The 56,074-nt window shown below is 41.8% G+C and overlaps 1 protein-coding gene across 1 annotated transcript; it reads right to left on the reverse strand.

Annotated features, from left to right (window-relative positions):
- Positions 1-3,329: 3,329 nt before the first annotated feature.
- Positions 3,330-40,442, reverse strand: il16 (interleukin 16; the record flags this gene model as incomplete). Its single annotated transcript, XM_079160329.1, has 27 exons — positions 3,330-3,879; positions 4,553-4,681; positions 4,788-5,019; positions 6,010-6,111; positions 6,652-6,817; positions 7,102-7,253; positions 7,771-8,945; positions 10,062-10,152; positions 11,631-11,687; positions 12,658-12,807; positions 13,963-14,100; positions 14,260-14,483; positions 15,690-15,777; positions 16,536-16,668; positions 17,484-17,601; positions 17,758-18,007; positions 19,493-19,566; positions 20,275-20,389; positions 22,013-22,123; positions 23,043-23,191; positions 24,285-24,390; positions 24,543-24,686; positions 27,381-27,498; positions 28,866-29,002; positions 32,184-32,457; positions 33,429-33,669; positions 40,430-40,442. 27 exons carry the CDS (start codon positions 40,440-40,442, stop codon positions 3,713-3,715), a joined length of 4,854 nt encoding a protein of 1,617 aa, XP_079016455.1. The 3' UTR covers positions 3,330-3,712.
- Between the last annotated feature and the right edge of the window lie 15,632 nt (positions 40,443-56,074).

Here is a 56,074-nt window from a genome sequence, read left to right on the forward strand (position 1 = left end):
CTTTTTTCGACATCCTATACTATGCTGTTTATAACTCCGCAGCAACTCCCTTCATCAACATCGATTGTCTTCCTTCAGGATGGAGTCCAATCGCCAAAGACATTGCACTATTCACATTTGTACAATGTGTAATAAATTATTGTGAAATTCTAATGAAGTCTCTCCTGATTGAATGACTTTTTTGACTGTTTTTCGACTTTAACCCCAGTAGAACAAACTGAAAAAACACAATTGGGTTTCATCATTAAATTCTTTTCTTTACTGCATTTGCACATAATTCACTGAACACACGGAAGTCCAGAAGCATCCAATACATAAACTGACCGATGAAAACAAGGTAAAAACAATACGTCTGTAATAAAATACACTTTCATGTTCTTATATGCATAATATAAAAACAATAAAGGAAAATATTTAAATTGCAGTAATTACTATTTACAAAAGGCATTTTCTTTTAAATGGAACTTTTACAACTTCAGTACCTAAAATAAATCAAACTATATGCAGGTCAGGTGCAGTAGTACAAAAAGGCTTTGATATCAGGAGAGTAAGGTGACAGTTTTACAGCAGGACAGAAAGGCGAGATAAGGCCTGATGAACATTAGGTAGCCTGGAGGAGTTCACCAATGAGGAGCGAGTGCTTTTCCTCCGTTTCGTCTCTGGCCGGTCCAGGTTGCCTTCCAACCCAGCTGATATCACGCAGAAGTTCCAAATCATCAAGGTTGATAGGGTGAGGTCATCGCTAACGGAAATAACGAGCCTGTTGACGAGGGCATCTCCCATGCCATGCACATTATGCACTGAACACAGACTTCTATTCGCCAAACCTGTAAGGCAGTGTACTGTACTGTTTATATGTTGGTTGAAATTAAAGATATGTGTAGTTTTGGTTTTCCAAATGTGCAAGGTGTTGTAATTAATGCAGTGCTTACTCTGAATAAACACTACAGGGATACGGAATAAAAGTTTTTCAAATAAAAATAAAGTAACTAAAAAAGTAACTTTAAAAGTAAAGTAACTAAAAAAGTAAAGTAACTTTAAAAGTAACTAAAAAAGTAAAGTAACTAAAAAAGTAACTTTAAAAGTAAAGTAACTAAAAAAGTAACTTTAAAAGTAAAGTAACTAAAAAAGTAACTTTAAAAGTAAAGTAACTAATAAAGTAACTTTAAAAGTAAAGTAACTTTAAAAGTAACTAATAAAGTAAAGTAACTAAAAAAGTAACTTTAAAAGTAAAGTAACTAAAAAAGTAACTTTAAAAGTAAAGTAACTAAAAAAGTAACTAAAAAAGTAAAGTAACTTTAAAAGTAACTTTAAAAGTAAAGTAACTAAAAAAGTAACTTTAAAAGTAAAGTAACTAAAAAAGTAACTTTAAAAGTAAAGTAACTAAAAAAGTAAAGTAACTAAAAAAGCAACTTTAAAAATAAAGTAACTTAAGTAAAGTTATGACTTTTCGACATGGTACACTGACTTTTTCATGACTTTTTTCGACATCCTATACTATGCTGTTTATAACTCCGCAGCAACTCCCTTCATCAACATCGATTGTCTTCCTTCAGGATGGAGTCCAATCGCCAAAGACATTGCACTATTCACATTTGTACAATGTGTAATAAATTATTGTGAAATTCTAATGAAGTCTCTCCTGATTGAATGACTTTTTTGACTGTTTTTCGACTTTAACCCCAGTAGAACAAACTGAAAAAACACAATTGGGTTTCATCATTAAATTCTTTTCTTTACTGCATTTGCACATAATTCACTGAACACACGGAAGTCCAGAAGCATCCAATACATAAACTGACCGATGAAAACAAGGTAAAAACAATACGTCTGTAATAAAATACACTTTCATGTTCTTATATGCATAATATAAAAACAATAAAGGAAAATATTTAAATTGCAGTAATTACTATTTACAAAAGGCATTTTCTTTTAAAAGGAACTTTTACAACTTCAGTACCTAAAATAAATCAAACTATATGCAGGTCAGGTGCAGTAGTACAAAAAGGCTTTGATATCAGGAGAGTAAGGTGACAGTTTTACAGCAGGACAGAAAGGCGGGATAAGGCCTGATGAACATTAGGTAGCCTGGAGGAGTTCACCAATGAGGAGCGAGTGCTTTTCCTCCGTTTCGTCTCTGGCCGGTCCAGGTTGCCTTCCAACCCAGCTGATATCACGCAGAAGTTCCAAATCATCAAGGTTGATAGGGTGAGGTCATCGCTAACGGAAATAACGAGCCTGTTGACGAGGGCATCTCCCATGCCATGCACATTATGCACTGAACACAGACTTCTATTCGCCAAACCTGTAAGGCAGTGTACTGTACTGTTTATATGTTGGTTGAAATTAAAGATATGTGTAGTTTTGGTTTTCCAAATGTGCAAGGTGTTGTAATTAATGCAGTGCTTACTCTGAATCAACACTACAGGGATACGGAATAAAAGTTTTTCAAATAAAAATAAAGTAACTAAAAAAGTAACTTTAAAAGTAAAGTAACTAAAAAAGTAACTTTAAAAGTAAAGTAACTAAAGAAGTATCTCTAAAAGTAAAGTAACTAAAAAAGTAACTTTAAAAGTAAAGTAACTAAAAAAGTAACTTTAAAAGTAAAGTAACTAAAAAAGTAAAGTAACTTTAAAAGTAACTAAAAAAGTAAAGTAACTAAAAAAGTAACTTTAAAAGTAAAGTAACTAAAAAAGTAACTTTAAAAGTAAAGTAACTAAAAAAGTAACTAAAAAAGTAAAATAACTAAAAAAGTAACTTTAAAAGTAAAGTAACTTTAAAAGTAACTAAAAAAGTAAAGTAACTAAAAAAGTAACTTTAAAAGTAAAGTAACTAAAAAAGTAACTTTAAAAATAAACAACGTCGGTGCTCGGGCCCTAATAAGAGAAAACCATTGAGTTTGCACAATCAGGCATTTGAACCAACAATTACAAAGACACACCACACAAATGAGTATGTCATCCTCTAAAATGACATCATTTGTGTGTAGCCGTAAACATAAAGAGCAACATGTTTTTTTCAGTTCAAAAACGGTTAACCACCAGAAGGTTAGGATCAGATTATTTAGTTCGATAAAGAATATGTTGTGAATTTTGTAAATGATTCAATCTATATTTTTTCAGTAAATCTTGACTGTTGGACTCAACGCTCTGGAGTTATTGGAAAAGTTTGGATCACATGAGTTCTAGCGGTCACCACTGGAATCTAATTGAGCCTTGGCTAAGCCCCGCCCCCCCACTGCTACTCCTTCAAGCTACCACATCAGTGAGCCACCACATCACCTGGCGAATGAGACAGAAGACCATAAAAAAGGATCAACAGTGTTCCTGTAAAGCCGGGTAGATCTTTATTCACTGTTACAATCATTCCAATACATTCAGTGTACCTTCGGTAGCTAGCGTAGCATAGCATTCAACTGATATGCTGACCGTTGACTGAATAAAACTTGGACGTAGTCTCCAAAGCTCCTCCCCCTTCTGATTGTTGGTTGGTTTTGGGAGGATTTGGGTGAATTGACTATTTTAACAAACGTCCGTATCTGATCAGAAATGTGCTATAAATATAATAGAAATGTGTTTGGAAGATTTCCACCGTGTCAAAGGTGGATCACACTGACTGCCTTAAATAAAAAACGCCAACACATGTGTGCTTCAAGTGCTGTTGTGGCTTTTCATTTCTTTTGGCCTCTTCATTTGCAAGCAGCTCCCAGCTGTCATTCAGCTGCCCCCTGCCTCCCCCTGATGACTACGACGACGGGTCCTTCAGGTAAGGCCTTGACCATGTTCCAGGCCTCAAAGCGAGTCATGTCCTGTAGACTGACTCCCTGGACCTGCAGCAGTTCATCTCCGTGCTGCAGACCGCTCTGCTCTGCTGCTCCACCTGAAACACACACACACAGAGACAGGCACACACTGTTGGCCTGGGTGTCTTTACAGTAGTATATGAAAATGTTTAGCCAGGTGAATTTTTATTTTTCATTTGCAATGTTTGTTGTTGTTATACTCATTTCGGCCACCGGAGGATGAAGTGCACTACTACCCCATGTTTTACCTAAAAGCACTCATATTCTCCTCCAGGTGAGTTTGAATCACTTTAGATTCAGACTTAGAAAATGGATTACCAGAATGTTGTTTCTTCATTTGCCTCTCAGGGCTTCTGTAAAATAATGTATTTCTACAGACCTGTTTTCTTTTTTCAGAGGATAAGACTTAATGTCAGAAGTTTACAGTTGTAGTTGCTGCTGCAGACGTGAACTAGTACTCATGTCTGAAGCAGCTTCCATTCCTCAGGCTCCATTCCCAGTTTTGAAAATGATTTCCCCTCCCATATTGAATCCCGTCCTCTCTTCCTTTATGAGGATCAATGTATTGGAATTGTCTCTCCTGTCTGTGACTTCACAGAGCTCTTAGAATTCAACTTTCTGTCCCCTTCAGTAAACAAACAGAAGCACTTTTTAAAACCCCCGATGGCTGAGTAAAGCTGGTCACGTTTGAATGTATGGGGAATGTGTTTATTGTAAATAGAATGAAATCAGATGGCATCATGAGTGTACCTGTAAAGATCCTGTTGATGACTAAAGGTCTGTCTCCATGGATTGAGCCTTTCCCTCCCTCGAGAGTAAAGCCAACTCCTCCGGCTCCTTTCTCCAGCTCCACACTCAGCGGAGCTCCCTGCTCCTCTACTGCGACACAAAACACAACGTACAACCTCAACGTGGAACCTTTTGAGGCCGACGTGAGCCACGGGACTTATTTTCAAACTTTAGGAAGCAAAGTGTTGGGACTCACCTGCGGGGTTGGTCTCTTGGCTCCTGCAGCTTCCTCGCTCTCTTCCTTCCTCCTCTGCTCTCTTGCAGACGACCACCACAGCCTGCTTCAGACAGCGGGCCTGACGCAGAGCCGCGGTGGCGTCAGCGTGCGTGACGCCGCGCAGTGTTTGTCCGTTTATAGACAACACCTCGTCTCCTTTCTCAATGGTGCCCTCCTGAGCTGCCAGGCCGCTGGGAAACACTTTGTGGACCTGGACGAAGACAACGAGAGTCTCACACAGAGATTCAGAGAGCAAGGCTGAAAGTCTTTTTGTGATATGTATTCAACATCAATTTGACAGTTTTCTCAATACCAAAATGCAGTGTAAATACCCTCTTTGAGTTGAGTTTGAGTAAGAAAACTGTTTTTTGAAAGATGTGGTCATTTTGTATAAAAGCAGGGAAAAGTGATCCACCGTTTAGTCCACATAGACTGCTGTTGAGCTGACTGTGCAGAGTTCTCAGTATTAAGAAATGAACTTCCAGCATTCTCATATTTACCAGAAAAGCAATGGTTGAAGGGTAGACCACTTGTGCGGACGGGCCTTTATACACCGGTTCCGGGTTTTGTTGTTTGCATGCGATTATATTTAACAATTACTTAATGTGAACGTTCAATCAATGTCTTTAAATAGTCGATGAAAAAACGTTCACTTTTGAACGTCTTTTCATTGTTGACCATAATCCCTTTTATATGCTCACTGAGTTTATTCCTTCCTTCAGCTTATTGGTTTATTGGTTTATTATGTGTTCTGTGGTTGAGAGCTGGATCTCAGGCTTCTTCCCGATCAGCTGAAAATCTGGAGAATCAGTAAAACCACAATATATTCAATAACTAAAATGATAAAATCACTACTGGTTTTAATTTGCCAAGTTGTTCCTGTGTGGAATTCTCGTTCTAAAACCATTTCAGATCCTAACTCATGCATGAATTGCACGTGTGTGTCCTCGCTATTGGTGCAATCTTGAATGAATGATCACTAATACGAGTATGAGTCGACTGTGGAGAGCAGGGCCGTCCGCCAATCAGAGGTCCGAGGTTCGATCCCCGGCTCCGGCTCTGCTAGTCGCATGCCGATGTGTCCTTGAGCAAAACAAATTGCTCCAGTAGCCGTGCCTACGGTGTGTGAATGTGATAGAATCTGAATTGTAAGTCTGCTGGATGACTGTAATGTGATGAGTCTGTAGAGAGTGCTGCTTACTGTGGCAGCTTTGCTCTCCAGGTCAGACCCTCCAGCGACGCTGAAGCCCAGACCAGCTCCCTCCTCTTTATGCAGAATCACAACATGGATGTCCACCAGTTGCTGAGGAAAAAGAGGCACAGTTACTACTGCAGTGCATTCATTCTTTATTCTTTTTACCACCAAAGCATTGTTCACGTCTACATGGCCAAGGCCACACTGGGTTTAAATATTTCACCACATCTAAACTTTAAATTAAACGTTCTGCCAGTTTGTATAGCTCCTCATAAGGTTCTGTTCCTTAATGACATTCACCTGATGTTACTGTGATTGTATCTTAAATGTAGGCTGCGTCCAATCCAACTGCTATAATCTTGACACGATGTTTACAAGAGCACATTATTAAATCATTAAGCACATTCTCTTGCATGTCATGAGTGGGTTTGTGTGTATATCATTCAATCATATATACTATATGTCACTATTTATTTGTATTTTGTGAGTGTGTGTGTGTGTGTGTATATAAAATATATGATATAAAATATGTTTGACCTGAGTACTTCTATAGTCCTAAATACCATAACACATAATATATGTGATATGTGTGCGATGATGATGTATGTTTAAAAGTGGGGGATTTGTAAGTTCTGTAAGGTTTCTTACCTTCAGCATCTCTTCGTCCAGACCTTGGACTTCCTGTATCATCCTCTGTATTTCTTGTGAGGGGATGGCTGAGATGACAGAGTGAGCACAAGCAGAAGTGGCTGCTGTGACGTCATGACACCCCCCCTCCCCTCGCTCAATGGTACACTCCCTCAGTGTGGCCAAGCTGTGTTCAACATGATCCAAAACACATCAGAGATGAGGATATCAGGTACACACCTCTGATCATTGTGCATGCCAGTAGTGTAGTAATTCAACATCTCTTCTCACGGCTCAACACTTTGTAACTGCTTCTCTGGTAAAACAGGAAGTGATTTTCTTTTTTTTCAACCTGAACCACTTCCGTATGAATACAAAGCAGGTCCTGGATGCCTTCTGGTTGTGAGTCCCTGTTTAAATAATGAAGCACTACATGTCATGTTAACCCAGACCTCTTAGTGTAAGTCTTACCTGACAGAGAACCCTCTGTTGGGGCTGTCCGGGGCGTGCTCAGACGACTGAGGGTTAGTCATATCCACGGCAGACGAGTCCTGCAGGTTTGGGGAGTGAGGATTTCCATGGCAGGGGTACGTGGGTAGAGAGCGCATCAGCGCTTGTGAGACCTAGAACAAAAACAACATAGGATGGAGAAAGATACAATTCAAATCTTATTTTTGTTGTTTTTGCGATCACTTCTATATCAGCAATATTAGCATTAAGCTCATCAAGTATTGAAATGAAGGTAACTGTTCAACTATAAGCCAAACTGTCCACTGTAAACATCCAGAACAGTTTACAGACGGACTAGTTTGTACACGGACGTCTTGGCATCAGTCACATTGTGAGAATTTGACAAATTCTCTAAAACAGCTATCAGTGAATTTGTCTCACATTGAGATCTCGGAAAAAACCAAAGACTTCAAGTGATTGCTCTCACAATTTCCATGTGGGACAGCTCAGTGTACAGGCACACTGGGACTATGAAAATATAGAATCATATTGCAGCATGGCCTGTATGAAAGAAGGGGACGTAGTCTCCGTGACATCACCCATTGTCAAATAAGTCAAATAAATACATACATACATTTAAATTGTCCTTTAAATAAGGACATGACTATAGTTCCTCACGTGACAGATTACCTGGTTACTGAAGGCGAGGATTTTCCCCATACTCTCTCCCTCCAGACCTCCCGGAGGGTTACTGTCTGTGGGGATAACGGCACTCAGTGTTGTGCTCTGCAGTGTTCCTTGGCTCTCTGCTCCATCTTCCTCTGTCCCCTCTGGAGGACTTTCCCCCTCGACCTCATTGGATCTCATAGATGTCGCAGGGGGCAGGACTTTGCACTCTGTGGACCTGGTAAGATCCACTCTTTCCAGCTCAGATTCAGACGGCTTTGTTGGAAAGACATTCCTGTCATCATGGACTTGAGCTGATTGAGAATCATGTGTCCCTGAGTCCAGATCAATGCTGATGGTGTCAGAAAATGGAAGATCTGCGGGGGATTGGATAGAGGCAGGTTCATCATCAGAGGACTTGGCTGGTATTTGACTACAAGCTTCAGAAGAGGAGAAGGTGATAGCAGAGGGTGTAGCAGACACATTTGTGTTGTTTGTCTCCCAAACAGATGCTGACTGGTTTGCCTGGATCTCTTCTGGGATTTCATGTTTGACCTTCCCATGATCTCCATGTGAGGCAAGGTGACTCTTGGACTCCGTCTCCAGAGTAAGAGAGTTGGAAGGGGCCATAGGTCTCCTGTTACCCCCCTTTTCTGGACCCTCTGGGCTGGAAAAATTCTCAAACGAGTGGATCTTTTGTTTAATTGACAGGTTAGCTGCAGAAGAGGCAGATCTGACTCCGAAGCTTCTGTTGAAGCCCACAGCAGACCTCTGCTCTGCGGGTTTCACTTGCTTCTTCTGGTTCTGGTCATCCTGAATTTTCCTCAGACTCTTGCGAAACCAGACAGGCTTGGGTGCCACCGGGGGCCCCAACTTTGCTCCCGAAGGAGTTTCTGATGTGTTTTCGGGGGTCATGTTGGACGGAGGATCTGAAGTTCCATTTGTGGCTGAGCTATTGAGCTTGGACATGTTCTCTTCGTCACTCATGGTGGCAGGCTTGCTGTGGACGTCGATAGGCTGTGTTTTTTCTGCAGCACAGTGGCGGTGACGATGGTGGATCTTGGTCAGCTCTTCGGGGGAGCTGTCTGAAAGGCGAACCCAAGGATCCTGAAGCTGTTCTTGGGCGTGTTGGTCGATACGAGCCTGCTTCCTCAGAGCTGCTCTCTTCGGCTGTGAGCAGAGCACAGTTGATGAATCACCTGTCCACGCAACACAGAGGAAAGTAGAAAAGTCTGAGAGGTAGTTGTGTGTTTCAAACATGTTCATGTCTCAAACTTAGGAATAGATATTACTGTGTATTCACACTGGGAACTACATGATAGTTGTAATAGTCATCATCCAGGCCTCTTCATGCATTCAAATAGATTTATATCAAACTATTAAAAACCAAATTACAACAGATCAGGTTATCATGGAAGTAAAACAATACAATACTAGTATCACTAGTCACCAGCCATGTTTAAGCCCAGACAACTTTGGTCTAACCAAAGCAAGTTATCGTCAACATTGCTGCCAACCGAGTCGGTAGAAATGTTGGCGTTGTACCCTCATGACGTTTCAGAACCAAAAACATGTTTCATAAATATGTTTATTTCAGCCTTGTGTCACGCATGTCGAAACATATAAGATCAAGTGGTTAATGTTGTGAAACGATTGGTTAGGTTTAGAAACACAACTACTTGAATAAGGTTTGAAATAAATTCATAGTCTGTGTTCAAATTCTGATGTAATAACATAATAATATAATTACCATTAATAAATAACAGCCGCTGTTGGCGTAAGCGTAAGAATGTTGCGTAATAGTTCACATTTACTTTTTGGGTTTTACATGTGACGCAGTGTTTGTCTGAACAATCCACCACCACTCCCATCTGCCTGTAGTGGACTTTCTTGCTTTTACTCTGTGTTGTACCACTTATCTTTCAATATCGGTCAATCAATATACTGCATCACCTACTCGCTCGTTGTACTACGCCTTAGTACACCTCATCCTGATACTGCAGCCTGCACCAACTACTACATAGTACAACAACCTACCTCACTTGCTATTACCAAATGCAGAAATGTCCACATTCAATGCATCCATGGTTTGCTGAAACGTACAATGCCTGACGACTGTGCTCTTGCTTCTGCCCATGTTGGGCTCTGTCGTCTGCTTGAATTCTATTTACTGACACATAAGAACTCTGCCTCAAACAGGAAGTGGAACCTCAGTCGTTCTCCACTGAAATACTGATAAACGCAGCACCAAGATCAGCTCGTTCTGAAGTTGCATTCAGGTGCTGAAATGTGAGATAATAGTACTTGTCTCCTACCTGTGTGTAATCTGTCGTTGGTGCGGGCTACAGGTTGAGTGAAATCTTCCTTGATCCCTTCTGACTCTTCTCTTATTCGTTCTCCTTCCTGCTACACAAACAGGAAGTATTGTTTCACAGCAGCTTCTCTTGTATCAACCACAGAGAGGTGCAATAACGTACCCTGCTTCCGCTCAGACATTCATCCACAGAACTGCTACTGCTTTCACACCGTTTGATTGAGTGAGCAACAGTCCCATGAAGTAAAGCAACAAGCGTGATGCATACAGCCAGAGGAGGGGGAGGCCTTGTCCAATGAGACTGGGGGGTTTAGTAAAGGTGGGGTAGTTAGCACAGACCACACTTAACAGTTTTAATGGGGAGTTGTTCCAATGAAAACTGAAGCCTTTGTGCTCTGTGGATTGTCTAGTGTATCAATGGCACCGTTGTTAGAAAGAGATTTCTTTTAACGCCGTACCACAAAATAAATTCCATTCAGCACCATTGTATTGGTGGAATTCAGGAGAGAGATATCTCAGAATCAAATGCATCTAAATGATCAGTTGCCACTAAGGTGAAGAGAGAATATTCAAATTTGATTTGTTTTATTTATTGGTCATGTAGATGATGAAGCAACCATTTTTATAAATGTGATGGACAGCTGCAGATCCCCCTGGAGTAATCCACTTGACACGGCAGAAACACAAAAATAAATGTGAGAGTCGGCAAAGCTGCAACACTGAATGTCAGGAGGCAGAGCTCCGGTGGGCACTTGACATGCACTGCTTTCATGCTGACATGCACACACACACACACACACACACAGACATGTAAAAGGATGCATGAAGAGCACGACTGAAACATGAAATGGGTATTTTTGGGAAGCATATTATATTCTTTGTCTACAAAGCCAGTTGTAGACAGAGATGCACACACACTTGTACTTCACGGCCAAACGTATGTGTACATGTTTACAACATCAACGTGTCATACAACACCAATTAGTTTGAAAATGTTGATAATTTGTTTAGTTGTAGGTTGAAAGAGAGACGACATTGATTACTGTGAACGTATTCCTCCAACGTCATATTATACTGGTCAGCCAAACGTGGTCTACACGAAGAAGCATTAATTGTTTTTTTATAAAATTGCATAAACATGAAACTATATAGACCGTGTGCTGCCAACAAGAAGCTTTCAGGACATCGTACAGGAGCAGTTCTTTACATTAATGTTAAATAAGAGTGTGCTTCAGACCTTATACAACCCAGTTTTAAACTATCACCGTTGAAATTCTGGTTGGTACTCACTGGGAGGCCCAATGTTCTTTTCTGATAGGGTTGTGCAACCATGTGTAATTATGAGCTTTCCACAAAATAGTAAATAATAATATGTTTTTCAAATGGTTTATGACATTTACCCTTTTTAAAGTCCTTGGATCCAATTCATAAACCAATAAAAGGGGAGTATAGCCAGTTTAACACTCACACACTAGGCTGACAGCTTCACGTTTCATTAAATCCTAAAAAGCCAAAGGTGTTCAGCATGCATTCACCACCAAAACACTGGAAGCCACATCACTTAACATACATTCCTTGAGAGTAACCTCCAGATCTTTCTCAAGGCCTTGTACATACTGCTGAAGAACTGCCGGCAGTGGAAGGAGAGCAGTGTGTTACATGTCACTCTTTTCAGAAAAAGCACGACACATTGATGGAAACATGAGTAATATCAGGGGGATCAGTACATTGAGAAAGTAGCAGAATCTCTCAGTGTGGAAGTGAAAAATAAATACTGATGCAGATAGTCTCAGACATCATTTTAAAATCTTGTTGTGGTCACTGAACTGAGATACTGATTGATAAAACAAATGAGCTTTCTGAGCAGCATCTCTCAGACAGAGCAAGCTTGTTACAGCCACAGCCAATGCCCTCATTGTCTCACCCTCTTAGTTTCCTTTACATGTAGAACATTCTAGATTGGTTACCATATGCCCATCCCACTTCCTGATTAGCATCTGAAGGATCCTGATTGGAGCAGCATCTTGTCCAGCTCTCCAATCCAGTAGATGCCAGTTTTATATATTTATGTCTACATATTGGAAAATGATGGAAGGGTGATTGGGATTTGTATTTTCTTCAGATGTGTTTTGTACATCTTGACACTGAAATGGCAAACATTAGAATAACACAAACATCTTGCCATCCGACCTACAACCGACAGATCCAGACGAAGGATCTGGATCTGGATTGGTTTGGGATATTTTCAAATCTAAATATTTAATTTCTCTTTTTCGGTCCCTACCTTTGACAGATGGCTGCACGTGTTGCAATGCCCTCTGATTAACAGCAAAGAAATGGAGCAATGCAACAGCAAGTTGCTAGTTAGCAAAATGGATGAAAACAAGGCAGATGACTGTGTTTTGTCAAATTTCCACAGGGTACCCTCAAAGCAATGCCTGACTAGTCAAGGGACAATTGAAAATGTGTGACATAGTAGATAAGTGTACAATCACAGAAAAATGAAAGCTTTTAAACAATACAATCTTGAAGAGTAAATACTAGCAAATGTGCAAAAAGAACTAAAGTGTAGAGCAGCTGTATTTAGACTGGTGTACCTGGCAGCTGGTGTGTGATGACGACTCCAGTCCTTCTCTAACCGGGGATCCTCTACTGGAGCCACTGGAGTCTCCATTATAACCCTCCTCACTGTTCACATCCTGAGGCAAGCAGTACCGACGTGGAGCAGCACGCACCCTGCAGGTGGACTACAGACACACAGCTCTGTTACAGGCATTAAATATGCAACATGCAGTATCTGGCCATCATTTTCTATTTAAACATTCAGAAATGTAACCATGGTTATTAAAAGAATTTCAAGAAGTAACCGTTTTGACATAATGCTGTGTCATATGTGACGGATTTTTTTTGTGCTGCAGAGATATCACTCAGCAAGGTGCGGCCTATCCTGTCCTGAAATAGGCCACAGTGTGTCACTGTAGCGTCCAGTCTGCTCTCAGTCAAGAGAATGAGGAGGAGAGCTGCCAATAAAACATCCGTGGTCTGAGTGAGTTTTGATAGTTTGTTTAATGGATTAATAGAAAGTGGCTATTGTATGGGGACACTTTGAATTTCCAGGACCAATATTAATGGGTATATATCGACTGACAAGACAATTCATTTGGAATTTGATTGACATGCTACATTTGGTTAATTGAGAAGATAAGTTACCCAAAAAGGTGGGGCTTCCTCATTTATGGCGACACGATTAGCGCCTCTGACTCCTCATAGGTAAAATTAAACGCCCATCTTTTTTGTCCATGAAAGCTAGCTAGCTATCCAGTAACAACTCGGGTAGCCGACCGGTACACTCTAATCAAAGATACAGGGAGGACAGGACGAGTGCTGACTGAAGAATTATGTTAAGTTAAGATATCGGATCGGACATAGACATGAGTTAAGGAATTGCTTCTGCAATAGGAAGATATGATTTCCCTATCTCTGAAACTTACACTAAGCATGGATGGATGGATGCATGAGTGGATGCAAGGATGGATGGATGGATGGATGGATGAATAAGAAGATATGATTTTCCTACTTTTGGAACTTACACTTAGATAAGCAGTTTGGATATTTTTCTGTAATGAGGCCCCAGCCCCCCATGACTGTGATGCATTAATGGATGTGTGCATGCATGCATGCAAGGAAGGATGGATGGATGACTCCATGAGTGGATGGATGACTCCATGAGTGGATGGATGACTCCATGTGTGGATGTGTGGATGGATGCATGGATGCATGGATGGATGGATGGATGGATGCATGGATGCATGGATGGATGGATGGATGCATGGATGCATGGATGGATGGATGGATGGATGGATGCATGGATGCATGGATGGATGCATGGATGGATGGGCTACCTTAAAGCCCCTTGAGGCCAGATCCAGGACCTGCTGACTGGACAGGTTGGCAGCAGCAGAGTTGTACGGGAGGTTATAGTCTTCATCGGGATACACAGGCACTGACAGTCTGTTCTCAGACCATGTCTCTCTCATAGACTACACAACAAGAATGGGACAGGGATAACATGAGAAACACATCATTTCAAAATAGGAGATTACTTGGATTCTGATAGATTTCCCAGAAACAAACGTTCATCTGATCCCAGAAACTTTAATAGGAACCTTCTCAATACATCCTGCCGCACATTTGGTTACCTTGGGTGTGTCTAGGCTGTGGACGCGGGCTGATGGGTTATGTTGTGTGTTGTGAAGGCTGTGTATGGTGAGGCAGTGGTTGTGGTTGGGACCGTTGGTGTTGTCGCTGCAGGAGCGGGTCATTGTCTTCTGTGCTCGTCGAACCGTCAGCTGACTGAAACTCCTCTCCAGATAACGTTCACATCTGTGCCGGCTGTGAGAGCAAGACTCGGGTCTACGCAGCCCTGGGACAAAATAAAAAAAGAAATAAAGTTATTCTGATGAAAACTAGACACCCATTCCTTGAGAAAAATGTGTGTGATGCTGATTAATGTGGCAGTAGACACGTTTTTTGGCTTAAACTTCTCATTCAGAAGTAAATTTCACCATCGGCGTTTCGATTGGTTCCCTTTAAGCCTCGTTTTCACGGTGCAGTTCTGTCTGCCTGCTACGATCTTAGGGAAAATGAAGGATCCAATCACTGCACAAAGGAAGTGCGTCTATTAACCAAAACCGAAAGAAGATAGTGCTTTTGTTTTCCCCTGAAGCTAGCGATAACTATCCCAAGTTACCAAATTATTAATGTGAGTTTTATAGTTACTCTACTCAGTGGAACAACTACAGTAACTGTGGAAAACAAAATGCAGTGTCCTGAGAAGTGCTGCCAACTCTTTTCCAAAGAAGTAGCTAGCAGTAGCTCCAAAAGTTGCTAAAAGTAGCCAGGTGACATCATGTGTTAATTTGCATATTGGTGAAATCATTGCACGCTCATTTGCATAAAGCTTAGTCATTGTCTCCGTACTGTTGGCCGAGGAGACTGAGATTACTGTGAGCACCACTGGGAGTTAAGAACAATAAAATAAAGACTATTTGGATATATATCTTACCTTTTCCCTGATGGTTTGAATAAATTGCAAAATGTCTCGCATTATGATTGAGTTGCATTTTGGGAAGTGTAGGATCCAAAGTTTTCTAAGGATCTAAAATTCACCACATCTCGGTTTCTGCTGGAGACATTTTGACCATTTTGACCATTTTTCAATTTGTCTATGGTCTGTCCCCCTACTTTATGGAAGTTCAACAAAATCAAGTTCAACTTCAGTAAAATGAAAGTTATAGTATAGTATAGTAAGTACAAGCACCCATCTACAAAGTAGTATGCACAATTTGACGTGAATATATCTGTAGCACGTACGTTGTTTTATCAAAAATGTAATCAAATAGCTGCATGAAATTCAGCAAATGTTGATACATGAGCAGTACGTGTAGCATAAACATTTAATTAATCACAGTTGAGCTAAAAAAGGACATGGAAGGAAGCTAACAAGTGTGCAAGGCAACAGGAGTAAGACAACTTGAGTTCAGATAAACATGGGGGGAGCTGACGACCCAGCCATGCCATGGTCCTATGTGACTCTGGAAAATGAATAATAACCAAATACATATTTCACCATCAATGCTCCACTGGCTCTTATCCTTTCTCAGTTTGCTGATTTCCACAGCCTGAGCGATAGCATCATTCAGCTGCTGCTCTGATACCTGCGATACACAGAAGATTGGAATGAATAAGTCAGGTTGATGAAAGGTTTTGGTGCTCGAGGCAACTCACAAACATTTTAAAGGAGACTTATCTTTCAGGTTCATCCTCGAACATGTTTGCATGCTTTCATTTTCTCACACTGTCTGAATGTACCTGTAATTGCCCTCTGTCAGACACCTCTGTTATCTCGCCTGTCTCTTTAAGAGACAACTTCTTTTCCCCCAAACTCATCTTCTCAGGCAGAGAGAGAGAACTGCACATAGGTAGAATGTAGAACACAGATGTCATGTTGACAGTAGTGTCTGGGGATTCTTGGTGTTTTAATGACCTGAGGAGGAGTTTACATTCTACACCACACTTCAGCCTTTGTTTAGACACGCACACTAAATCAATCCGTTCAAATACAAGCTAGTGTTTGTGATAATTAGCAGATGTTACTATGCTAACAGGCTTAAATAAAAATTGAACACTGTACACATGATACCTGCTAAACAACAGCATAGTCATTGTAAGAATATTAGTATGCAGATGTTAGTCTTTAGCTTAAAGCCCTGCTGCTCCCCAGTACAGCTTCACAGAGCTAGCATGGATTTAGATTCAGTGTTGTTTGACACACGCACACACACACACACACACACAGTCAAATTACAATCCATGCTGACAGCACAAGAGGCCTGCAGTGGAAGCCATGAAGCCACATTAACACTGAGGCAGCACAGGCTGGTTAGAGTGACTGAGGTGGATATGCGTTGCATACTTTGGGGTCGGGGTGTCGGCTGATGATGACGTGGACTGGACCTGGTGTGCACTGGCTCAGTACTGTGTAGACGTCATTCAGCACCATGTTGTAGACCACAGTGTCGTCGATCTCCATGATCTCATCCCCACATCTGAAGGAAGGGAGGGAGAGTTCAGGAAAATATATCGAAAGAAACAAAAAAAAGAACACAGAGGAGAGAAAATGAAATGCTGAATGTACTGCAACCAAACTCCCACTGCTAAGAAGAGGAAACATGTTAGCCTATCAATAAAACCTTTTAAATATATGTTGGAAATATAAAATGTAATTCCATTGTAATGGCACAGAACTATTGTGGACACATCATTGAAACCCAAGTGAGGAAAACAGCTTAAAGTGAATGCATGTGCACTTATTAAATGTTTGGTCAATAGAAGGTCTAGTTTTGGATGCGGTGTCTTTGGATTGTCGTTACTAGATAGGTACAGATAGCTCATCTGTCTTTACTATTTCTTGCCATTTGTCTGCAAAGCGCTCTGGAGGATCAGCTCATCATACCACCACACTGGCTCTCCAGTTTTTTTATATCAAAATACAATCAATCTACCTTCATCATCTTTTCTCCCTGTAAAGCTATGTTAATATGAAGTGTGCCTATGTAAGCTAGTACCAAACAATTCCAACCAATACGATCATGACATCCATACATCAATCAATCTGCAACTTTTAGCATCAAGGGTGATGTATGGAGCCACAGTCCTCTGCAGCCCGTATCGCCCTGCATTCTAAACCCGCCCACTTTTTAGCGGCCCAATCAAACGCAAAGGATTTGATTCTTTGCACACCGCACACATTTTCCTTGTCACTGGGAACAGGAGAACTCTTACGGTGTGCGTTACTGACCAGCTTACTGTACACACTTCATTACAGTAGAGACATGTTTGTACTGTAGTAATGAATGCTTACCGCAGTCTACCATCCATGTGAGCCACCGATCCTGGAGAGAGGGTGAGGATGTAGATCCCTGGGCACTCGTCACCAGATGGAACACAGCAGAGTCCAATACCCAGACCAACACCAGCCTCTAGGAAATAATAATGATGAAGTTAGCGCTGTGTAAAGAAAGAAGAAAAAAAAGGTACATTTCTTCTGCACACGCGCTAGACTGTTCCAACATGGGTTCTCTCTGAATGCTAGGAAAGAGTCTAGCCCCTGTAGCCCCCCTCACCCCGTGTCTGACCTTTCTGCAGGATGATCTCCATCATGATGCGGTCTCCGGGCTTGGCAGGCTGACCCGGGACACTCAATGTGTTGCTGCATGCGTTGTTCAGGTAGTTGTAGTCTCCAATGTCAGCACCGGCCCTGGCCATGCCTGTGGTGGAGCTGAGGGAGCGTGACCTGCACAGCTGAGCTACCTGCGACTGACCACACAGGGCCCCCACACGCAGGCTTGTCCTCACCACCACAGTCAGCAGGCCCTTTTTGATTTGCTGCACAAAGACAGTGGATATTTAAAATCAATGCTAAATGCTTGTAGAAATCTTTGCTGGCTGATCTCTGGGCTGATGTCTGGGCCCCTATTAACCCCCTACCAAAAACTGAAAACTCAGTAATTGTATTATTTAAACAGAAAGACATTTTAAACCAAAGTCATAGTTATTAGATAATAACTGTTGATAAATCCTCCAGTGGGACACGTTTGAATAACTGGGCTGTCACTTCCTAATCAGCCAAATCATCAGGGTGGGTAAGAGAACGGGCAAAAGCACAGCGTGTACACTAAATACAAGATGGCTCAATCTTTACCCAATGAGCACTATAAGCACTACACACAGCCGAAAGGACCCAGCTCACCAAGAGCAACGTCATACAACATGTCGTAGAAACATTTGATGCTCGTGGAATAGCAAAACTCACAACTCTCTTTATATTTTATGACCTACATCATTTTCTTTTCATGCATTCATTCATTCATTCATTTCCCTTCACTTGTTTGTTTGTTTTGTCTTTCCACTTGTCTGCCCTCCACATGCATTCACTCATGTACCGTTTGTGTTAAAGAATAAGTATTTACATGCCTTATTTAAGTCAAAGTAGTAATACCTCAGTGTAGAAATAGTCTGTTACAAGTAAAAGTTCTGCATTTAAAATACTACTGGAGTAAAAGTACATACATATTATCAGAAAAATGTACTCGTAATGAAATGATCGAAAGTAAAAGTCAATGAGCATTTTAATGTTGGAGCTGGTGGAGTTGGAGTGAATGTCAACTGCGTGTTATCGTGTTCATTCAATCAATGCATCATATTTCATATTTCATAAAGATATTTGATCATTTGTGTTTTTGTGTAATGTCCCTTCACAGCCATAGTTCACCCACGCATGTGTTTTCACTGATGAGTGAACTGACTTACACCTCTGGGTTTTGGTTGTACAACTTCCCCCGTTATCATTCAAAGTCTGGAGTTTGGGAAATCAACTTTTCCTTCATTAAACAGAACGTGATATTTACCTCAACTAAGTGCCGTGAGAGTCTGAAGATAATCGTAATACGTTTGATAATGCTAGAATTGATTTGCCGATATTGTATAGCAAGATCTGATATGGCAGAAAACAATTGAAATACATTGTCAGTGAACATTTTACTAATAAGTCCTCTATCAACATTCTTGCCAGATACATGAACTAACAACATTTCCTCATAATGTAACAGTAATAGAAAACCACAGCCAGCTTGTTTCCCTCAAAATGTATTTGCTGTTACGAATAAGTTGTATATAAACATCATTTTTAGGATACAAAGTTGGAAATATTGTTTTGAAACTGCGACTTAAGTTAGTACACATGCACACATATTGGTTTGGGGATGCAGTAAATTAAAATTGTATTAAAGAGCAAGAACTACAACTCCCTTTTAACAACAAAATACAGATAAAACCAGTACTGTTATTAGGATCATAATGTAGTAGTCTTACTTTGAACTTGTGCAGGGCTTCATCATGAGTCAGACCATGTAGCGACTCTCCATTCAGCTCCAGGATCTCATCACCTGCAGACGACAGAAAGATCTCAGAGCATTAAAGGCGGTGCATCTACACACTGACACAGTTTAGAACTCTGAAATGGATAAGACTTATGGAAAAGAGTTCCCATCATTTCTCATACATTTACACTCTGTAAGACTTCATTACTACATCATTGTTACTAATTTACTTATTAAGAGATGACAAAATCTGAATCTTAACTGCTTTTATCTCCTGCTCCTCAACTTCCAAAACTTCCACTTCAACAGAGATTTCAACAGCTTTTATTACACTGTCATTAACATGTCATTAACCTTTCAACTAGCATTTCTCAACAGACAGTTAAACTGCTTTTATTTACTGCTACAGAGAGAGAAGTGAGAGAAAAAAAAGTTCTGGGATCCATATTCTATGTCTGATCGAAATGTGTTTCTCTCCTGTAATAATAACTTCAGATAAAAATGTTTTGCCAAGATAATCTTTCTAAGTTTTAAGAATGAAGTGTTGTGTGTTGTAATACTAATTTTTGCCACAAGAGGCTGAAGAGCACCACTATCCCATGTTCTTCATCTTTTCTACCATGTGACCTTTAATATCTCCGTGCACTGTCAGGGTGTTTTACCATAATTAGTAATAGAGAGCGCCCAGGTGAAAATTATAGAAAAATACTGTGACAAATTACACAAACACTTGAACTAAAGTATGAGCTTCATGGACAGAATGTTGTCCCTTACCCTCCTGCAGCCTTCCATCAGCAGCTGCTGCCCCTCCAGGGAAAATGGTCTTGACATAGATCCCCATTGGTCCATACATACTGTCCCTCCCACCCACTATACTGAAGCCCAGACCCTGGGAACAGCAGCAGACATATTATCAATAGCATTAGCAATGATTCACATCAACAACAATATAATCACAATCATAATCATAAAAGTAGGAGCAGTTTCACATTGTGTCCAATACGGGTACATAATTGATAGCAGAAGACTAGAACACTGGTTGAGTGTGAAAGGGAAACAGTAGTTTGTGTAAAGCAGTGATTCTCAACTGGTGGGTCGCGGACCCGTTTTCAGTGGGCATTTGCCTGAAAAAAAAAAAAAAAGAAGAAATCCTGTGCTTTTATTTTGAAGGGGATTTTTATGGAAGCCCATTCCCGAAAAAGAAAAGGTAACAAAAGAAAGAAAAAAAAAGAAATCCACAAAAAAAAAAAAAAGATTTCAATTTTATTTTGCTGGCTGAACAAAATAAAAAAATAACTGATTCTTCTTTTTTTGTTTTTCTTTTTTTTTTTTTTCGGGAGAAAAAAAATTAATAAAACAAACGCACCCTTGAATAGAACTTTAAACAAGAAGCAGCTCTGGAGTATAAAGAATAAAACCAATGTGGCTGAGATGGCGACCTGGTTTTTTTAATTAATTTTTTTTTGCTGGCAGAAAAAAAGTAAAAAGAAAAAAATAATAAACTTTTTTTTCCGGGAGGATTTCTTTTTTCTTTTTTTTTAGTTAACTTTTTTTTTCTTTTTTTGCTGGCGGAATGGGCTTCCATAGCTTTGTATGCAGCGGAGTGCCGTCTATTCACACTCCTTAACATTATTTGACGTTAATGCCTTGTATTGCTAATATCAGCAGCGGATAAACTGGAAACTATACGTCTGTCAAATACACTATAAGTAGACAAATTGAAGACATGTCGGATGACATCAAACAACAGACCACGGCTCAAATTTAGGCAAGTGGTCATTTTGCATTACAAATGGACGAATCTACAGACATCACAAACAAAGCGGTTTTACTCATTTACGTGAAACATGTGAGGGACGGGGACTGACAGGAACAATTTCTCTGCACAAGAGAGCTCCTACACTACGACTGCAGAGGACATCTTCAGATCAGGTTCAAACTGCACCATCTTTTCATTAAATACATTTGAGAAGTTGAACATTTTCCTTGATTTTGGTCGCGGCTTGTCATTAAGGGGTGATGGTGGGTCCCGCAGCCAGACCAGTTGAGAACCACTGGTGTAAAGAATAGAAGATGATGGTGAGTTTGCTCACGATCACACTAAGAGGTGTGAAGACATTTAAGTTGTTGTGTGTATGAGCAACAGCGCTATCAACAACCTGCAATGTAGACACATTGAACTATACAAAACTAGAATAGAAACCAGAGGCACTATTTGCGTCCCATAAAAATTATTACAGTCAAAGTGTATTGCTGAATTACAAATTAAGTTGATGAATCAAGAGCAATGAATACAATGTAATAAATAATAATTACATGTAAAATTGCACATGAGGAATGGGACTCGGGTGGTGGGTAAAGTGTCTGCAGTTAATGGTTAAAGAGCATGAAAGAAGTATATTATATGTGTTGAAGAGCAGAAGGGAGAGAAGACCCGTGGGAACACTTGCTCACAATATGATAGAACATTCAGAGATGAATTCAGGTTGTGGTGCTGGTGGATGGCTCCTACCTTGCCATGGCCCTTCATCAGCACAACATTACAGATTATGAAGGCTTGCATGTTGCTGCAGGAGTGTACTAGCTGGGCCGAGCTGAGAGAGCGGGAGGGACGCTGAACAGGCTGGAGAGGAGCAGCATGAAACACACACACACACACACACACACACACACACACAAACACACACACACACACACACACACACACACACACACACACACACACACAGCAGGGGATTATGTCATGTTTTCTTTTTTCTTTACTCCCAGGAAGTAGTAGTACTTTGACCTTTGACACCCGACCTTTGACCGACACCCCACTGTAAGAATCCCAGATGTTCCTCAATGAGTGAGAGAACCTCCGTGCTGCTGTCTGTCCTGTTGACTGTTCTCTTTAACCAGCAAACTGATCCGACTGACTGCTGTGAGTTTCCTGCTCCCGTCATGGCTGGATTAATAGTGGCTCCATATTACAGAAACTTCAGACTCTTCAGAAACGTCTTTAAGAACATGCAACAAGTAAGCAAAAAGAAGGTCTGAGGACTCACCTCAAGGACCTGATCATGCATGTATTTTGCTCTAGCAGTGTACATTTCAAAATGGCTCAAACCACCTAACCACACTAAACTAGGGGCTTTGGGGTTTTTCAGCCCGAGAGCATGCACTCGCTCACCAAGTTGGTAGTGCTGTGAAGTGTCAACTTTACTGAAGTCAAGTCTGTCAAGATCAACTCTGTCTCACTTTTCAGAACACATCAAACATCACCAGGTGTGTCAGAAGAGTCTGGTGGAGAAGAGGGAGTAACACTGCAGAGTGTAGACCGCAGAGAATAAAGCAGCTTTCACTTGTCAAATTGACTTATTGACCAAACTAAAATGGACAAATACATAAATCTTTGTTTGTGTCAGTTCAGGCATTGATTTTCTGCATCTTGCAGGCTTTCTCTTCTTTACAGGACGAGCACAAGTGAACAATATGTATGTATGGTCGTCAGGTGTGATCCTTCATGCATTCTGTTTAGAACATTAGAAAAACTCTAATACCTGTGTAGTGGTATGAGGAAACTCCAGCTGCTGGGACAGAGACTTCCTGTTTCCATAGAAACCCCCGTTCCCATGAGGATGAGTAGTATACAGCTCTGGAGTCTTCATGATGATGCTGTCCAGATCCCCAATCCAGTAAGGATGAACACCTGGTTAAAACACAGTGTCATCAGGATGAACATGAGGTTTAAAGTCAAGTTAGAAGAGAAGCAAAAGCAGCATTTAGACCGGCATTGACGTTGAACCAGTTCTTCATTGTGACTCTCAAAAGAGTTCAGTTACCGGCCACGACGGTTATGCTGGTGCTGTTTTCACCTTGTGAGTCTGTGTGCGTGTCGTCATGTTAACATTCTTGTAGCAGGAACTCTAGCTACAGGAACTGTCGCTGCTGGTTAATGCAACAACAATAACACCCGACCCACATAGCTAAGGGTGAGCTAAGGGCTACCTTTCGAGGTCATATCAACATGGACCAGTTGAGCCGGGGGTCGAACCGCTCAACTGCTCGAACACTGAGCCGCAGTCGCCACTGCTCACGATCTGTATCTCTGGAAGGGACGACAGGTTTCAACGACAGTCTGTGTCCTGCTGCAATAAGAACTCTGAAATCTGCCTCCTAATTTCAAATTCTTGCATGTTGCATTGGAATACATGCAGCTCCCCACTGTTCACCTCGGAATACTGAGATGATTATAAATTGTTTGATACGTTACGCCTGCCTATTGCTGACGTTGAGTACCAAATGCTTTTGTCCATGCCGACTGTGGTGGTGTGGCCGTCAAAAGTGAAGCGATGTCTTGGAGTGGATTACAGTGTGGAGGGGTTTCCTGATTACTGAGAGTACATGTTGTACTTAGTATGATGATAAATACACACTGACATCTACAATCCGTTTATTCCAATCTCACGCCGTTGGAACTGTAAGTGCATGCATTTCTCACAATTAGGACCACATTTCCCATAAGCGGTGTGGCTTCCTGGTTCTAAAAGGATATTACTCCCTGGCCTCACACCTCCCTGAAGACAATAAACATATTAGAACCAATTTTCCCATCACCGTCCCTCTCCTTCCATCGTCTGTCTTTACTTTACACTCTAAAAGCTTCAGATGCAGAACAGCAGCCTCCTCCTGTTCCTGCAGCTTCCCACACAGATCCGACCGGCTCACGGTGGAGTTCATGGTTCTCACTCCTCTTGGTGATTGTTAATTGTACTTTTGAGTGAAAACTGTATGATACACACCGGTTGAGTTGGAGCGCGTCCTATTGCTGACCACCTGTCCCGGTGGGCTCTGCTCAGTCTCCTCTGCATCCCAGCACCTCTCTTCATTCACCTCTGGGATGGAGAACTAAACACACACACACACACACACATGGACACACACTTATGTCAAAGAGACACAAAGAAATTGCAATGTGAGATGAGATTATTTTGTAATGATGGCATACATATAAATATAACAGTGGGTCAGATTAAACTCCAGGTGAAAGATGAGTTTACCTTGAGGTGGTTGTTGTTGGCAAGAAGTTCTTCATCTGTGTATCCGGGCAATGACTGAGCATCAGATGGGGAAATGAGAGCCGGGTGTGGTAGGTTTGCAGCCAGACTTTGGGAATGTAGAGTGTCTTCACATGTGGAAGTGTCCTGTAGTACACAAAAACGCCGGTCATGAGGCATGTCAATGGCAGAATGTACCTTTAAAGTCCACTTCAGCCATTCACCAGTTCCCATGGTCCTCTCTACACATTCTGCTTTTACGGTACAAAGCAGGACCGTTCTAAACCCTGCTGCACTACAAAGATCACGCCATCGGTGTGGAACAATTTGAAATGGCTGGACAATGCGGGAAAGACCAGTTAATTAAGGGTCTTGTTTGGTTTGATGATGGTGGGTCGAGGAGAGGGATGAACGAGGTCTTTGCTGGGGTTCAGCTCGTAGTCCCGAGTGTGGAAAGCAATCTAACTGTCAGTCTGACCGAAAGAAACACCCGGCCGGGAGAGCTCAGTCAAACGGAGGTGAAAGGGGTTAGACTCACATAAACAGGTCTGCCCAGGTGATTGACTTAATGAGGCACAGGTGGTGGTATCAACACGACATAGGTCATCAAATTAGTGGAGGAGAAGCGTGGTCTTGATCCTGAACCTTAGTTACAATAACAACTTCATTTATCAGGACACTTTAAGATAGAAAGCAAGACAAGGCCGTCGATCATTTAAACCTTTGAGTATCATATGAAGTAGTATGATAGTGTAGTTACAGTAGTAGCAGTATTGTTTAATATAGAGCTATGTAATGTAGCTCATTAGCATGTCGATAGTATTATAGTAGTATAGTAAAGTAGAGTCAAGTGAAATGTAATATAATATTAGGAAGTATCGTAGAGTTGTACAGTATGGTATATGGTAGTTTAGTATGATATAATATAAATTGGGGTAGTATCATATAGTATGATAGAAGTAGTATACTAGTATAGTAAAGTAGAGCAAAGTAAAGGTAGAGTAGAGTCCAGTCTATGGTTAACCCTTCAATGGGATCAAGAACAACAATTGACTGACTTATATCACTGACCATACAAGTTCTATGTGTTTACATGATGAATAAATGACCGTTATCATGAAAACACATTTCAACTTGACATCTGTTTTTGTGACAATGGTGCGGTTGAAAGTGGACAGATGTGCAATCTGCGAACGCAAAGAGGTTAAAGCGAACTGCAGAATGACGAGCCGATGCCTCGGCATCAACTCAGGGCCGAAACAAAGCGAAGCCAGGGGACGTAGAGCACGAGGAAACCACAGGAGCAGAGAGGCAGGAGAAAAGTGTGGAGAAGCACCAGGTATAACAGGGAAGACCAGCCAATAAAATACAAAAGTAAAGCGTTGTACAGTAGTATAGTACAGTATAGAATGGAGTAGTATAATATAGTTTAGGTAGTAGAGTACAGTGTAGTGTAGTTTAATTCATAAGCAGCAAAACAGTGCAGTTCTATACAGTCAGAGCTTCTACTGCGACATGGATGGAGTTGTTTAACTGACATTTTTAAGTGAGTCCCCGAACTTTAAAGGTCCATCTCTCCGTGGCAACACAGTCTTATTTGTCACGTGGATTATCATGAACTCTTTGGAACCCCGTGAAAGGGGGGCGTTTCATGACTGAAGGGAGCCGTTATAAAAGAATCTAAATCAAACAGAGACAGCATTGAAAACAGAATCAGCTGAGCCCAGTCATCACATATTAGACATTCTTTCCTACTGCTCCTTTCCTCCATTTCTCCTTCAGCTTTTTCCAGCCTCCTCAAAGTGACTCAAGCAGATTTGGCAGCGTGATGATGCGTTCACTGCCCAGCAGGGAAAAGCTCCCACAGCGACAGCAGTATTAAAACCTCGCGGCGTACGTAGGCTACTGCCTCTGTGGCTCCTGAGGAGCGATGACTCACAGCATGCTCAGCTCAGTGCAACACCTCTGGTCCACAGTCACACATCCATCCACGAGCATTGGACTCCTCGCTCCAGGTGTAAAGCTGTCACTCTTTATATGTGATGAAAGATATAACATAAAGAACACATTTGTTTTCTCACAACAACATTTTAAAGATTGATATGAAATTACAAAACGTTTCATCCACCTTCCATGACTGGCTGAAGAGATGCCCAAAGGTTATTACAGAAATCCACGAGCCTACACATGACATATATATGTGTGTGACCGCATGTTCTTCTTCTCACATTATGCTTCTTGTTGACCAAATTCTTTACATTCCTTTTTGTGTTTGTGTGTTCTGCTCTGACTGAGCTCCAGCCTTGTGTCTGAGTGTGTGTGGGAAGACTCAGCCATGTCGGGCATGCATCTGCTCATTGAGACATTGATTTGAATTTAAATTCATTCACTGAGCTCATGAGTACTCAGGATAGTGAAACTTATTCATGTCTTTATTACTTCCTACTAGAATACTGTGATTATGTGTCAAAATAAGACTATTAACCTTCGCATCATCCTGGTTATTCACCTTTTTGCATCTTTGATTTGGAAAATTGCTCATAATACACAATATTGATAATAACGGAGCAAACCAAATGTATGAAAAATCATGTGCCCCAAAATGAAGTTGAGGATATGAGGGAGTAGAAGTTGCACTCTGACATATTCAAGATACATTAACCAACATGTAACACATAGTTTACACACAACATGCCTCTATTTGCATCACAACGCACTGTGTCTGCTGATGAGCTGTCATTGTTCAGCAGTATTCTGCTTTATTGGACAGAAGACAGCAGGGCCGTGTTCTCTTAAACAGTCAGGAAAAGAGGAACCATTTCATGCGTCAGCTGCCGTTACCTCGCTGTAGACTTTAATGTGAATGCTCCTCAGCCTCTCCCCTGCCATCCAAGCACTGCCGTCGAGAAACTGTCCGTTAAAGGGTGCCAGCTTGTCTGGGCTCATGAAGCTGCAGCCTCTGGAGAGAAAACATATACCGGAGGGTCAAACCTCACTGCATGACTCATTCAGATATACATGATATAACTAGTACAGTTAGACCGATATGGGATTTTAGAAGTCCCTATTCACGCCAAAACTATGTAAAAATCTAAAATATCTGCACATTTATTTTAGGTGGAACACTAAAGCCCACATTACTGAAGGTTATCGGATTAAAGGTGTCACCACTTGTACCGCTATGGAACCAGGTTTGTACCAGTGTTTGGGTTTACAACACATGCATGTACACGGGCAACACGACACATAATATGAAAAGAAACGCAGCAATGCGCCAACAGAGACAGAGTTTATATAACGCACAAAATTGAATATTTCTAAAAATCTGCCTTACGAGTACTATTTGAGGAAGCAAATGCACTCAACACATTTATTAGACCTCAAGGATACACTAAGTGCGCTTTGGTAACCTTGAAAGTGAATATAAACTTGCTTTGTTTACATGAAAGCTCCCAATGGCACCTTTAAGTTTGGCTGTGTGAAAGCAGGTTTCAGTATTTCAGTAGAATACCAGTGTTTCAGTAAATCTCTATAAATAGACCAAAGGCAACAGGACTAGCTGTTCTGTTTGTTCTCTGAGCAGTATTGACTAAACACACTGGAAGAGGCTTTGGCTGATTGCAGGTAAACAGCGTGGAGAGAAAAAGAGGCAGAAAAATGTTCAGAAATGTAATCTGTGATCGCCTGACGATGATGACGCTTTTAATTGGTTTAAAATGAGCTCGTTAACTGGCTACTTGTGAAACCATCCAGTCGTCTCTCAGCTCCAACTCCTGTCTTGTGTCTGAAGTTCTAAAGTGACTGTAAACAACGAGCAGAACACAGAAAAGGAAGTCTTGGCCCGGATATCTGCTGGCTACACCAGAACCCCAGAAATACAGCCCCTCGCCCCCGGAGGCGGCTCGTCGTCACACCGATAGCTGGTGCGTTCAGACAGCCCCTCCCCCCCAACACGGAGAGCGATCAGTTCCAGTGCAGATGCTGGTTCACCTGTAGCCTGTCCATCATGTAACTCGACTCTGTTTCCTTCTCAGAGGAGACAAATTGTAGAGATCTCATTTACACAGAGACCTCTAAACCTTTTAGATGAGGTCTGGCACAGTGTTCTCTATGTCAATGCATCTTTCCTGATCTACGTATGATATCCAGACGCAGGTTATTGTTAAGAGCAGGAGGAAATGTCAATCAATGCTTTCTCTCTTAGTGATGATTGGATTATTTTCTTTCCTGCTACACTTTATCATTTATTCCACATTTTTGTATATTTACACAAATTCAGATTTCACCATTATTTTCCAGCACTTAGAGTTGTGGTGCTGTTTTTACCTGTGTAGGTTCCCTTCATTTCCTGGCTCCACATTAGAGTCTTTTTCCTCTGTCTGGACGCCGTTATCAGCCATTTGTGGTCCACACACGTCCTCAGCGGGCCCTGTGGCTACACACATCCTCCAGATACTACTCTCCTACAGCCACACACACATATACACACACACAGATACACAGTGAACCTCTATACAGGCAGGCAGAAAGCCAGCTTCAGGAGCATATCAACCATCTGTCTGAGTGACAGCAAAGAAAGAGAAAACAGCAGAAAGGTTTTACCTGGGCCATGTAGGATTCAATGGCTCTTAGGGGACGGTACGATCTGTGACCAGATTATTAAATATAATACAGACAGCTGTGATTCTTAAGGTAAGCATGTATTTCCTTTATGTCAATTACTTAAAAAATGGAGCAATCACAAATGTGAACATGTAATCATGTGAAACAAAGTAATCCAATAAATGATGAGCGTGAATGAATCTCTGTATGACAACATGGCTCTATTTAGAGAGACGTCATTCATACACGTCTGTTTGAGTGTTAAGGAGGTGGTTTCACATGGACATGGCTCTGGTCTAGTTTCTGTCTGGTAGGTGATTAAGAATGATTGACGTTTAAGAATTAGCCCCAGAGGGGCACTGCTCCATGTCAGGGTTGTTTTGCAGCCCAGGATTGAGTCCCAACATGTGAACAATGTCATTGTTAGCATGTTAGCATGTTAGCATGCCAATGTTGGATGCAGAGTTGCTAACTTGTTAACTTGTTGTTGTTTTTTTAAGTAGCAGGCAGTCACATTTATTATTATAATTCATTGATCAAATTAATTATCATAAGTCCAAAAACCCACAGCTTCTTGAGAGGACACGCACACAAATCGTGAATTTCAATAAGAGATTGCTTGATATAAATACAAATGTCTTAAGAATTGAATCAAGTAAATGACTCTAGACTGAATGAGCAAATGTAGATAAACACAATGAATTTAACAATATGTGTCTGGAAATATAAAGTGTCTAACTTTTAGCTACCTCATTTAAAAATTGCAAGCAATATAGAAAATAAATGGAACAGATGAGTACGTAATGCAACTTAAAGGCTTCTTTACTTCTCCAACAAGTTGAGATGCTGTAGGTCAGTGGTTCCCAGCCTGGGGGAGGGCCCCCATCAAAGGGGCCCCAATGATCACAGGGGGTGGGTCAGGATCTGCCTGCTCTGAGGTTGTATAACTAAAATCTTATTAACACACTTACTGGATAATTTATACAAAAGTCTTTATATGAAAGTATTTCAAAATAGATAGTTTCTAGTCCTCACCCCAAAAATAGCGTCTCCTTAGTAGGTCATATTCTGTTAAAAGACATTTGTGCACAGTGTCTAATTTTATTTTACTTAAGCTTTATTTAACCAGGCGAGTCATTACGAATACATTCTTATTTACAATGGCGGCCTGTCTACTCTAATATTATTAACGTTATACTTTGTACTATGTGTAGAGTTAGAGTTTGTGTAGGATTGTTTCCAACTCATGTGATCCAAACATTTTCAATCCCGAGAGCGCTGTAAAGTAAAATCAGTCAAGACGCCGTCACTTTATTTATGACGAGTTCTATACATTAAAGACAGTTGATTTCATCAAAACAGACTTAACTCATTTCATATACTTATTACTTATATATACTTATACTTATCCATTCACTAAACGGCTCTAAAGCGATCTTAGGTGGGAAGCAGCAAAGAAACGCCCTGATGTATCAGGTTTACTGGTGTTGAAAGAAGATGTAATCTATATGTTCTTCAATGCGTGGAATAACAAAGATGATATCTCTGATTGTCCTGCATCGATTTTGATACTTTGAAAACAAATTCTCAAACTTTCCATTGAGAGTTCTACAATGTTATGAGGGTGCAACCCTGAATCAGTGGAGGACTCTTTAAAGTACACCGCCTCATGAAAATGAGTGAGCTAGATCTATGCTGCAGTAAAAAGATAGTTGTCTAGGGGTGGACTGCCTGAACGAGCTCGCAGGCAAATTGAATGTTTATTTATTTCAGAAATCCGCTTAAAAACTGTGTAACAATTTATTGGAAACATAATTACACTAAATGAAATAACTAAATGTTAGTATAAGCTCAGTACTGATATATGTTGTATAAACAGAACAGTAAAACAAACCCTGTCTTTGTCTGAATGTTTGACATTCAGGTCAGTCACAGCTCTCAACCTACCAAACCACCAACACATGAAACAGCAACACACCACTGTGTGGTCAGGCTTGGCACAGACAAACAACAAACACTCATTTGTACATATTATTCTGTCAAAAATGACAATTGGTGAATATATGAGTTGACTTATACATGTGTGTTAAATAGTAGATGTTTCAGGTCATTAGACAATATGAATTACCCTTTAGTGGGCAACTACAAAATGCTAAGCTACTGCTACTACTACTAGTGCAACTGCTACTTCTGCTACTGCTACTACTACTGCTACTATTTCAGGTACTACAACTACTACTATTACCACTAGTACAACTGCTACTACTAGTACAACTACTCTTACTACTAGTACAATTGCTATATGGCTTCTACTACTACTACTGCTACTACTACTACTACTACTAATAGTACAACTGCTACTACTACAACTGCTGCTACTATTACTGCTAGTACCCATCCTACTACTACTACTACTGCTGCCACTCTTACTACGAGTGCAACTGCTACTACTGCTTCTACTACTACAACTGCTATTACTTTTACTACTACTACTACTAGTAATACAACTGCTTCTTCTACTACTGCTAGTACAACTCCTACTACCACTAGTGCAACTGCTGCTACTGCTTTTACTACTACTTCTACTACTACAACTGCTTTACTACATTAAGTCTGCTACTACTGCTACTAATGAAGCTCTAGCGTAAGTTCAGTTAGGAAGACTATCCTCTTGTATGCTTAGGCTTATAATGTATTTCTCATACATCTGCCATTCTTTCCACTCGCATGCTCACTCATTATTTCCTTGCTGTCATTGTTTGAGGCTATCAGCTGTTTAGAATTCATCCTCTCGGGACCATGAATCGCTGTACAAAGTTTCAACCCAATCAGGAGTTATTTCTGTCGGGACCATGGCGGTGGACTGACCGACCGGTCTATTGTCATCCCAAGAGTAGTGCTGCTAGTATGGCCAAATAATTACGATGAAGACAGGCAACAACAAGGATCTTCCTCAGTTTAGAGAAGAGTATGGGTGAGAAAGTTCATCAGTCGCAGATTATCTTATCTTTATAAGCAAATGATCACTAGCTGCTGCCGTACCTTGATGCTGAAGGCCCTCCTTATGCTCCTTTTGTTCTCCCTGAGTGTGGCGGTATGATGCATCTCGTTATCTGACTCAGTGCCTCCTCTCTTCTCCAGGGCTGATTGCTGGGTTGTCCTCCAGTGTCCCTTTCCTGTATCTCTGCACCGTGTTTGATCCCGACCGGTCACGTCTGCCCTGCAGCCTGGGCCCCACGTCCTGCGCCCGTCTGACACAGCATGCCCCTCTTCTGGACAGTCATCATTAGTTTTAGAGTGACACAGGATCAGGGACCTGGACAGAGTCAGTGAAAGTCACAACGTCATATGTGTACAGATTGTAAAGCCCACTGAGGCAAATTTGTGATTTGTGAACAAAAATTGGATTGAATTAATAGCAAGACTAAACAACTGGAGTAATTCAGCCACGAGCCATCACTCGCATGCAGCACATGACCCTGACCTGCCCGTCAATCCATTTTTTCACTCTACTCTTGTCGCAGATACAGGACACTTAGATGGAAAAAGGCCAACCCATTCTCACAACTTGTCAAATACCAACAAGGCACCCTTTAGTGTCCGTATGAGATGCACCCCAATGTAAACCCATCCATGTAATTATTAGACACTCAGAACAACTAACGAAGTATAAAGAGCAGGAAAGTCCTTTGGGTGGATGGTTGAGTCAAACACAGGCTGTCACCCAGGAGGCAGCTGTTCATGTCCCATAAAACTAAGTCAACGTTGACTTATTCTACCTTTGGTTTTGTTACGTAACGTATGTATCTGTTATGTAACTAAGCAGCGTTAGTTAGTTAAGTACTAGCATACTTATTTTACGTATCTAACAGACTTATTTTTACCCAAACCACAATCCAAACCAAATAAACTTCAAGACTAGGTTTACCTACTTTGGAAGTTTATTTTGAAAAGAAACATGTATGCATGTAACAAGTGGAAACTAGCACTCCAAAACTGAAGCTAGCTCTACAGAGCATCATAGTTTGAAGCATAGGGCTGCTGTTTGACGAGATGGCAGTGTGAATGTGTTGAAAAGACATGTGTTAGCTGTGCTAAATTCCATAGCCCGCTAATCACAATAACACATGTTTTCTGTACGAATGCATTTATGCTGTTTGTCATATGTACATTTATTTTTGTTCTTTTGCTCACAAAGAAATAACAAAAACAAACAAACTATCTCTTTTCATCATAAAGATTGACCCTGTGCAGCACTAGTTGTAAGCCTTTGAGTAATGCTGGTACCTGGAGAGCATGGCCAGTTTCTTGGAGCGGTGGTTGTGGCTGCTGGTTGGGTTGTTGCGCCGTTCCTCCTGGTCCCTGCGTCTCCTTTCCATCCTCCTAGCAGCCGCTGTGCTGGCTCTCCTCCTCTGGTGGGAGTATCTCTGAGGCATGGCCGTCAGCGTGTGTGTATGTGTGTGCGGCGGGAGCTCGGGAACCATCACACTCCTCCCAGCCGGCCCGAAGCCTAATGGAGAGGGACGCTCTGGAGGGCAATTAGAAAACTGAGTTAGGACAGTCTGACTGCATCCGTGTGTGTAAGTGTTCTGAGAAACAGCTGAGGCATTTGAGGAGGCTCGTGGAGATTAAAAAAAAACGCTTTTCTTTCCCTGCTTTGAAAAAATGGCAAAGTTTTCCTCAGTCCTCATGACTTCACACACAGTTATGTTCTCTCACTTAGTGGACATTACTACATACAAACGCACATTCATTTCAAGAGTGACCTGACTCTAACCCAAGTCTTCACCCTAAAATATAATGATATACATTAAGGGGACATGCATTTTGCAGCTGGTGAGCTAGTAGAGGCTCACTGCTAGTATAATTCATTTTTTTAATTTACAAAATCTACTGGGTGAAAGCAGAAAATGGTGTTAGTCGTGTTGTTGCTGGTCCCATCAATGTGCTGCAGTGAATGATGGTCTGTACACATCAACACTTCACGTTCTAGAGTGCACTATAGGAAGACCCTCGTATGCATTATACATTCTAGTGGAGATGGCCTCTCCCATTTGCCATGACCACTTAGTAAACAATGTGCAGAGACTCTTTCACTGAAACCCATACGGACTTTCGTCTGACATCATTATCTTGCTCTTCCCCTCACAGTCGGGGCCTGACTGGCTCAGAAGGTTTGAGCAGCTCTTCAGCTGGATGTTAGTGCTTGGATTGCCCGAGACATACTTGCCTTGGGATCATTTCACATTACCTATATTTGTAAAAATGCATATAGGTGATTGGGAAGGAGGTAAAAAAAACGACTTTATGGTCTCGCTTGACACAACCAACAACATCATGTGGTGAATGTCAAGTTTTAGAGATTGCCGAAGTAGGCAACAGAAGGTTATGTTGTGAAGTGTCCTCGTCTTTTAGATCTACTCATGTGGTGATTTTAGATCACAAACATCCTGGAGAAGTCTCTTCAACATGTTAATGGTGGTGCACTTATCTTGGACTATGGACGATTTGCTACTAGGCTACTAGGAAAAGATTTCATTCGACAAAAAAAGCTGAATGACAATTCGATTTTTTGAATAGGCTAAATATACCCCAGAACAAGGCCACACAAACAAAAGATGAAAAGGAAGCGTGTATTTTAATGTGGCATGTGAGCCTGCTGATGCACACGCTCTCTACTGCAGGGAGACAGGTTACAATGATATATATTGGTTTTTCCACTAGCAGCCAACACCTGTCCGCTAAGCCGTTTGCCGGGTAGTTTGGAGTCAGATTTTAATTTTGTTGGTGGACTCAGATCCAGGTGTCTCAGACTGTGTGAGTGCTGAGCAGGTTCAGCATTTCTTTGAGCTCTGTTTACCGTCTCAAATCTTTCCACAGCTTGCTTAGACCATCACTAGTTTTCTGAGCGCTGAGCTCCAGAGCCTGAAAGCATGTTAGTTCCAACAGACGCTGGTAGTCACTTGCTGCGACGTAATGCTATATTGAACTTTGATATGTCTTGCTTTGGTGTTTGGAAATGTAACATAAAACGTAGTTAATGTCTGCAACACTACTATTTAATGTGATGGAATCTTGTTGTGAAAGGCACATTAAATGTACAATGATACGATACATCTTGGCCTGTCCTCAAGGCTAAGGAAAGGTGCTTCAATGCTTCCTGTATTAGCTCCTTCAGCATAGGAAACACTGGACCTTCCTTTACGAAAGGAAAGAAGATGATTCCGAACCACAAATCCTTGCGGCGGCAACATTTAAAGTGACGCATCATTCGGCAGCCCATGAAAACAAACGATGTGTTTATGTTACGCAGATTTAACAATTACGCTCATACAGTCATAAAGTAATGGGATTCATGATGATGAATATGAACAGACAGCGACAATCCTTTAGTTGCAATTCATATGTATTTATTTACTTTGAACATGTAACAAATAAGTTTAAAAAAAGAATACGAAATAAAATGAACAGTAAATATAGAGAACTGTCAATGAACAAATTCTCAATAACAAGAAGCATTCGTAAAAAACACAACAAGCTAAATTATTAAACTGTTAAAAAGCAAAATATAACCGAACCTTTGAATCTACATTACATGCACAAAGGAAATATTGATATTGAACAGTTTCATTGATGTTGCACACGAGTGAATTGTTTCTACTGAAGCATGTTGATTGTTAGTGTGACAGCAGCAGGAAGGAAGGAGCTCCGGTTTCTCTCCTTCACACCACGAGTGAAGCAGCCTCTCACAGAAGAAGCTCTTTATAAAGCCTGCATGCTGCACAGTAACAGACTTCATGGGGTCATGTTTTAGTTGTGCTTTGTGTAGTCCTTCTTCGTTGTAGTTTCTCCATGGCAGACCTCCGTCAGCGACATCCGCCGTCGCATCATAATGACGTAGCTTAGTGAACGTGGAGTCGGATTCTCTGAACGCCGCGGTTGCTTTCCTTGACCCCGTGACGTTTTCCATAGAGGTCAAGGAAAAGTGGTTAGGACAGACGTTAGGAGGTCATTTTTGGACTTTTCGACCTAGTGTTGGAGGTGCAGCTCCCTGCTGCTGATGGACGGGGTCTATATAGGTGGCTGGTTACTCTACTCACAACCTCACTCAACTCCCTGACACTAAACACAGTATTTTATGTTCCTTTGTGTTATCCTGTTTGTCTTGCTGTTGTATTATGTCCCTTCTAGTTGCAACTCTAGTTGAATAAGATAATAGTCCGTAATAGAAGAGATAAAGAAAATGAAAGTCAAATACAGCCTTGTTCCAGGTGTGGTTCAGATGTCACATTTTGCAGTACTGATTGAGCTCACTGAGGTTGGGTCTTACTCTGGTTCAGGTCTCAGCCGGCGGTCCATACGTCTACGTGAGTGGAGGTAGGGGCCATTAAAGGCCTTACGTGTCCAGTGTGTTATGTTATCCATGTTATCCTAAATACACCGGACAAGTTTGCCAGAAAAGGGTTTACATGAATCTAAAACAAGATCTTTTCTTAAACCTAACCAGGTACGTTTGTTGAAACAAACCTGAAGACAAACGTCTGCCATGTGCTAAAAGTACAACTTTGTCTGTAGATCTCATCCAGTTTAGTGGAGGAAGAGACAGGTTTGAGCTTGAGCTGAATGAATGTATATGTGTCAGCGATGGAGCCGCCTGCTGACAAATGCCTCTCTGTGCTGTGAATGTTCCAGCATGATGCTGCTGGAATATAACAGTAAATACTGTATATGATATGCTAACCACAAGGCAGTGAGTTGGAGTCTCAGTTTTATCTTCAGCTCAGCCGCTAAAACTAAAGAAAAAGAATCTAAATTGCTGAATAAATAAATGAACCAGTAAAATCCACAGGAAGACTTTCTTTTCTGGTGAATCAGTGGCTCTGATCCTGGAAGTGTGTTAGCAATTAAGGAGCATTAGTCTGCTTATGTGTTGACCAGATTCACAGGAAACAGAGACATGGATCTCCCTCTCTCCCCCCTTTTCATACACACTCCTGGATGACGGCCAGCACAGTGGGAACACACACAGTAGCAGGATGCAAGTCCATCGCCAAATATTCAAACATTATACTCATTTTGTGCATCAGTTGAGTATGAATGCAAACGTGCATTTAGATAAAGTTAGATCAAATCTGCAGCACCATAGCAACCGTCTGTGTTCTCGGTTTTGGTCTTTGAATTTGGAGAAAAGGTCTGAGGTGGAACCGAGTATCGAATGTCTTGCACACGTTTCATGTTGGAGCAGCCAACTAGAAGTTGCACGCTTCTAAAAGTGCATCTCAGTTTGAGAGGTACATTTACTGATACACAGTACTCAACGTTCTCCTCTATCTGTGTTCTTTTACAGTGTTTTTCAAATGGAAATGACCAGCAAAAAGGTTACCAAAGTAAGCTAATCAATACGGTCATGAATCATGTGAACGCTAGCGCTAGCTGAGCAACATTAACTGTGCTACGTTTGGAAATAACTTAAAGGGTTAGTTTGGATTTTTTAAAGTGGGGTTTATGTATTTTTCCAGGTAAAATTACAGTTTTTTCCAATAAAGTCTGGTGGCTTTGAAGAGAGTAACAGCATCAGTTCCCCAATGGAAGGGGTTTCCTGACAGAGAGATGAAGCGGCTGGACTGGAGCTGCAGGAAAACATATTTTAGCCCCATAAGTGTATACGCTATAATAGGAAGATCTGACGGGGAACTGAAGCCATTATAGCGCTCTCTTCAAGCTTCCGTGCCGGTTATTAACCTGTCTGCCTCTCCAAACTGGGAGCATGTCAGATATTTATACACAAACACAGACGTACAGATGTATTTATGTATATATTACATGTAGCAGCGTCATAATGCAGATAAGTCAGGTCGCGTTGGAAAAGGGTTTTAGTCGGCCTTTGGAAAATAGAAAGAGAGAGAGAGAGAGAGAGAGAGAGAGAGAGAGAGAGAGAGAGAGAGAGAGAGAGAGAGAGAGAGAGAGAGAGAGGATGTGCTCAGAGCAGACAGCTGTTGGCGATCCATATAGGTTACAATGAGAAGACATTAGCAGTTAACTCATCAAGTGGTAGTAAATGTACAGTGTACAGTGTTAATATTTGTTTTAGTGAACATCACATCACCTGTGGGGGGATGAAAGGGTAAAACGCACTGCTCTCAAGTACGACCGGTTCATTCCATGCAGCAATGGGCTGCGTGTCGGACCTGAACCCGGGCTGCAGAGGTCGTTGGGGCCTCAGGACAGACACTGTTTTCCAGAAAGTAAGAGTTCTTCAAAGCCCTTCCGCGGGAGAGGTTGTGGTGACAAGACGAACAGCGATGGAGAAATATTTGAAAAGGAAAAATGCAGACTCTGAACTGGGCCCTGGACAAAATAACCCAGATGAAAAGCCTCGTAAGGATCAAGAGACTCAATGTGTTGTTCATCATAACTGGCCGCCACACGACAGAGCTCCGGGACGAAACGTGGCGATGTGAGCTGGCTTTATGTGCAACATAACAAAGCATCTCACTGCGCTAAACCTCCAGCTTCAGGGACGTGTGATCACAGACATGTGTGATGCAGTAAAAGTCTCCACTGCTGTGTTCACGACTGCGCACTTTGCTGATAACTTGGCGCACTTGGCACAGAGTTCACTCAGCGAGTTGCCGACTTTGCAGCTCAGAAATTTAAATTTGAACTGCTCAGCGATCCGTTTGCAGTTGAAGTGGAAAGAGCACCTGTGCACATCCACATGGAGCTGATAGACCTCCAGTGTAATGACACTCGAGGCAAAATGTGACTCTGTGGGCGCTGCACAGGTTCCAACCTCACCCCCGAAACGATGCCTTAACTCCGCCTACTGTACCTGCTGCTCAACCGCTCTGCATGTTTGGAAGCACAGACCTGTGTGAGCAGCTTTTCTCTGTGAGGAAGATGAACAAAAACCCACACAGGACTCGTCTCACTGATGCACACCATCACTCCACATTGAGGGTTACCACAGAACAACCTAACCCCAGATATTAATGAACTGGCAGCCAAGAGAAGATGCCAAACATCTGGCTCTGGTACGTATGCATACAATAATGTAGCTACCTAAACATGTATTCTTTTTGCATTTTGTCCAACATCCCTTCTATCCTGTTTATTACATGGTGACTCTATTTGGCCCTCAACGTAGTCCTATTGTTAGTTTAGTCCCTCTCTGGGATGGAGTTTGACACCATGGCATAGATGCTGTATTATGATAAAAGGTGTCATTTTGTAACGTTGTTGGTTGTTGGTGTGCCGCGGGATCTTTTTAATGTAAAAAGTGTGCCGCGGCTCAGAAAAGGTTGAAAAACACTGGCCTATTATATTGATCTGATGGCACACAACAGTAACACTGTTTCGAATCAAAACTTGGACTTAGAGGAAGCGGGTGGGTCACGTTGAAAGGTGTGTTTAGGATAGGCTGAATAAACACGTGTTTGCACAATCATGTGTGTGTGTGTGTGTGTGTGTGTGTGTGTGTGTGTGTGTGTGTGTGTGTGTGTACACGTCCTCACATAAACACTGACTGCCTGTAGCAGTAGAAAGGCAGTGACTCAGGTCCAGCCTGACGGAACAGACCCTGATTGAGAGAAAGCAGGGGGCGGGGCGGCTGCTCAGCTGAACAACGCGAGTGCTGTTCGGAGTTTTCTCTGGGGATTCTTCTTTCCACTCTGTGAGACGGAGCAGAGCCTTCAGAGGACAGCCAAGAGAGCCACCTGAAGCTATGAATAATCCACCACTTTCACAACATGTACAATCACTGAGATCATCTATGGGCTCAGTCTATAACGAAGATCTTGACTTCTTGTTACGCGACGGATCTCCCTCTCTAGGGCCATGTGGTTGTATGTCAGCTGTGTGGCTGTGTGGGGAGAGCAGAGAGGAAGCCCTGCCCATCCACTGCTGGCCTCACTGAGCTATTTGTGCTCTAAAAGGTCGCCTTGGAATGGACGTACACAATGTTATGTAATTTGTGTTTTCATAAAGGACCTCTGTGTGCAAGTGAGCCCGTACAATCCACACACACACACACACACACACACACACTTATTACACTCATACAGCCCTCAGGCCAAAAAATGCCTCACTACACTTCCCTGCTCTGCGACTCATTTTGATAGTTACACAATGCTCAGACATTGTCTTACTTTTCTGTCATAAAGTCTTTGCAGTCAAAACGTCAACTTGGATACCAGTCTGAGAGACGCACGGTTCCAATAATTAAAAACCACTGATAAACATCCCTGTTACAAGAAAACGTCAGCGTTTGGAGATGAAGTCCCACTCACCGTAGTCGATCATGTTGTCTTTCAGACCGTGTCTACAGCTTCTACTGGAGATTCAAAGGATGGACTCACTCCAGACAGACAGGCACAAATCCAGAGAGAACTTCATGTCAGAAACCCGAAGCATTACCCAGAGCGTGGCTTCCTCACTGGGATTCATCTGGGGTAATGTGCCTGTACCTCTCTCGTCCACCCCCTTCCTCCTTTTCCTCCCCCTCTGTCTGGAGAACATAACAGTGTGTCTCAGTGAGCACAGCTCCCCAAAACCACTGCTCCGTTCCTCTGAGCCAGGTCCAGAGAGGAAAACACACGTACTTAGCTGGGCCTGACCTCACACCTACAAGGGCTTTTACAAGGTTCTCTGTGTGTGTGTGTGTGGGGGGGGGGGGGGGGGGGGGGTGAATACCTTCTCTGTGGTCCTCATAAACACACACTCCTCATTTGAGTATATGTGTGTGTGTGACTCTCGTTTTCAGTGTGGATCAGTGCTGTTTGACCTGCAGTACTGGCACAGAGTTTGTTTTAGACTATGACGGGCGCTGAGGCATTTACTAGGTTTAGATATGGATGAGCAATAAATGGGGGCTATTTTCAACCTATTCTGTGTCACATCTGCCACCAACTTACTACATAAGTGGGGAAGATAGTGACGAGGATGAAACATTGTCATCCAGCCCTGTGCCCTAGAAATGACATTCCCATACAACGAAACTGTCAGGGGGTCGGGTGGGGAATTGGTCACCAGGAGACCGCTGTCTGTGACCCGTTTGAACCAAATACTTTTGTGACTTAAACATAACTGTGGTGGCCGGGCGTGGTTGGGCTCAGCTGCAGAGGGGACAGAGTGGGGGGGGGGGGGGGGGGTTCAGGGAAGAGGCTTGTGTCTCCCTCCTATATAAACATCGGAAGTGACGGAGGGCCGCCGTCTATGCTTGTCGACCGACGAGGTCGATGCGCTCGGAGGCACGGCAGGAGAGTGCACGGCCGAGGCCGGTTTGGACAGTGGTGAAATAAAAACGTTGAGAAACTCTATTGGAGTGTGCTGAGGGAGCCACGGTGGAAACAGAAGCTTGTTACACTAACCAAGCAGTTTTGTGATTTTTGTTTTGTAAAAATGTACAATGATAACCACCTGTTTCACACTATTTCACACTATTTTAAACGGTATCACGCTGTTCCACACTGTTTTTTTCAATTTAGAGGGACGAAGAGCAGCAGCAGCAAAAAAGAAAGAGTGGAGATGCGTTGACAAAGTAGAATTCATGGCCGTTATTGGTTTGACCCTCCTTGCCGGGGCGGGACAAGAGCTGGGATGTGGCCCTGCGGGAGCTGTTTCTGGATCCACTGCAAAATCCAATGTACAAGGCCACCATGGGGTTCCATAGATATGAGGATAGCTGCCGCCTCATTCGGTTTGATGACAGGAGGACCAGGGCTCTTCGACTGGAAACAGACCACACGGCGGCATTCGGGTATGTGTGGGACTGTTTCCTGGCCAATTGCAAAAGAATGTTGATCCCCAGTGACTGTGTCACCATAGATGAGCAGCTTGTGCCATTCCGGGGGCAGGTGCAAGTTCTTGCAATACATGCCCAGCAAGCCTGAAGCCAGAGGTGATCCAGTACTATAACCAAAGAAGATCAGGAGTGGACACAATGGATCAGATGGTTCGCACCTACACATGCAAGCGGAGAACACGGAGGTGGCCCATGGTGCTCTGGCACAATGTGCTGGATGTTGCCACCCTCAATGCCTACACCAACGTCACTGCACAACACCCCTGATTACATGGGTGGTGTGACCAATGCACGGCGGCTCTTCATCAAGGAGCTGGGCAAAGAGCTTGTCATGCCACATATGAAGAGGCGCATGGAGGGCACGCCCCACCCCCAAACGCATATTATGGAGGCGATGGGAAGATGTGGGTTAAAAAAAGTTGCACTGTACCCATATGAGTTTATTGAATCAGTTTTCTTTTCTTTATTCATTTTATACATTCACTACAGTAACACTACAGATACACTTACAGTTCAATATCAGTGTTATCGGTTGTATGGTGTATGTTGTGTGAGTGTGACTAAGTAAACGTTTAAAATATGAAATGTGTAATTCTTTGGTCCAAATCACTGCTAAAATAATAATTTTTAACAAAATCGTTATAATGTCTTTTTTAGTTTTTATCACACTTACACACATGGGTCATTTTTGACCCATGTGTGTAAACTTGATGTAAAAATACAAAAAATATTTTTGTTCATAAATCAAGAAAGGAAAAATTAAAATAAGGATTTGTGGTAATCAAAAACAAGATATTTAATGAATACTTTGAATATTAAATGATGAAATATATTGATTTCCAAAAATATAGCAAAGAAACCCTTGAAAAGAAAGCCGTGCATGAAATAACATTGTAGGTCAACACGGGTCATTTGTGACCCGTGTTGTGCCTTAGAAGGGGTTTGCATAGCTTGTGTATCAAAGGGTTAAATGGTATCACGCTGTTTCACACTTTCACAATGTCTCAAGCTGTTTCAAGCTGTTTCACATTATATTACGCTGCTAACTTCTTATTCTCCGCACAGTTGTGCGTTGTATTGTATCAATCACAAAGTACAACAGTGGTTGTTGCAGACACACCTGGTGGAGGTCTGCACTCTACCGATTGTGCACCTTTCTAGTTAAATATATGCTAATTTGCATCAATTTTGAGAACAGAAATCTGATCAGTGTTGAAAGTCAAGCTCAACGTTCTTCTTTCATGTTGTTGACATATCAGTCAAAGGTTTTTAAAGAGGGAATCTCTTTGTATCACTATAAATCAAAAAATACATATGGCATTTGTTTTTATGAATAAAATGTTTTATAAATCAGGCTATGAATAATGCATGAACAAACCTCTCAGTACAAACCTTCAGAATAAGAATGAAACTGTAAAGTTTGTGTAAGTGCACCTGAAGTGAAGATTTCTGGCTCAGTCTGAGAAATAAAACGTCCTTTAAAGATGTGGATCGTAAACTCAAAGACATGTTCAACACACTTGCAAGTGAACAGGATGATATATGACCTAATAGATATCAAACACGAAACTTCCTCAATTGATTACTAACATTAAGATATTTTTGTATTTTTGCAAGTTTTCTGAAACGTTATTTTAATGAGGCATTTTCTATTGAATAGAAAAACGATGTGTTTGCCTCGTATCTGACCTTGAATAGAGCTCAGTTCATTGAGCCATTATGAATATCAAAGTGATTCCATAATCAGGATGTACGCTGTCTACTTACCACGTTTAGAAACAGAAAATGAGACGTGGCTTTGAGACCAACATTGGAGCGGTTTGTGAACCAACAGCTGTTTGGCACAGCAGCTGTCTGCAGACTCTCCAAAGTCCTGCCGTCAAATAGTTGCTGCCAGGTTATGAGCCCCGTCTCAACACACAGAGCAAACCTACTCTCTGAAGGCTTACTCACTAGTTTACCGGGAAATAAGAGGCAGCGGTATAAAGTACACCGATTCCTCTGTGTGGGGAGTTTGTCATGTATTTTCTGTGCCTCCCTCTAGTGGCTCAGCGGAGTCAATGTGGTTCTCCTTCACTTTGGTAAACCAGCAGTGAGGAGTTGGATTTTGTGAGGACAGAAAGATAGTTACAGGTGTTCTTGTAAAGAATGGAACTTTTTGTGAAAATATGAAATACTAGCAACACTGGATAGGTGTGTTTGGTATACCAAAACTGTATATAAAGTAAGACTCATTCAAAACTATTCCGTCTCAACACACTTCTACTGATTCCATTATTTTTGTTGTGTGTTACAGTTTTTTTACAATAGGTTATTTCAATGTATTTCAAATTGTCGTTATAAGTTATTGTTATTGAAACTCTTCTCTCATAGTCAGCACAATGTGGACTAAACTGCAATATGTATTCATCTGTCAAATGAAACAACCAAAACTCTGTGTAGTTATGCTCCATTTTGCACACGTTAATGTAGTATTTTAAAAACTGTTCCATTTATATTTAAAACCCCAAAACTCAGAATGGCTGTACACTAGAATGCAGTTTGATACATTCTGCTAAAAAAAAATGAAAAAGACCAACCAGCTGATTCCCAATAAAGGTAATCATGCTTTTCAATTCCATAACATCTATAGTATAATATATGTAAAGAACATATCTCTGGAACAGAGACCCCTGATTGATGGTCATCGACCCCATAGAGGAATTATTAGTAACAAGGACAAAGGGATAGAGTGTTTGCCTAAAATATGGATCACTCTGACATCTACTGGAAACATTGTAGAACAAATTGGTAAACGATTTGTGTCAAAAATGAAGAACAATCTTATCAAAGACATCAAGTTCATAACAATATGGGACTTCAAGAGAAATCGCCATTTCAGGCAATCTACATTTTTCAAAAGTTAGGTATATATCACATATATCACAGCCAAACAGAACGCTGATGAATGTCCTGCTAATTCAGCTCTGAGAGTACATGTGTATGAACATCAATTTCAGCAAATGTGTCGATGATGTGGTGATCACAAAGACTATACAATCATTCCCCGACCAAAAGCCTGGATGAAGGAGGGGTGAGGGCTGTAGAGACAATAAAGCTGCCTTTCTGTCATCACACATGATCATCACATCTCCATCCTGGTGAAAAAAGCTCAGAAACAGCTGTAGTTCTTAAGGAAACTAAAGAAGGCAACATTTCTGTGCCAAGTTCTTAACTTTTACAGAGGAGCAAAAGAAAGCATCCTGACTGAAGCATCACAAAGGCCCAGCTCTACAGCAGGTGATGAAAAGTGCCCATGCAGGACATCATTGGTACCCAGCTTTGCTTTGTTCATACAGTTCTATCTCTCGGTCATGTCAGGCTCCTTTTCAGGGCCTGTGCTCGCTGGCCCCCCTACCCGGGCATGATACTCATACATGTCCCTGTGCTCATTGGTGACCAGGCTAATGTGGTTTGCAGGTGTCTACTGCTTGTCTTTTTGACCCCTGCTGGGTTAGTCTATGGCTTTAACCAGTTCAGTTAAGTACTGGAGTTGGTTTGGGACTAACTTTTAGTCAGAATGAGTGTGGTCGTGTGGTTGATTTTCTGAGACACGGTGTGCATTCATCGAGCTCCACCCTCTGTACCCATAGAGTCTAGTATAGAGGGCAGAGCCTGTTAGTCAGAACGACGTTTACGACAGCGTAACCCTGGTTCTATGAGTACAGGCCGAGCCCCCTACCAAGGGGGCACTGCTGCTCCTACGCCGCTCACTAAAGAGAGTGTGGGACGTCAAACGGGGATGTGTGCTGTCCAATATACTGTGGGCTATAAACGTCTAGATAGGCTCGTCCTGATTGGCCCGCTATGAATTTTGCTCCTCCCACCCAGTCTCATGCACACCCAGTTTTAATAAAAAAAATGTCATGACATTCACTGTAATGGATAACCGAGCACAAGCAGATCTGTGCACCGGAGTGAAGTAGTCTCTGAGGATTGGAAAGTACCAGCATCTGCTGGAGTTTGATTCATCATAATCGCACAATCGACTATATCTATTTGTTTACATATATATAAATGTATATATAGTGTGGGTCTGAATAGGTCAACATACAGCCTGTTTGCCTCCTGTGAGTCTCCTGTAAAAGAACACCTGAGGGGGCGTAGCAGAGTGAGACTGGGGTTCCTACTGCACAGGCTGGCAGGCGTATGGTGAGGCTGTCATGGAAGAAGGCAAGCAAAGGCCCTGGTGCTGTGAGAAGGAGCACTGGGTTGCATTATGCAAGGCGGCACCAGGGAAAAAGGCTTTTAACTCCCACTAGGAAGATGAGGTTGACCATGACCCAATGGCAGAGATGCAATACACACATTAGAAAACCATACCAGCATAATGACACATGACAGGAAAAGAGACACACCTGTGATTTCAAAGGAAAACAGAGGAAGTGCTTAAAAGGGCAAATCCACTGTCTTTCAGAAGAATGACTTGGGTTGTGTTCTTAGCTTGAAGAATAAACTCTATTGCTTCTGACTGTCTGCTTCCAGTGCATTCTTCAAAGGTCATCAGGACACCAATAGGTATTAAGAACAGAATCAAACTAGAGTTGGGGATCAGTAGTTTAAGACTTCAGCAAACTGGCCTGGTCTGAACTTCTTTTCCACGACACAACTATGTCCCAGTGTTTACCATTGGCGGGAATCATTTCCCTCTCTGTTGTGATTGAAAATGTAGTTTGACATGTAATCGTCAGTGGTTAACTTTCGTTTGAAGTTTACAATGTGGCTTGTAAATGCTATGCTATATATATATACAGTGTATATATTATGATGTAAGAGTAGATGTATCTTGTTTCTGTCTGTGCTGGATGTCTCAGAATGCTCAACCACATTGATCTAATAGCACACAGTAGAGCGGCTGAAGGAAACGGACCACACCTCAGAGGGAGAAGAGGGAAGAACACATCCTCAGTAAACAGCCTGAGAGCCGGAAACCCTCTCTCTGTTCTCTGTGACCCTAACCTGACACTGTTTCACTTCTATCTCTGCCTGAGCTGGCAGATACTAAATGGGTTGTGCAGATTTGGGACTATGTTTAAACAATAGTACACACCCCCCCCCCCTCTCTTTATCTACTCATGGCAGACTCAATTCGTGCATCTGTCCAAAGCTCAGACAGGAATGTCTTTGTCATGACTGCTTCCTCGGTTGTGTTTATGTTTTGTCATTTGTGTCTCGTTATCCTTCTTCCAGTCACATTACCGTTTCTCCAGAACACTGTATCTATTATTAAACTGTATTGCCTTTCTGTCATCGTCCACTAGATGTCCTCAGACTGCCCTCTCCCTTGTCATCTGACCCTCACAACCACCTGTTGTTTTATACACCAAAGAGTGACAGCACATAGTCCCAATCTCCTCACTTGTGGTCTGACAGACTTTGAAACGCCTCCTCACAAAGTCCATGAGACTTTCTTTCTCGCTGGCTCTCTCACAGACATTTTGAGCCCTTGAAGAACACTTTCCATAAATCCGTAATTCTGCAGACTTTGCCGAAGGGAATTACCCACAATTCATAGTATTATGACGTTAAACACAGGTTACCAGAGGGAGCTGGGGTCTTTCTCATTTCCTGATTTTGTGGCTCCTCGATTCCTCGCTCCTCCAGCTTCTGACCCGGAAATCAATCTCAGCCCTCCATCTTGAAGGTATAATCCCACTTCCTAAAATTCATCTCGAGGATCGAGGATCAAGGAGGCTTGCCGGAGGAGCTATGAGCGAGGATACACCGATGTATCCTTTAAGGCCTTAGGAGGTCACTGGGATTTCACAATAGATTGGAGTCCTTGACTTTGCTAATAGTGATCTGCTAAAAGTTTCACACGTTTCCACTTACCAGGCAGCCAATCAAACAAAGCGAGAGGCGGGCTTTACTACCTTAGCACTGCCTTCCCGTTTAGATGCCGGTAGATGTGGTCGGGCTAGCTAACTAGTTAGCTGTTGGACTGTGAGAGGGAAGGAGGATTCGTCTCTCATGTTGTGATGTTGTTTCATGAAGGCTACTGTCTTGCCCAGCAGCGCCTGTAGGCACACTCTGGCTGTGATCAGCCCCTAATGAGGGATTTACTGTATACCAGCTGCTGATGAACATGCAGACTAAAACCGTTTTTTATTTTTAATATTTCTTTCAACAGTTAATTATTAGCATCCCTACTGCAAAGAACTATGCTCTGTTAATATGAGGAAAACACAATGTTCAATGTTAAAATGTCAGTGTAACATAGTTGAACACGTTCAGATTAAATCCCGCTAAATGGGAAAACTACGCCACCTGCTGTTGTAAATATGTACCGCACTGAATAGTAGACGCAAAGGACTATGGGTAATCCTCAGCGCAACGGAGGATTCACGACTAGGTAACGTTTCTGTGAATGTCCGTGGACAATATAATGTTAACTAACTTTAAAAGTACATAAGAGTTGAGCTGGCTTTATTTTGTTGAATAGTAATTGTCTTAGATTATATTCGCCATGTTTTTATTAAGTTAACTATACGTTTTCTATGTGTTTTATTGCCAGTAAAAATGTCTCCGTTATAGCTAGCTAACATTAACGTTATGCCGTCTTTCTAGATAGAGCATGCGCAGTTGTCCACAAGTGCTGAAATTCTACTGTGTCCTTTGTGATGAATGCAGGTATGTTACAGTATGTTGTTCTATAGAGTGTGATACTATTTTAAACATGCAGATGGAGTGTTTTATATAGTCTACATGTTTACTCAGTTACACAATTGTTATTATAAAATGAAAAAGGTAACAGTCCAGTGGGAGAAATCTGTATAATTATATTTTTGGTTATATATATTTTTTATTTCTCCTTATACATTCAGTGTCAATATGTCCTCGGGCAAGACACTTAACTCCAAGTTGGTCCTGCAGGCTGTTCCGGCGGTGTATGAATGGTACTATGAATGATAGTTAGTCATGATGGGTAGGTGGCATGGTGCATGTTAGCCGCTGGGTGTGAATGATCGGAAGACTAGAAAAGTGCTACACAAGTACAATTCCACTTACCATTTACCCGGTATCAACAAGTCATCACATGCAAGTACTAGTCTGTTTACCTGGTCTGAACAAAAGTGGTATTGGTGCATCCCTATTGTAGACCCTTCCGTCTGCTTCTCTCTGAGATTGCTTTTTCGTTTTTTCCCAAAAAAATGAGATAATATTTCTTCAGGGAGGTCAGTTGGAGACAGTGTGGCTCCATGGTAACATAGCTCTGACAGCTTGACGGACTAGCATTGGGGGGGGGGGGGAGGGTTAGCTGAGGGTCAGTTAGTGAGCTAGCTCTTTAGCATATTCCTTGGACTCCTCGTACTGTCAAAACAATGCAACATCATTTGTACAATAGTGACTTTAAATTCACACTTGCATAACTCCCAGCTTGCAATTTTCTTTAAGTCTTGCGAAACAGAGGACAGAGTCCACTGAGTGTGTGAGTCTGACTGAAAAGTACAGTAAAGGGGGCAACATAAAGGACAAAGATCTGGGCTCAGAGGCAGCAGGGGGGCATGACGTCACACCCTTTTAATGTTGCTGCTGGTTCACATTAGCCTGTGCGCACACACACACACACACAACCCTTAAGCTCAAAACATGGACCCTCTTCATCGTTCATTTTGTGTTTTTAATGCTTGCAATCAATAGATGTTTGGCTATATACAAGGTCCAGGGGGAGTAACTCACAGTTCAGAAGCAGAGGCGCCATTGGGATTTGGGGGCCACAGTAACAAAAACTGAAGAAAAAAAGTAATCTCCAACTTTTAAAACTCATGTTTTAAATAACATTTCAAATGTTATCATGGCATTATTCCAACATTTTGGATTCAATCAGTGTTTCACATATACATGGGTGTCATTGGAAAAACAGACAGATTGTTCACTTTGTCTTATTCAAAGTCAATTAGCCTTCAGCAGCTAAAAGACAACGCTAACACTCACCGGCCATACAGAAGAGACTGGCATATATTGTACCTGTCAATCAAAAGGAAAGAGACATGTATTCCACACGATGAATTTGAAGAAAGATTAAAAACAGCAGGCGGTGCATTAAAGGAAACACATCCACAGCGGTGCATGTACGATACAAGCATGTTGTCACTGGTGACCTTGATATTAAGACAGAAGACGGCTCAGTCTGTTGTCCATCATAGAGTCATCTAGGTTTTAGTCTCTTCTTTACATACACATTATTTAACTTCTCATTGCCTCTTATTGTAAGCATTATTATAACAATACATACGTTTTATAATGAGACCATAAATATGAAATCAATAGCATGTCATTAAAGAACTGAAAGATAGTCTGGTAATAACAACTGACATGTTGAGGACCTGCAGGTCTGAATCACAATCCTCTTTATTGCCAAGTAGGTTTTCACATACGGAATTATTTTTGGTGTATTGGTGCAGAACATAATTAAAAATATCAAGAAAGAGATATAGAATAGAAGACAATTAAAATGAAAATCTAAAATGATCTGAATTTAATGGAAGAGTTGTGCAGTTATGAGAAGTGGTCATTTTGGCCAGAATTGTTGAAAAGTGTGCAAGAAGAGCAAAGGTTCATAGCAGGAAGTATAAGAATATAAAATATAGAGATATAGTCCCAAAGATGACCCGCAGTGGGTCTGACTTTACGACCTGATTGTGACTGTCTTCAAGCAGGACTCAGTGTCAAAATCTAGTGTTAATATGGTCGCTATTTCAGTTTTTTTTGCTCATATGTTACACATTCCTAGATGTATCTGGGCCAAGGTGGTATTCCAACAGAGAAAGCTGAACCCGTCACACTGAGAGTGGGAGGAACGGGGGATGTTTGGGCCCCAGCAGCTCATTTCTGCCCCATATCAGTTAATGCAGCCGTGACTTCTGTGTGTATCTCGTGAGATACAGTACAACGGGTTGGGGATGAGGGGAGGATGGTGTCAATTCCTTATTTGAGTAAGTAATTTGGTCACTGGTGGTGACTTATCACCTCGGATCAGCTGTCCGTATATTTTTTAATCAACATTAAACCCTGTCTCCTACAAAATGACGTTTCCATGCAACTAAACTGCGTTCTCAGTTATATGAGGGAAACGTTTTTTTTGTCGCAGATTACAGTGGCAGCTTTTTAAAGAGTTTTAAACACCAGGCTTGACTTTAAATTACTATGTTTGTTACGTTATTTAAGCGATGGACGTAAATTCATCAACCTTCCTCTGCAGACTATCATCAGAATCATATTTGTTTACGTCAAAAATAAACGTAATCTACAAAAACATACTTTTCCCTCGAAGCGTTATTGACTGCAGTTTTGTTGTATGGGAACTTCATTTTTAGGAGACCAGGCTGCAACATAATGGCATATATATTGACAACATAAATGACCGTTAATCAGTACAGGAAGTTAGAGGAACTCCAACTTGAAATAGAGTTTACTTTTCTTAGATGTTTTACCGTTTTACTTTTAGATGTGAAGTTTAATTAAATCACAGCAACAACTGCAAAACATTCCCATCATCGTAGCTGTAGATCTTTAGTCCTCTTCTTTAGTTCTTTCATTAAAGACGTCTTAGCAGCAAGCAGGAGAAGCAGCTTGTTTCCACAACCTAATGGCCATAATATCACCCACCCTCAAACTGGCTTCAGGACAAGAGGAAGTTAGGATAAAAACATAACCCACTGCCTCCTCTCCTGGTACAAACAGGATATGCGAACAGTGCTCACATCACAGGGATCTTGTGCACACTCCCACAGAATGGAGGGATGGAGTGATCCCTGATAGAGTCAGCAGTGACTGAGGCACAGGCCAGGGTAAATATTTGTGTTTGTGTGTGAGGACAATGGCGAGCAGGGTGGGGTAGAAACAGGCTATGAAGTGTGTATTGTGAGTGGGTTGGTGTTAATAATGTGTACTACTTCTGCTCATCATGAGGAAGCTCTCCAACTACTCTGAAGCCAAAAAAAGATCCTGAAACCATTGTGGCTCAGAGGTCAGTGTGTGGGTGTGAACGCGTCCAGCCGGCCATATTTCCCCTGCAGGCAGGACCGGAGGAAACGAGGGTCTCAAAAAGGCTACGGTAGTCGGTCCTGTCCTGTGACGGGAGCCAAAGAAGGGCTCGGCCTGGAATTAAAAATGGACTTGACAGACAGCCAAGTTTCCATATCGTGGTGTGTGTGTGAGGGTGTTTTCAGTAAAATAGAGCAGATGTCAAGGCTGGGGAGCAACTGTTTAGTTCCATCACCTGCAATAACAGCAGAGGATCATCTTCTATCATTGTCCACAACCAGATCTGCTGGGAGGCGTCATCTGAATGCCTCCACAGAGTTCAGCCTCTCCACTCAGCTCTACAGTGCCTGTATGTTAAAGTGCTCCATCATGTTTTAAGACACATTTAAATATTCCGCTTCGAATAATACTTTTGTGTTTGATACGGTTTTTCCACAATAAAAGCTGAATGCAATTAATATGCAAATATATTTTATCTAAAGGTTTTAACAACGTGACACAAGCCATCTCAAACGTCCCTGAGCAAAACATAATTTAGAGTGGAGGGGACTTGAAAGTACAATTATTTTAAAAACATTAAAAAGGTGTCGTGTGAAAGATCTGGTCATAATTTTAGTTTAAAACTTAAAAATCAGAATCAGAATCAGCTTAATTCTGAGCCTTACTCTGAGCTACGTGTGCTGTGCCAAAGTGTCCTTGAGCAAGACACTAAACCCCTGACTGCTCCTGGGCGAGTACAGGAGGATGATGGCTAAGCTATCATCCCTGATGGACAACACCACCTACCCCATGCGGGACGCCCTGGCAGCTCTCTGCAGCTCCTTCAGCTTCAGCTTCCAACCGGTCCTACAGCACTCGGACAGACAGACGGGAAACACACAATGCTAGTGCCGCATGGCAACTACAAAAATCTTACTCACAACTTCTTGGGGGAAGCAATGAGCGCCACGAGGGCAACGAAATGAACTAGCACTAACAAAGATTAAACAGGAACAAACAGAACAAAACAAAAAAACAAAACTGCATCTCTCCTACCCGATCACCGCGCAACCCCCGTCCGGAAAGCCGAGGGTCGCTATCGAGCCGGACCCAAGCACAGATGGATCAGAGAGACACAATTCATCAGTACAGCTTATATAGTGACAAACAAATTGAGAACCAGGAAGTAGGAGGGGCCAAGGCCTACCCAGCCCTACAGTAGCCAAGGAGGGACAGTTCAGTACCGGCTACAATTTATTAGAAAGAATCGTCTTTTCATGATCTGATATTTCCCTCAAAAACGTTTCTCATGGATACAATTAAATTCAGAGAGAACTGGAGAGACGAAACACTTTTTATATATTTTATCTTCATTTACATTTAGTCGCGTGAGGCGGGTTTGATGAGTTATGTCATTTTAATTTCCCCCTAAATATGGAGTCTGATCAATTAATAAATTAATAATTTTAAAAAATAATTTCAAAACATACAGACGCTGTGTCTTTATTAGTATTAGTACAGTGATGGTAACTGTATTTATCAGTATTAGTACAGTGATAACTGTCTTTATTTCTCTTAAAACATATTTCCTCGTTTCCTCTCTCCTCAAAGGGAATCGTGGATGAAATGAAGAGACTTGGGATGTACCCAGGGTTGCAAAAAACTATCCAAGGGCATCTTGGCTACGGCCCTGCTGCCATTGAGTAATGGTGATTACACTTCTAAATGTGAACTCTAGTGCATTAAATGTGTGCACTTGCTTCTTCTAACCTTCAGCGTTGTCATTCAATCTGACAAAGAAATCAATTATGCATCGATGATCAGTTTGCTCTTCTCAGGTTACTGCAACACACCTGGAAACGTTATCTACTAGCCTGCCTAGCAATCGGGGAGAGTAGTGCCGTGTATCAGACCAAACTTAAAATAACAATTAAAACATTAAAAGACCTGAAGTTAAAAAGAATATCCCATTATCGATTGACAGTTGGCTTTTTCCTGTTAAACACTGCCCCCATCATACAGTCAGCCAGACCACGTCAGCATGTGTGTGTGTGTGTGTGTGTGTGTGTGTGTGTGTGTGTGTGTGTGTGTGTGTGTGTGTGTGTGTGTGTGTGTGCATGCGCGTGTCTGTGTGAGTCAGACCGGCCTCCGCTCGTCCACTGCAGCTTCCTTCTCTTCAGAGACGGGTGTCGTCAGCGCCTCACGTATGGAGCTCCCCGGGGGAAAGGATAGGCAAGTGTTTCCCTCCTGCAGCAGGAAATGGGCGAAACCTTGCCCGAAATTATGACTCCAGCATTTCGTTGTGTGAAGGAAGCCACTCCTGATAGCACAGGCTACAGGTTTCCTGTTGTAGGCCAACATTTTTGGCTTTACCTCAGGGAGGATGAAAAGTGCTGGTTCACGAGCTGAGAGCCCTTCAGCTTTGTATCATGCCTCACACTACTTTAGCATTTCTATGCTACGCTAGCTGAAGGTATACTGAATGTATTTGAATGATTGTCACGGTGTTGTTCCTTCATGTTGTTTCCTGTCTGGACCTCCAGGTGATGTGGTGGTTCACTTTTACACTTCAAGCTTCTATCTTTATCTTTTCAACCTGTTTTCATCCTGATATATCCTTCAAAACACATAACGTAGACCCTTCTGTCTGCTTCTCTCTCAAATAGCTTTTTATTTGGAACAAACATGAGGTCATATTTCTCTCAGGGAGGTCAGTTAGTGACACTGTGGGCTCCACGGTAACGTAGCTCTGACAGCTCGATAGAGTAGCAGCAGAAGGTTACAGTCCTGTCAGTGACGATGATTCATAACTCCATCCACTGCTCACCATAGAGTGGACTTCTATCTCGTGTCTATGATATGTAGAGCAGTGAACGAGGGTTTTCAGACACAACCTGTGACTTCCTCAGATTGTCAGGAAGTTCAGAAAGCATGTTTATTCTTTCAGTATAATATTTTTTAGACATTTGTCTTTTAAATAGAAATTCATGACATTGAAGTATTGAAGTGTGTCGTTAATTCATTTGGTTCGGACTCTCTATAGCTTTGTTCTCCTATTTAAGTCTTATTTTCTCTCTTTGTCTGTTTTAAACGGCCATTTTCAGTTCTAGGATTCTTGCTGCACTGTGGATTTTGTGACCTTTATTCCTCCATTTATTTCTTATTTCATTTGACTTTTTACACAAGTATTTTTATTCTTAACTTGGGAGAACCTCCCCATCCTTTCTTGATCTCTCCTGTCGTGCTTATGTTTGCATAAATCAAATGATAAATTCATCAGAGTTTACATTTCCTAACTCCACCCAGGACGCCAAACTTGGCAAACACCATCCACAATCATATCAGGGTTACCTGCACTCATAAAAGAGATTCAGCTCAGACACACGCTCAAACATCCCTCCAAAATGCATTTCATTAAAAGAGGATTTGGGTTTCGGTGAGATGACGTCAACCCAGATCTCATGACGGCTTTGCAGCAGAACACAGTGAGACCCGGGGTGAGCTGCAGATCACAGGACGCTGCTCCGTGAACAAACCAACCACCAATGGCAGACACGTAACCATGATGCAGTCTACAGTGGTGGAAAGTAACTAAGTACTGCTTGGGTACTGTACTTAAGTACAATGTAGAGGTACTTGTATTTCAATGTTCTTTTCTGTACTTGGGAGTAAGGAGTATTTTTAGAGGGTAGTACTGCCACTTTCTTCAAGTACATGGGTATCACTGCAGGATGAACAACCTGCTCTCTCCTCACTCTACCACGTTCTACACACGGCTAGTACCTCGACATCATCCAACCAAGTAAATGACCAACGATTGAGCAGAACAAGACAGAAGCCTCCATCTTAAATCACTTAAACTAACGCCTCTAGTGGCCTCCATCTAGTCATGCAGATCATTTTGGTGTCATTTGTCCAGGTGTACTGTATTATACACACACACACACACACACACACATATATATATATAAATAAATAAATAATCGTAAATACAACTGTAGTCCCAGTTAAGTCTCAAGTCTCATCTTGTGGTTGTAATGAATGTTCTTTCACCATCTGCTGTTTAGAACACTGCATAGCTCCATGTAGGCTACTGTATCATCATCACTCCTGTATCTATTAGCAT

The sequence above is a fragment of the Pholis gunnellus genome (genome assembly GCF_910591455.1).
Source record: "Pholis gunnellus genome assembly, chromosome: 1".
Classification (NCBI taxonomy): domain Eukaryota; kingdom Metazoa; phylum Chordata; class Actinopteri; order Perciformes; family Pholidae; genus Pholis; species Pholis gunnellus.